The 72089-nt window shown below is 34.1% G+C and overlaps 5 protein-coding genes across 13 annotated transcripts; all 5 read right to left on the reverse strand.

Moving 5' to 3' along the window:
• Nucleotides 1–3130: 3130 nt before the first annotated feature.
• Nucleotides 3131–7572, reverse strand: LOC108474077 (apyrase 2). Of its 2 annotated transcripts, none has more exons than XM_017775975.2 (10): nt 6793–7572; nt 5789–5917; nt 5643–5699; nt 5464–5556; nt 4715–4920; nt 4411–4502; nt 3938–4152; nt 3663–3852; nt 3453–3575; nt 3131–3371 (listed from the first exon to the last, which is right to left on the reverse strand). In XM_017775975.2, the coding sequence occupies exons 1-9, from the start codon at nt 7108–7110 to the stop codon at nt 3466–3468; spliced, it is 1410 nt and encodes a 469-aa protein (XP_017631464.1). In that variant the 5' UTR covers nt 7111–7572; the 3' UTR covers nt 3131–3371; nt 3453–3465. The 2 variants fall into 2 exon arrangements, with proteins under 2 accessions (XP_017631464.1, XP_017631465.1); XM_017775976.2 differs by having other exon boundaries at nt 3131–3351; nt 6793–7549.
• Nucleotides 7573–8735: 1163 nt separating this feature from the next.
• LOC108470802 (aquaporin SIP1-2-like) lies at nt 8736–13976 on the reverse strand. The gene is made up of 3 exons (XM_017772275.2): nt 13425–13976; nt 12412–12684; nt 8736–9234 (listed from the first exon to the last, which is right to left on the reverse strand). The coding sequence occupies exons 1-3, from the start codon at nt 13719–13721 to the stop codon at nt 9061–9063; spliced, it is 744 nt and encodes a 247-aa protein (XP_017627764.1). The 5' UTR covers nt 13722–13976; the 3' UTR covers nt 8736–9060.
• An 18502-nt stretch (nt 13977–32478) lies between these two features.
• Nucleotides 32479–36004, reverse strand: LOC108470789 (violaxanthin de-epoxidase, chloroplastic). 4 transcript variants are annotated; one of them, XM_053020847.1, is made up of 6 exons: nt 35947–36004; nt 34810–35133; nt 34509–34681; nt 33907–34003; nt 33416–33807; nt 32479–33182 (listed from the first exon to the last, which is right to left on the reverse strand). In XM_053020847.1, exons 2-6 carry the CDS (start codon nt 35095–35097, stop codon nt 32669–32671), a joined length of 1464 nt encoding a protein of 487 aa, XP_052876807.1. In that variant the 5' UTR covers nt 35098–35133; nt 35947–36004; the 3' UTR covers nt 32479–32668. The 4 variants fall into 4 exon arrangements, with proteins under 4 accessions (XP_052876807.1, XP_017627747.1, XP_017627746.1 ...); XM_017772258.2 differs by having other exon boundaries at nt 34509–34657; nt 35724–35959; XM_017772257.2 differs by lacking the exon at nt 35947–36004 and adding an exon at nt 35724–35936 and having other exon boundaries at nt 34810–35125.
• A 2010-nt stretch (nt 36005–38014) lies between these two features.
• Nucleotides 38015–40796, reverse strand: LOC108472473 (uncharacterized). The gene is made up of 5 exons (XM_053022032.1): nt 40247–40796; nt 39707–39757; nt 39177–39310; nt 38634–38734; nt 38015–38550 (listed from the first exon to the last, which is right to left on the reverse strand). Exons 1-5 carry the CDS (start codon nt 40613–40615, stop codon nt 38369–38371), a joined length of 837 nt encoding a protein of 278 aa, XP_052877992.1. The 5' UTR covers nt 40616–40796; the 3' UTR covers nt 38015–38368.
• Nucleotides 40797–41834: 1038 nt separating this feature from the next.
• On the reverse strand, nt 41835–45204 carry LOC108470642 (uncharacterized). 5 transcript variants are annotated; one of them, XM_017772019.2, is made up of 8 exons: nt 44872–45204; nt 44017–44311; nt 43707–43869; nt 43310–43490; nt 43130–43210; nt 42811–42918; nt 42432–42701; nt 41835–42172 (listed from the first exon to the last, which is right to left on the reverse strand). In XM_017772019.2, exons 2-8 carry the CDS (start codon nt 44285–44287, stop codon nt 42074–42076), a joined length of 1173 nt encoding a protein of 390 aa, XP_017627508.1. In that variant the 5' UTR covers nt 44288–44311; nt 44872–45204; the 3' UTR covers nt 41835–42073. The 5 variants fall into 5 exon arrangements, with proteins under 5 accessions (XP_017627508.1, XP_017627505.1, XP_017627507.1 ...); XM_017772016.2 differs by having other exon boundaries at nt 43975–44311; XM_017772018.2 differs by having other exon boundaries at nt 43975–44314.
• Nucleotides 45205–72089: the final 26885 nt, after the last annotated feature.

A 72089-nucleotide genomic window follows, 5' to 3' on the forward strand; every position in this document is an offset into this window, starting at 1 on the left:
ATTTTTCGACAATAATTTTACCGAAACTGTATGAATTTAAGTTAAAAAGGGCATGAAAAAGTGTGTATATTTTTTTGTTTCCACTAATTCACTTAGCATACTTGAAGTATTCAATCATCATCATTTGAGAGCAAAAGATTTATACAATTTCTTCATATATATGTTCCAAAATGGTCTACCTAATTAAGCATACAAGTTCAACTATTTTTACTAAAAACAAGTATAGTAAATTACTTCCCATATTTACATCCATACAAAATATTCAAGTACTATAGACCATTTCCTAATACATGCCACTTAAACCAACATTAAGAACCAAAAATCACTACCGAGATGTTGCTAATACTGTGCTAGCTTTCGAGTCGATCTAATCAAAGCAACGATTCCAAAAGTCCTACAAGAATAAATCAAACTAATAAGCATCAACAAGCTTAGTAAGTCTGATATAAATTTCCTTTAATAATTCACCAAAAACTATTCAATTAAATGCAACTTCCAATACACTGACACACAACCTGCTAGTCACAAAGCCCGAATAATCACAAGCACAAAGCCTGCTAGGCACTTAGCCCGAATAATCACTGGCACAAAGCCTGCTAGGCGAATAATCACCAGCACAAAGCCTGCTAGGCAATTAGCCCGAATAATCACCGTATTTCTATTTTGATAAGCATAACTCACTAAAATCCATAATTCAACCAATAATGAATAGTATGGAATATCCAATACAATTTATAGTAACCATCTAACGAACTTACCTGGACTGAATCGCAAAACTTACAGAAGTTTAGGGACTACTCTGCTAATTTTCTTTTTTCCTGAATATCTACGGATTCTTGATCTATAATGTAAAATCCCTTAATTACTAGCATATATTCCATTTCAAATCTATTTTACAATTAATACCCTTTTATTATTCAAAATTACACAATTACCCCAAACTTTTACAATTTTTTGCTATTTAGTACTTTAACTCGAAATTTATCAAATTAACTAATTTTCTCAAATCAAGAATTTATCCAAATATTCTAAGCCTTCAAACAGCCCCTAATAAAGATCGAATTCACTATAAAACCCTAATATTTTGACATGTTTACAATTTAATCCTAAAATTAAGATTTAACAAAAATCTCTTTATAAATTCATCAAATAGCATAATAAAGGCTCCAAAAATCTAATATTCATCAAAAACACTTAATATTCATCAATGGAAATTTCCAAAAATTTTTAACAAAATTGAAAATGAAGGTAAGGGCTAATTGAGCCTAGCTATAACAATCTCAAAACATAAAAATTTTAAGAAACGAGTAAAAATTAAAATCACATGAAACAAAAATGAAGAAACCGACTTAGAGCTCCTCCTATGGTGGTTTCGGCCAAATTTTGAAGAAAAATGCCTAGGAAGCTTTAAAATTTCAATTTGTTTTGTTTTAATTTCAAGTAATTTACAATTTTACCATTATAATTGCTTTATTTTATTATTTTATTACTTTATTGTAAGTCCTTCCTTCAATATTAATTAAACCATTTCATCACCTATTTGCTTTAATTTACAAGTTTTGCACCTTTTTATAATTTAGCCTTTTTTTTTATTAATTACCTAACCGTTAATATTTTTAAACTAAATTTTAAAACGACTCTAATAACTATAAATATTCTAAAAATAATATTTACGAGTCAACACGACTGAAATTTGTGGTCTAGAATTACTGTTCTGTCTCTACTGAAAATCAGGCTGTTACAACAACTCCTTCACATAACCTTACTTAGCACAATTGAAACAAATATTGGGTAGTGATTCATATTCCACCCTTTGCAATTTTCCTTCAATCCATATCTTCGACATTAGAGGTTGTCGCCAATCTATGTATATCATCATCCACGCAAACACCCCCCCCCCCCCCCTCTTTCCGGGGATCCACTGTTAGTATTAGAATCAATTTGACCACCTTACCCATTATTTCATTGATAGCCATAAGGCTACTCCTTTTGTACATTGCACTCGAAAGACTTGGTAGTTGGATCCATGTCATCATTGTGTAGGAGATTCCATACTAGTACTAATTGCAGAAGATTATAGTTGGACAATACGATGCTACTCAAAGACACGTTAAGGACCTTCAGACAAAATTCATGTAATCTTCCTGAAATTTTGCCAAACAATAGTCATTTTCTAAATTAATTAACTAAAAAATCCGGCTTCGCTTCCAATTTGCGAAGGTTTATTCAAAAGCGCATTAAAGCCAATTTTCTTACACAAGAATCAAAGTTTTTTAAAATCAAACTAATGGTTGACTTGATTAGACCACCAATTTTTAATTCAATCAATTCGACCGGTTCAATTGTCTGATCTAATTTTTATTAAATAAATTATTAAGAACTCATAAAAACTTAAAATATATAAATTAAAAAATAGAAAAAAAGTTCGGTTCAAGCACCAATTCTAAATGATTCACTCCAAAATCGATTCAACCCTTTATCCAGACCGATTCTCAATCCAACCAATCTAATTGACAGGTCTGATTTCAACAATCATGCCAATAACTTTAAGAATCATCCGGCCATACTTCTCTCCCTGAGACTACGGACTCTCTTCGAAAATTTAATAGGAGGAACTCCATATCAAAGCCTATAATCTTACCTCCCTCATGCAGTAGTACAATATCATCTTCAATCCCTGTCATTATTTCCCTTCCAAGCCTTAAATAATTTATCCTTTAATTACTGTCATGGCTATGAAGAGTACGGGGAAAGGACCAAGGCAGTTGGTAATTGGGAACCCTAATTTACAGAGTGAATTGGGGAAAATGGAGGTCAATGGGATGGGATATGCGGCAGGGAAGCCGAGACATTGAGCGAAACGGAAGCTGGACCAATGTCTTGTAATATTAAAATATTCCTGGGTTTGCTTGTTTTGAGCTATGGAAGAAAATTAAGGCGGGAGTTTTTTAAAATGGCTAAAATGTTGAATAAGCTTCCATATTTTTCATTTTTATTATATACCGTAAACTATTTTTGTTTCATAACTTGCATTACATAAGTGTATCCAACATAAATATGTCAACTTAAGCCGGCGCCAAAACTGTCCTTCCCTTTTATAAAGCCTAAGTTGTAAGGAACTCCAACAAAATCAAAGAAAATTGCCTCTTTTGTTTCTTTAAAACTAACAAAATATTAGCGACACAAATCACATTGGTATTGTAATCTGTTTGTTTAGTTCCGTAGGACAAAATAAATGAACAAGTTCAATTAAATCTCACAAAACCTAGTAATAATGTAATTACAAATGACTCATCCTCTTCCATTATTCCCACCAAAATCTGATTTCAAGCTTGAACATGCTGCCTACATCTGCACGTTATTTTCATCCACTGGTTTGAATTAAGAAATGCAGATGCTTTAGATCCACTGACCATGGAAATATCCAGGGAGTGATTAAAGCTGTGCATTACCTGGAACTTTACTTCAAGATGATACAGCCTCGATGGCACTGCCTAGTGGCCAAGCAGCTTCAACAAAGGAATTGCGAAATTTCACTTTCTTTACCAATGTAATATCTTGGTAGGGATCAAGGCCTGTCCATGAAAAGATTCCACTCTTTATAGGATCTGCATTCTGCAACTATGAAATTGTTAACTGAAAATGATCAAGTATAGGCTTACCGAATCCATCTACGAGCAGGGTGTACTGATAAACTAGATCCAAGCATAGATAAGCCTGGTTACCCACATCCACAGCTGGGTATGTTGCTTTAATATCTGTGTACTTGGTTCCACAAGCTCGTTTAGCAGCTTCTGCAAAAGAATGAGGCTGAACTGTTGCAACTGGATCAGCAGCTTTGATAAAACCAGCCTGTATTCATGAACATTTAGTTAGAATGGCAAATCAGTTTATTCCATAGTTTGTTTCAGGCAATATGATTCTTAATGAGCAATACCTCAGCAGCCCTGTCAAAGAAGAACGAAGCAATAAACAAATTCTTCTGTCCATCTCCGCCTCCCCCATTCCATATACCACCAAATGTGCACTTCATATGCATGCATGTGTCATTTATTTTAAGAGCCTTGTGAGTCACCCTCCTGCATTCTTCCATGCTTGCACCCGATGAAGGAGCTGATGCTTTATACTGATTTCCTCCATATGCATAAGTACCTTGTAAATATTTTTGCCGAACATGTTTAGTACTTCAAATGTCACAAATCGGTCAACCATAGAACAAAAAATGCTATAACTCCAAACAACTCAAAACTACTACATCATTCAAAGCATTTCAAAATTCAGGAATAGAGAGATAATTTAATGTTCCAAGTAGGAAGCTGGCAGCCAAGATTACATTTCCAGTGATCAAAGCATTAAAAAATTTTAGCTACTGAATAGTTTTACGTCACTGTTAAACAAATCAAGACATACCATCAAAACCCTCCAAGATGCAAGGGTTGCCAGAATCATCAGATGCCTTCAAAATTTCTGCTCGAGCTGCCAATAGGCCATAGCACAAATAACTGTATGCAAAAAATCCAAAAGAATATTTAACAAAAGCTTATAATTAAAATATAATGGTTTCATTATTCTACAGAGCTATACAAATGACTGAAAAAAACATGTCTGATAAAATTGATTGCTGTTGGAATCACAACCATAAAATCTCCTTTTTCTCCATTTCAAATCATTAATAGAATCATAAAACCAACTTATCAAAATGAAAGAGAGAAACCTGTGAACATAGAGGTAATATTTTGATCCCTTCAGATACATTTCATTTACATAATTGTCCTGTCCTGCTGGTACACTTGGAGCATTTGAAGCAGCTTCCTTGGAGATGGCATAAGCCATTTGCACAGATCCGCCACCAAGATCAATTATGCCAACTGTGTCTTTGTATGTCCCTCCCAACTTCCCCAATAGGTAATTTACTGTAACCTGAAATAGAAGGTGGCAGTTAAGAAACTCAGAATGAGGTCACAGTTTCAACCAGTAGGAAAGTTTGCAGTGGATCCAGATCTTTGACTGGTTGTTCCTCCCTATAGATAAAGAAGAGTCTAGCTTCATTACAAAATGTAAATATTTGCTCATACGGAAAAAACCACAAACTATAGCCATGTATGTGTCCATTTATATATCTATATCACCCAACCTTTAGAGCATTCTTGTTTGTTACCACAGAGAAGACCTCAAGGATCTCCCCTTCGAATTGACTATCATCATATAATCATCTTGAGTAAGACTGATAAATGCTGACCAGCTATAGCATGTAAAAGCGTCCTCTAGGAAAATATTTATAGGAATAAAGTGAAATTTGATGACAATCTACCACAACAAAAGGGAGCCTGATCAAGCATGCAACAAAATGCATTGTACAGCACACTTGACATATTTTCCCTACAATCAATCTTGTTAAGGAAAATTACTTTAAGCTCAAAATAAAAGCAAAGTATAAAAGTAAAGAAATTCAGCAAAACATACCCACTCATAAGAACCTTCTTGGGTGCCATCCAGAATCTTAACACCGTTTGCCTCAGATTTGAGGGTACTTCTATCTTTCAGAAGTTCTCTAACCTATATAAGTATTTAAAAAGTCATTCGCATGAGGAAATGGACAAATAACGTGAACATAGACCAAATGCTTCCAAATATAGAATTACCGCTTGCAAAATTCTGTCAGCTGCATCTCCTTCTAGTGCCCTCAGACCTGCAGTTGCCTACGCAACATTTAAAGTACCAGTCTTCAGCAATTCAAAGGACTTAGAATTCAAAAATACGCATGACTGAAGGATCTAAGTATACCAACCCCAACTCTAACAGGAGTTTTTGATCGCAAATCTAGTGGCACAACACTTTCTGCCTTGTCTAGAAGAGAAAGTAAAGACTTCGCTGCAGCCTGTGGATCTTTTGCATAGGAGCTCAAACCCGGTTTAAGCTGCAACAAAACAAACCACATAAAATCAATTAATGCATGGAATACAATCGCAGAGATTCAAGAAAAAGCTTCGTCTAGAACATACAAATAAATGGAAATTTTAAAAATACCAACTAACTGATGCTAGAAAATTCTCCTTTAGTCCCAATAGTAAAATCCTCTTTTAAAGCATGCAAATTCAGATTTTACATTAAAATATGCCCGTAAAGTACATTTTCTTCTTAAAAAAGCTAAAAAGAACACATGCAACAAAAAGTATTATTTTAAAGGTGCATTTTCACTAAAACTCCAGATTTAACAATATATTTATATCCTGGAAGTCAATCCCTAGGAATCTAATTCATTTCTAAATGACAACAAAAATTGTGGTAAAAAATAACAGTATATATTAAATAAAATCCACTAACATAATTAAAGCACTTGAATTATCATTTCAAAGCTTTATTTTACTCTCAAAATTCCAAATTTTAATCTTTCGCTTCTAAATTTAAACATATAATTAGAACATAGAAAATCAAATCCTACTTAAAAGATTCGAACAAATTCAACATTAAATATATAAATAATGTCACCAAAACGATTAAAGAGAAAAACAAATGATAATAAAATTCCCCCTTACGTTAATCCACATTCTAAATGAATAAGTAATTTGCGTTTCTTAAAAACTAAAAGGAATAATTAAAAACGTAAAATCTGGCCAGAATATATATTTTGAAAAAGATTGGCAGTTCAAAAGGCTCTAATTCCTAGCAAATCTATCAACAAAATACTACAATTACATTAGCACTCAAATTATCGTTTTGTAAACCTGCATTACAGGCCAATATATTTTTCAGCTTTAAAAAATATTGTAGAATTATAGGAAAATAATTTACCTGTTCAAAAAGCTCTAATTCAGAGCCAATTGGAACAAGATCCAAATTCTGATCAAAACAATAAACATGAACTCGACTCCCGGAACTCCCCGCATCAAAAATCACCGCATAATTCCTATTCCCTCTCGAATTCGCCCCCACTTTCCTGCTATTGATCTCGATCTCCTCCATCACGGCCGTATCCGTAGAAGATTTCCCCGGCATGACAAACAAAACAAAGGTTACGAGCAAGATAGGGATGGCGATCACCAGCAAAACGCCTCGATATCTATGGATCTTGTCGGAGATGGAGTCGTGTCTCGCCAATGAACGCTTCATCTTTTCAGGGTGATCCGTGGTCCCGTTTCCGGTGGGGGATATTGCGCCTCCGTTTGCAAAGGACTCGAATAACTCGGCCGAGGATGGTGTTCTGTACCGGATCTTTCCGTTCCCGGAAGAAGTCGGTAATGACTCCAGATCTTCCAGTTTTCTGGATTGGGGGTATTTTCAAATTTATAATGAAATGAAAAAAAAAAAAGAATTAGCCGATCAAATAAGTTATTGATATTGAAAGGATTGGAAGAGGAAAAGAAATGTGGATCACATGGGAAAAAAAAAAGAAAAAAAAAGGGGGGCGGGAATGGGAATGAGAAAGAAAAGAAAAGAAAGGAGCTAATGTAGTGATAGTGACTTTGGGAGGAAGGGAGGGGAAGGAAAGGGAAGGCGAGAGATTAGGGAGGGAGGGAGGGAGGGAGAAATTAAACGTAAAGAGGAGGATTCATTATTTGCTAAGCTAGATCCAGGCCCAGCCGTATATCAATCACCGCATGTGTTAAAAATAAATACATCTATTTTTGTTCTATATGAAATAAAAAGAATTTAGAAGTTGAATTTAGACAATATTGGAAATTTTCAAAATAAAAAAAAAAAGAGAGACATATTTCAGTGTTTTAACACTATTGCTTGTTTTATATTTCAAATTTATGTTTTAATAGAATGTATTATTTTTATATTTACGATATTTATACCATAGAAACTGAATTTCCATAAAATGAAATTTTAAAATGGTAATGAAAACTGAAATGTCTCTTTTTTGGTTAAATATTTTTGTCGGTAAAGAATTTATTTTTCTGTAATTAGTAGTATAATATTATCAGGTGACGCCAAAGGAAATGCTTGTTTTGGTTTACATAAACACGTGTATTTATTTTTGATATTTCATTTTATACTGAATTAATTAATTAATCAATCAAAATTAATAATACAATATAATATATATCTCCACTTTAAATACAGATCCAATATATTATACATTATAAAAACTCAATACATAAAAATTAATTAATTTATAAATATTCTTGAGCTTAAATTTTTATCATAATAAGTTCAAATTTTATGATTGTTTCTCTTAGTAATATTATCTTTAATATTTGAACTTACATTCTTTTCTTGAGAATACAATATATCGAACCACTTATTGAATATTTTTATATTTTTGATAATTTTAAGCCATATATGCGTTAACGAGTTTAAGCTCTTATAGTAATTTTTCTTCTTACTTGTATGTAAGAAACCTATACAAATTTAACCAGATTTATTTGATTGCATAATAAATTTTAAAAATAATTTTGAAATTAATCATTTAAACATCTTTAATCATAATTAAATATTAATCGTGCGTAAAAAATCAAATATCAGGAAATAAGAAGCCACAAAACATTAACTCTGAAATTCGTATATAAGATAACCAAACTTCTTGATGCCTGCAATATTTTATGAATAGAATCAAACAATTTACATGAGAAACGCTAGGCAGTGGCTGGAAAACACAATTATACTTTAATTCTCAAAAATGATAAAAATTTATTTTAATCTTTTAAAATTATAAAGATATAGACTATTAAAATGATAAAATTATATTTTATTATAAAAAATATATAAAATTTAATTTCAACCCAACAAAATTTCTCACTCTACCACTGATGTCAGGGTTATATTAATTCCAAAAAACAATGCATGCAATACTTGGATAAGTTGTGTATGATGCATGAGCATGCATTCAATCCGCTACGTTTAACATATGGATCCAACCAAACATAAGAAAGCAGAAAAAGATAGTACACGAGAAGAATGTTTTCTCCATATAATCCATAGAAATGTTGGAGATAAATGGATGCCATCGGAATTGAACAATTGGAAAAAGAACAAAAATACATAAAATGTTCTTTGCATAAACATTGGGCTTATCTATTGTCGTTATGGCAGCCATGCAAACTTTGTTATGCCACCTTACGCTCTCTTTGGTTTCCTTGTTTTCTTTGCTTTCTTCACTGGCGGCAGTGGGGGGAAGAAAAGTCGGAACACCCATGCTGCTAATATAGCTCCGATGAATGGACAGATCCAGTAAACATAAAACTGATCCCATGTGTTGTGCCAATTGTTTACATATGCCCAACCAAAGGCCTGCAACATGATTCACCATTACTAAGCTTTAAATGATGTCTTCACCAGTAAGAAATCATTACTTTTTCGATAAGAAAAGTAGGACGTAATCAGTTATGAACTATAAAATCTATAAAATCATTGAAAAGTAGGAAAATGCATACTTAAGTTATGACTTTTCATTTTCCTTGAAATATTCAAGCCCAAATAGTATCCGAATATGAGTATGGGAGATATGACCCTCTAAAACTGAAGAAAATCAAACATAACGTTTGGATACTCACACCCAAGTCCTAGTAACATGATAGTATACATAAATTACATTAGAGAATAACTTTATTGTATAGAAAGTGCAATTAGTACTCAAGTCAAAGATGCAATAACAAAAGGGTAAAATAAAGTCTGAAGTCAGCAAAAAGGATTAAGATTTAAGGCAAATAAAAAAGAAAGCCACAAAAAGAGTCTAATCTATTTGCTTTATACATAAATCTACCAGCACATGCAATTGAATAGAAAGACCGGTACACATTAACTGTCATGCTTGAAAGAGTATATGGAGAATGGCAATTGCTTATACACAAATCAAATAACAACATTAGTAGGACTTCAAATCACTATGACTGAGAAAATAGCAGACACTTGATTCTAAATACAGCAAGATTAAAACACCTTATTCTAATCAACATCAAATAATATACGGATTTCACTTGTGCAGTCTGTACCGAACCTTGCCACTTGTATTTTATTTTAATAGGAATTTGGGTCACACAACTTCTAACAATGACTCTAATCCTACATTAATTATCACGGAGATTGTCTATGGTGCAATAAAAACTAAAGGAGACTAGCTTTCCAAGAATGAATCACAAACACCAAGTTCAGTAGAAGGAACCTCATACATAGATTAGTTTATTATTTTATTACAAGTATTAGGAGATTTTATTTATGAATATTTTCTATGTTTAGGAGATTTTCTTTTCAATTAAAAATAAGAGATATTAAGAGTTATTCTTTATTTAGAGTCTTTGTTTTAGCTTCCTTAGCTTATAAGTTTTTACTTGAATAAGAAAACCTATGTAACCTCTATTTAAGAGGCCAATTGATATCAATAAAATTAGGTTAGATTAAACAAATTTTACGAGATTTAAGATTCTCTCTAACAAGTCTTAAGGTTTGGAATTCCCTTCGACAAGTTCCACTTGTTCATCATAAGTCATTTGGGAGGAAGAGGAAAAAACCCTAAAATGATAAATGATTTGCTTGTGAATCTTCTGGTGACAAGACCCATTAGTAGGGACCATAACAATTTGGTATCAGAGCTAGAAACAATATGTGATTCCATTACCAAAGAGGAGTTTGAGTCGTTTAAAGCAAGAATAGAATCGAAGATTGATCAGCTCATGCTGCAGATGAGAGATTTGATGACTTCCAATAAAAACTTTGATAAGGGAAACGGGTTGACAGCAGTAATAGCAGTGTTGACAAACCTGAGAGTCAACTAGAGAAGCTGGAAAACTGATCAGAGACAACGACAAGATTTTTTGTGGTTCAACGATGCACAAAGTTGGATTTCCCAACTTCTAATGGGAAGAGAACCCTCTAATTTGGTTGCACTAATGTGGAAAATTCTTTGCAAATCAAAAGATAGTCAAAATAGACAAAGTGAGTCTAGCCGCTTTTCACTTGATAGGAAAGGCTTGAGATGTTATCAAATAGAGTAGGAAAAGCCTAACCATTTGTGGAAGGCATTCGAAGGATACTAAACTCTATGGTTTGGACCATAGATGCGCAAGAACCCTTTGGGGGAATTAGCAAAATTGAGCCAAAGAGGATTGGTGGAAGACCATTTTTGCCAATTTCAAGAACTGTTAACCCGTGTAGATTCCATAAGACTGGATCAACAAATTAATTTGTTTATTATCTGAATAGATGTGGAGATGCAAAAACCTAAAAACTTGGTTCAGGCTATGAATCTAGCGCGAACTTTTGGGACAAAAGATCAACCAACTCAAGTTGCTGACCAGCGTATTGGGAATCAACAAGAGACTCTAGTGCTAACAAGAAAGATCCTCCTTTTATTAAAAAGTTTGACTCATGTAGAGATAACAAAATGAAGAGACAAGAGTCTTTGTTACAATTGTGATGAACCATAGCCCTTCAAACACCAATGATGTTAAGCAAAATCAAGAGGGACGTACAGAAACTAAAATATGTTTACATGCAATACTGGGCAAAAAAATGTACGAGCTATTCAATCTCGAGCTTGCAGACAAGCTCTTTTTCAGGAGGGGAGTAATGTTAGACGTTAATTAATTATTAGATTAGTTTATTATTTTATTAGAAGTATTAAGAGATTTTATTTATGAGTATTTTATGTCTTTAGGAGATTTTTTTTAATTAAAAGTATTTTAGATAGATATTAGGAGTCCTTTATTTAAAGTCTTTATTTTAGTTTCCTTAAGTTTTTTATTCAGATAAGTAAACCTATGCAACCTCTATTTAAGAGGTCAATTGGTAGCAGTAAAATTGAGTCAAATTAAACAAATTTTACGAGACTTAAGATTCTCTCTAACAATTCTTAAGGTTTGGAATTCCCTTCGACGAGTTCCACCTGTTCATCATAGGTCATTCGCGAGGAAGAGGTAAAAAATCAAGGAAAAAACCCTGATAAGACAGACAGTTTGTCTGTGAATCGTCGGTGACAAGATCCATTAGTTGAGACCGTAACAGATATCTAAATGTACTTATTCAACCTAACTAGTTTAATATGGCTTAGGTCATCATCATTGTACCACCCATATCTTAGATGCCCTAAGACTGCAGATCTCTATCCTCTAGTCAATTATTAGTTTATTACCTACTTAATATGAAAGTAAAAAACAAATGAAGTGCTTTTCAAGTACCAACAATTTTTAAAATTGGGCACAATGCATGACAGTCCAATATAAGCAAATATTACAAAACATCACAACAAGTGAGAGAGGCAGAGTCAATTATATTCCAAGGAATCCAAACCAGCGTAGTAACAAGAAAGCCAGACATATGCCTAGTTGGGAAGTCAAACAACTATAGATGCTTGAAAAAGGAATAAGCTCAAGTAGCAATTTAAAGTAACAAAGGAAACAATATCACAACACGCTACGTAGGTTAGATACAACGAAAAGCAGAACAATATATGGAAAAGGAAATGCAACTTACATTGGCTGGATTCATGGAAGGTCCAGTGTAAGCAGTACCAGACATAACTATTGCTACAGTCGCAATGGCAAGCAACCATGTCTTGAAAATTTCACTCTTTGGACCTTTAAGAATGATAAAAAGAACGGCTAAAGTAATTACAAAAGTCAAAACCCCCTCAGCAATGGCTCCTGTGTGTGTATCTACTTTCAAAGATGGTACTACTATCATGTGCTTGTACTGTTCTGGCATCACCTCTGTGATTGCCAGGGCACCACCCACAGCACCAGCGGCCTGTCAGTTGGATATTTTATTGTCAATAATGTATCTCAAAATTTAGCTAATTGTTTAATATTGTTATTCAACAGTATAGGAAGTACTCTTAGTTCATTTTTAAAAAGGAAATAAACATGGCAAGATCTCAGATTTACAGCTTAATTGAGCTATAAAGTGAAAAATAATGCCAAAACCATGTGATAAAAAAGCACATACATAAAAAATACTGACAGACAACAAAGTTACAAAAAATGAAGAATATTTGAAGGGAAAAAAAAGTAACTAAAGCTTTAAAAAAAAACAGAGTAAAAATAGACTACTTTCACGCCTTGAGCTAGCAAGCAATGCATATTGTTATTGAACTGAAGGATGATTTTACAAATTATAACAATTAAGATTCTATCACTTGAATAAGTAAAGTACTGTCGTGTTAGGCAAGGCAAACTTTTTTGCTTTTCAAAAGCATATGCAGAATTAAGAAATTCAAAGGAATTTAATTTTGAAACGCATGAAGAAAATACTACAGAATGAACCTATCGAAAAGTTAAAATATTATCAGTAAAACCACAAAAATATCATATAATTTGATCTAAAAAGATAATAAAAAAGCAGATCCAGATCAAACCAAATAGAGTTCAATTTAAAAAAAAAACATACAGAAAAACATGAAAAGATGACCAAAAAAGCAGAACCTAGATCAAATCAAATAGAATTCCATATAAAAAAACTCAAAAAATAGATTACAAATACATAATTACCTGAGCTGGGAACCGGAGGCCCATGGAGATAAGGCTATCTTCACCGACCCCGGCAGCATAGAAGGCAGCAGTTCCAGTAGGATTAAAGCTAGCCCCACCAAGAAATCCACCAATAATATTAAAGATGAAAACGAAAACGAAAATAATGAAGGTGATGATAACAATAGGAGCCCAAGAAATGGTTTGGACACCAATGGCGGTGGCTATCCAAGAGGTTAATAAACCAAACATTGATGAACAGAAAACCCACATGAAAGTAATCAACATATCACCAAATGCAATCTTTATTGGACCCATGGTTTAAGGTTTTATTATGTTTGCTTTGATGGATCCTTTTTTCTAGTAACAAGCAAATGGAAGAAGGGAATTTCAGAAGAGAACTTTGGTTTGTTGAATGTGTGGAGAGGGAGAAGAAAAGTAGAGCCGAGATTGGTATTAGTGTGGGATTTTTTTTTTTTCTTTGCCAAATCACAGACAGAAGATGTTTCCAAATATACGCAGCTTTGATTTATTTACTTGCTCTGCTCTGTCTTTTTTACTTCTTGCCCTTTAAAAATGAAGGAAAAAAAAGTCAGCTTTTAGTATTTGTCTTAATCCTATTTAAATATTCATTTTTCTAGAGCCTTTTAAATTTTTTATTTGAGATAAATTATTAAAATAGTTAATTTTTTTAACACAAGTTATATTTTAGTTATTTATATTTAAAATATTACGTTTTAATTATTTGCATTAATACGTTATAACATTTTAGTCACTGAGCCGTTAAATATCGTTAACGGTATAACAGTAAATTCATGTGACACATTAAATTATCATTTCAAATAAAAAACTTAGGTTAATTATACAATTGGTTCCTATATTTTTTTATTTTGAGCAATTTAATTTTTTTCTTTTATGTTCTTTTAACTTTTTTTTCATTCTTTTCTGCTTCTCCCTCTGTTTTCCTCCATTCTCTATCTATTTTAAAGTAGTTTTTCTATATTGTCCATTTGTTAAAACTTTTTTATGTTTATGAAAAAAGAAAAGGTGAAAGCTGAAATCAAAATAAAACTTATTTCGCATATTCTCACCTCACAGTTACAACTCATCATCATCTATCATCGCTTTAATGAACCAATTTGGATTTCTCAATGACCTAGTCCACAAGTTCGTCTCACTTGAAGACCTCGCCAGTCGTGACTTATGGCTACCCACTATCGACAAAGTTTCCCAAACACGTTCCCTTAACCTCCTAATCAACCCCCACGACTACATTATTTATCTTACCTACAACATGCTCACCCTCTCAAAACTACATTATTTCATTAATTTTTCAAACGAGCTTTACACTCTCAATGACTAAAACGACCACCATGCGAAACTTACCTTCAACTTTACCCAAACCAGTTTGGTTCCATGCTCCCTTTCTCTCTTCGGTTCATCCAGGATCGATGTAACACCCCGAATTTTGGGCCTAGAAGTTCTGGGTTTTGAGTGTAGTGACAGTGAGAAGGTCGTACACATGAGTTAAGTTGTGCATTTTAATGTAAGAATAGGCTTACTGGTCTAGTGGTTGAGTGAGTGTTAATGAACTTTGGGGTTCTAAGTTCAAGTTTTGCGTGCGCTCTCTGGATGAATTTTTTCTTTTTAAGTTTTTTTCTACTACTTGTTTTTATTTCATTTTATTTGATTGTAAATTATTTTTTTATCTTTATTTTTATTTTTGGTCTTTTTTTGGACGTTCTTCTTTCTTTTCTTTTGGGGGGTTTTCTTTGACTTTTCTTTTAGGATTGTTGTGATTGCTTGGGAAACGTTTCATCTGCGGCCACTAGAATTACGTTCTTCCGTCATCATTGCCAATCGCATAACAGGTGTGGGATTAGAAACCTTGTCTTCTCATTATCGTTTTTACAAATTTTTTGTTTAGAATATTTTGTTTATGTGTTAACCCGAAGATTTTGGGTTATAGACATTGGAAGTGAGGAGAAACAGCCACTTTCTGATATATTTTGATAGGGCAAAGATTAGGGATGGTTCCAATGGCTTAGATGGTGGTTTTAGGCTGTTTTGGAGGTGGTTTCGTGACCTTCCCGATGACCACACGGGCGTGTACCGAGGCACACAGCCGTGTAGATTTGGGAACTAGAGTTTCAGGCCAAATTGGGTGTCACACGGTCGTGTGGCCGATTTGGGAATTTTCTCAGAATTCACACGGCCGTGTCTAGTGGGCACACGGGCGTATGAGACCCTCACACGGCCATGTCTAGGCATCCGAGCTTGTTGAGTTGAGTCCGAGTTCACTTATGGGCGAGTTACATGGTAGCTTGGCTACATATGTGGCACTTATGTGCAAACTTTCCATGTATCCGAATTATATTCCGATGTGTTCAACGGGTAAAGTTCTACTGAAATGGAGGAATACTCAAGATGCAAGGGACGTATTGGTAAGTGTTGTGAAATGGATACTTTGAACAGGTATGTACTTAACCCTCGGGTTGAAAAATCGATATAACAACAATATGGTAAGATGATAAATGAAAATGTGATATGAATGTCTTGGTGATGATTATGCAAATGATGTTTTATGTTTGCTTATATGGTTATGTTACTTGCTATTTGCATGTGAACTTATTAAGCATTTATGCTTACTCCCTCATTTTCATTCCTTGTAGTTTTGACAAGCCAGCTCGGAAATCGGGAACGGTCGGAGGCTCGCTCACACTATCCGTATACCATCTTGGCATAATGGCTTGTATATTTTGAGTATGGCATGTATAGCATTATAATCATTTTGTATATATGGTCTTATGATATGGTTATTGAGTGGTATGGAAATGCTTGGTAATGATTAGCCATTGGAATGGCTAATCATGATCATATTTGGTGTTATGTATGCTAAATTGCTAGCTAATCCATGGAAACCATGAAATAGGTAAAATTTACCATAAAATAGATTCAGACAGCACCAGTGACGTGAGTTTGAAAAATCACTAAAAATAATAGAGATACAATTAGTTGATGAATAATATATGGAATTGAAGAATTATGAGTCTATTTTCATATGGATGGAACAAAACAGGTATATGAGTTATATTTTATGAGATGTTTAAATTTTTGTGAAACAAGGCCAGAGCGATTTCTGGATCCCCTGTTCTGACTTTGTAAATTCACCATAAATTTTAAAAAGATAATTAGAAGTCATACTTTATATGTAAAGATTCCTTATTGAGTCTAGTTTTATTAGAGACAAACGGCATAGTCATTGAAGCTCTGTAGAGGGAGATATCTGATTCGTAATACATAGAGGTCAGAGTAGTCGAACCCTGAAACAGGGGAGACTTTAACTAATAAACTGTACTAATTGGCCTAACCAAAAATTCTAGAAAAAATTAGTAGATAGATATATGAGTCTAATCTCAGGAAAAATTTACAGAATTGGATTTTGAGTTTCGGAACTCGAGATATGATTTTTAAAGCGACTGTGATGCAGTTAGCCAGCTTGTCTAGAAATTTTAAAATGAATTGTATGAGCTGTTTAAGTAATGAATTAAGTCTATTAATACCTCGTGTTCGACTCCGGCAATGGTCTCGGGTACGGGGTGTTATATTTAGTGGTATCAGAGTAGGTTTAGTCAGTTCTCGGACTAACCGAGCATATGTAAAAGTTTAGCTATACATGCCACTGATTTGTGATAGTGTGATGTCTTCCGACGCGTATGTGTACCGTCTTATTTAGACAGGGTACTCTCCAACCGAGCTGTGCCGACCATGTTCAATGTTATGTGAAGGTATTTGAGTAAAGTTATGATTATGATAAGTCTCGGTTCAGAAAAGTATGAATAAAAGTTTATGATACATATGTGATAATATGTGAGATGAAAGTTCATGTTGTGATAAATATTCATATTTGCTTAATGCTCATATGATGTAGTGTATGTGGCTTACTTGATAAGATGAACGGAATAAATAGAAAGTAGTAGAGGTATGAATAAATGTCATAATATTATGATACGAGTGAAAATGTCCTTGTCTTGATTTGGACGTCGAATGTTGATAAATGTTAATGATATATAATTTTATGAGATAAAGGATTATAATGAAATGAACTTATCTATGTTAAATTGTTGGACTGAATTATATGATTGTAATGATATGTACATGATGATGCACGAAATGAAAGTTGTGATTGTGATGCAAATATCTATGTTTGTTTGGCCTTATATAATGTCATGAGCATGAATTAATTTAATTAAATGAATGGATAAGTAAAGTCATCTAGAAAACATAGAATGTATGCATAAGTATATTGTCTAAATGGGACAATAGGAAAATTGGTGTAAGCCAACATGAATGAATGACATGATTTTGATGATGTTACTATGATGATGGAAGTTGTGTCATATGTGTATGTATAAGAAAGTCGAGTCAGAGGTCCTACAACCCTCCCCTTACAAAGTGGTACTTATAATGGAATTTCATGAGATTTGTATTGAATAAGTTTCGGTTGAGAACCCAAAGAGTACAGTGATAGAATAATTATAAGTATGATTAGAGATTGAAAATGAGCTGATAAGTAAAGTCGAGCCAATAAAGTATCGGATTGACGTAAAGATTATTGGAGTTATACCTTGTCCCGATTAGAAAAGGAATTCTCCTTGGTAAACCGAATTACTCGGTGCAAGGTCGAGAAAAGTGTAAATCGAAATTTATTCAGAATTGGCCTTCTTTAGTGAATGGTTTAATATGAAATTTGTGACGGCAAAACTAGTTGGGGAAATGATAATTGAAATGTGAACTATCTGAGTGTGACAGTTATGACTAGACAGATTTAGCAGTCTCTTTTGAGATGTTCTATGTGTTTACCCGTTCTCAAAAATATTTCTATGGCTATTGATCTTCTGAAGAAATTCTTGTTATATGGGAATGTCTTCTAATTTTGGTGTTGGATGAAAGCATTGGTAGTCTGACTGGTTTATAATTTATATTCCTCTATTTCATCGGGTATTCTATTTCATTTCGTCTTATAAGAATTGATGAGAGAATACGTATGATATTATGATTCTGTTTCTTCTACTTGATGCTTCATCTGATATATATGTATGGGAAGATATATTGATCTTGTTATATTTGATTTCAGTGGGATTAAATGATGTTTTCTTCTGGACTTTCTTTCTTTGAAGAATTATAGGGGTATTCTGTATTTTCTCTATGAGTTTGGTTTTCGATTCTCCGGCATAGTATCGTATCTTGGGTTTCTTTATTTTTATTCTGGATTTCTCTATCTTGGATTTCTTTATTCGGTTTCCTTGTTATCTTTGTTCCATAATTTGTCAATTATGACTCGTGTTCGAAGTGCATTCTTCAGCTCGTGATAATCATGTCAAATATGACTATACTTCTAATTTGATCTTAGTAATGTGGTGATTTTAGTATTGGGATTTTTCTAATTTACGTAAGGATTTGACATCGATAAAGGCATAGGTGATAAAAGCGAGTTTCATCGGTATGGTAAATTATTTATTTGAAAGATTTCATGTGACAATTATGTCGGATTATTTTCCCAAGTCGATAATAGAATTTCATTTTGTACGGATAAAAGAGTAAATAGTTTGAACGAGAAGTGTATATTTATTAGAAAAGAGTTGGATATTAGTTTAAGTCACTACGAATGATAAGGTTTCCATCTTGTGAAAGCTGAAAAGTTTATTACGTGTTGACGAGTTCGGATAGATGAGAATATTGGTAATCTGAAGCGTCTGAACTAGACTAGTCTACATTGAGTAAAGACTTCGACTTTCGATAATGTCTTGTTGTATGAATTGTGATGTGTTTCAAGACGGTGAGGTAATGTGATAGTTTAGAACATCCGATGTTACATAAAATTGGAGTTGTTAAAGGGGTTAAAGCCGAGCATTGGGATCTATCAAAATTATCCTTGTCAGTGTTGATATTGGGATGGAAATGAGAAGGATTATTCTTGAGGCCATATCAGAATTATCTCTATGGCGGAAAGAGGAAAATGTGATGTATCCTATTGTTAAATGTTTGGCGAGATCTATAAATCATATCTGTATTGAATGAATTCCTACTCATCAGATTCATGGAATTTCAGGTCTCTTTGATTGTTGGATTTCTTGGAATTCCGGTCTCCATTAAATCAAGTTGAGATCCGAGTTTTATGTCATGATATCATGGGAACTGAGAAGGGTTGAAAGTTTAAGAACAGTTGAGAGTTGAGACTGTAAGCTTTTAGATCATATGAGAAATTGAAGAGATGTATTGGAGGTACAGTCTAAGTGCAAGTTCTTGACACGAATATGAGATTAAAAGTGAAGACCACTTTTACGGTAAGATTTTAGGGACGAAAATCCTCGAAAGGGGAGAGCAGTAATATCTCGATTTTGGGCCTAGTCGGAATAGTGGTTTCGTGACCACAAAATCCGAGATAGAAATAATTATTTTATGATTTTTTTTAAGGTCTATGATATGATTGCATGATTGTGTGAAAATTTCGTGATGAAATTCTATGCCTAAAGTGCTTAAATTGAAAGTAGGGACTAAATCGAATAAGTTGCAAAACTTGCATTCTAGAAGTTTTTAGTATGAAATTGTTTTGGAATATTAATTAGAAGGTCTTAAATAGCAATTTGACCAATTTTAAGTTCATGGACAAAATTAGGACATGGAAGGAATTTTTGGAAAGTTTAGTAGTAAGGGTATTTTGGTCATTTAGTTATTAAAATGAATTAAAAATAAAATTAAAAGCCAATTTTTGTCCATCTTCTTCATTAGGCCAAAATTTCAAGGGTTCTCCATAGCTAGGGTTTGTTTCAAGCTTCCAAGCTCCATAGTAAGTGATTCCAAGCCCCGTTTTTAATGATTTTTACGTTTTTGGAGTCCTGGTAACTCAATTAAGCTTATGCTAGCAATAATTCAACCTAGGGTTCATATTTGGAAAAATACCCATAGGTGAAATTTGTGTATTTTGGTGTTTTATGATATAATATGAGGTTTTAAATTATGTTAGATAACTTGTGCTACTCGGTTTTAAGTAAAAACGAGCAAAAGGGCTTAATCGGTAAAAATACCTAATAGTCATAAGTACATGTTAGAGTGAGAATTTGATGTTGCCATAGAAGGGAAAAATGATCAGCATGTTATAAAACATAAGAATAAGGAATAAAGTTTAATTCCCGAGCCTAGGGGCAAAAGTGTAAATATGCAAAAGTTTAGGGGCAAAATTGTAATTTTTCCAAAATATGATTTTGGGTCAATTTGAATAACGTGAGTCCTAATTAGACTATATTTTAAATGATAGAGCAAGGAAAAGCTGAAATTCGGGCTAAAATGGGAAAATACCAAGTTGTGGACGAAATGGTAAAAGTAGCCATTTTAGCATACGAGGTAAGTTCATGTGTAAATGTAGTAACATAATTGCTGTTTTAAGGAATTTAATGTTGTTTATATGATATGATGCTTATTATTATCATGAAACGTTATGTTTTGTGGTTATTGTTGAATAATATGTAATTATGTGAATTACTTGATGAGTATGAACTATCACCGAGTATCGGTTCCGATATTCCGTGGAAGACGGCAAAGATGTGAGATCGAGGAAAAAAGCCCGTTTGAACCTTAGGAATAGATTAGGATACAAGTGACATGTCACTAGGATGGTTGAGCATCCGAACTCGTTGAGTTGAGTCCGAGTTCACTTATGGATGCAAATGTCCGAACTCGTTGAGTTGAGTCCGAGTTCGAGAGATGTAACTAGGCATCCGAGCTTGTTGAGTTGAGTCCGAGTTCACTTATGGGCGAGTTACATGGTAGCTTGGCTACATATGTGGCACTTATGTGCAAACTTTCCATGTATCCGAATTATATTCGATGTGTTCAACGGGTAAAGTTCTCTTGAAATGGAGGAATACTCAAGATGCAAGGGACGTATTGGTAAGTGTTGTGAAATGGATACTTTGAACAGGTATGTACTTAACCCTCGGGTTGAAAAATCGATATAACAACAATATGGTAAGATGATAAATGAAAATGTGATATGAATGTCTTGGTGATGATTATGCAAATGATGTTTTATGTTTGCTTATATGGTTATGTTACTTGCTATTTGCATGTGAACTTATTAAGCATTTATGCTTACTCCTCCTTTTCACTCCTTGTAGTTTTGACAAGCCAGCTCGGAATCGGGAACGGTCGGAGGCTCGCTCACACTATCCGTATACCATCTTGGCATAATGGCTTGTATATTTTGAGTATGGCATGTATAGCATTATAATCATTTTGTATATATGGTCTTATGATATGGTTATTGAGTGGTATGGAAATGCTTGGTAATGATTAGCCATTGGAATGGCTAATCATTACCATATTTGGTGTTATGTATGCTAAATTGCTAGCTAATCCATGGAAACCATGAAATAGGTAAAATTTACCATAAAATAGATTCAGACAGCACCAGTGACGTAAGTTTGAAAAATTACTAAAAATAGTAAAGATACAATTAGATGATGAATAATATATGGAATTGAAGAATTATGAGTCTATTTTCATATGGATGGAACAAAACAGGTATATGAGTTATATTTTATGAGATGTTTAAATTTTTGTGAAACAAGGCCAGAGCGATTTCTGGATCCCCTGTTCTGACTTTGTAAATTCACCATAAATTTTACAAAGATAATTAGAAGTCATACTTTATATGTACAGATTCTTTATTGAGTCTAGTTTTATTAGAGATAAACGGCATAGTCATTGAAGCTCTGTAGAGGGAGATATCTGATTCGTGATACACAGAGGTCAGAGTAGTCGAACCCTGAAATAGGGGAGACTTTAACTAATAAACTGTACTAATTTGCCTGACCAAAAATTCTAGAAAAAAATTAGTAGATAGATATATGAGTCTAGTTTCAGAAAAAATTTACGGAATTGGATTTCGAGTTTCGGAACTCGAGATATGATTTTTAAAGTGACTGTGATGCAGTTAGCCAGCTTGTCTGGAAATTTTAAAATGAATTGTATGAGCTGTTTAAGTAATGAATTAAGTCTATTAACACCTCGTGTTCGACTCCGGCAATGGTCTTGGGTACGGGGCGTTACAAATATCATTTGGTTTGTAATATTCAATTTCTTTTGAATGAAAAAGTGGTATGTAATTATCACTATCCACTTATATTGATAGGGTACGAGATCAATAAGGACCATTTTCATGATATGTTAGTGATTTTGCGGTCAATTAACGATCAAGGTTCAAACTACCTCTATAACATATCTTTCGATCAGTGGGCACAATCATACGACGGCGGCTTACAATATGGTCAAATGACTTCAAACCTGGCAGAATGTTTCAATTATGTTTTAAAAGGAACACATTATTTGTTGATAACCTTGATTGTGAAGGAGACATACTTCCCTTTGGCGGCACTGTTCTTAAAGTGAGCAACGGGTTATAAAGGCTAAATACAAGGAGATTATGTATGGTACCGGAAGGTACTGCAATAAATGAATAAGGCTAAGGTGCTAGCCAACTCCATACACGCAGTGTGTCACGATTGTGACAACCTATGGTTTCTGGTAACAGAGTTTGCCAGATCGAACTAAGGTATTACTGGCGGACAATATCATGTATACTTCAGAAATAGGACTTGGGACTTTGGGAGGTTTTGTGAAAAATAAAATAGAATAAAATAAATAAAAATAAAGAACACATAAATTTTACGTGGAAACCCTTTCGGGAAAAAAACCACGGGCAGAGGAGAAGAAAATTCACTATGTCGAAAAATTTTTACTCAAATACAAGAGGAATAGACTATGTTTATTTATAGGCTTGCAAAGCCATATTCTAGTAGGATTGAAACACCTTATCCTAATCAATATAAAATAGATGGAGTTTAATAAGGTTTAAAACCTTATTCTAAAATAAAATAAAAGAAGTCTAGTTCTATATGGATTTTACTTTTATTTTATTTTCCATCGTATTTTATTTAAATAAGAATTTGGGTCACTTAATTCTAACAATCTCCACCTTGACACAAATTCTCAATGAACAAGTTCTTCATCGCGAACTTTCAATAAACAAGTTCTTCACCTCTTCCAAAAACCCCTTAAGGGTTTAACTTCAACAATGAACACCAACCAAGTCTAAGCAATGCTCAAACTTGGTTATAGGAAGTGACTTAGTCATCATATCTGCAGGATTTTCATGAGTGCTAATTTTGCTCACAACAATATCACCACGAGCAATAATATCACGAACAAAATGATACCGAATATCAATGTGTTTTGTTCTCTCATGAAACATTTGATCTTTTGTAAGAAAGATGGCACTCTGATGTCACAAAATCTTGTCTGATTTGAAGGTCTTCATTGAGTTCACTAAATAGTCCCTTCAACCAAATAGCTTCTTTACAAGCCTCGATAATCGCCATGTACTCGACGTTGGTAGACAAAGCGATGTAGTTTGCAAAGTGGCTTTCCAACTAATTGCACAACCTCCGATTGTAAAGACGTAACTCGTGAGAGATCTTCTTCTATCAAGGTCTCCAGCAAAATCAGCATCAACATACCCTATAACTCCATCTTTAGTTCTTCCAAACCGTAAGCAAACATTAGTAGTGCCTCGTAAGTATCTTAAAATCCATGAATCGCTTTCCGGTGTTCTTTACCAGATTCGCCATGTATCGCTAAGCTGACCGACCGCATATGATAAATCGGGCGTGAACAAACCATAGCATACATGAGAGATCCTCTTGCACTAGAGTATGGAACATGTGACATGTACTCAATCTCATTATTTGATTGAGGAGATAAGGCCGATGAAAGTCTGAAATGGGTTGCTAAAGGAGTACTAACGAGCTTAGCACTCTGCATATTGAACACAAAAGAACTTTCTCAATGTACCCTTCCGACTTAGGTACAATTTACTTGCTTTTCTATCTCGAGAATCTCCATACCAAGTATCTTCTTTGCTGGTCCTAAATCTTTCATCTCAAATTCTTCACTTAGTTGGGCTTTAACCTTTCTTATCTCTCTTTTATCTTTTCTTTGCTATCAACATGTCATCAACATAAAGAAGTAGATACACAAAAGAACCATCACTTTTTTTCTTAAAGTAGACACAACTGTCAAAACTACTTCTTTTGAAATCATGAGAAGTCATAAAGGAATCAAACCTCTTGTACCCTTGTCTTGGTGGTGTTTCAAACCGTAAAGGGACTTTTTCAGCATGCAAACATAGTCCTCTTTTTCGAGACTATAAAACCCTCGGTTGTTGCATGTAAATATCTTCCTCAAGTTCTCCATGCAAAATGCGGTTTTACATCTAACCGCTCAAGCTCCAAATCATGCATGGCAACAATACCAAGCAAAGCTCGAATCGAACTATGCTTAACAACCGGAGAGAACACATCTGTGAAGTTCACTCACGGAATTTGATCTGTAACCCTTTGCAACAAGCCTTGCTTTATATCCGGGTTCTTCAACTCCTGAGTCCCTTCTTTCTTTTAAACACCCATTTACAACGAATGACCTTTTTACCTTTAGGAAGTTTTACAAGATCCCATGTTACATTTTTTGTGGAGTGATTCCATCTCCTCTTGCATAGCAAACATCCACTTTTACGAGTCTTCACACTAATCGCCTCGAATAATTAAATGGCTCTTGATTCGCATCTATATCTTCACCACATTTAAAGCAATAAGCAACTAGATCAACCTCGGCATACTTCTTTGGAGGTTTAATTTCTCTTCTTGTCCTGTTTTTGGCGATAGAGTATTGCGGTGAAGAAGCAACTCTATTCTCAATTTTGTATTGGCTTGAGGAGTTGATTACGTATTAATCGATGCTCCACCTACTTTTGGTTTTCTTTATTGGAAGAGTCTTTAAGAGATAAGTTAGGTAGCATAGCGGTTTCATCAAAACAACATCTCTGCTAATCACAACTTTTCTATTTTCAGGACACCATAACTTATAGCCTTTTACACCACTTTATAACCAAGAAAACGCATTTAATGGATCTCGGTTCCAATTTTCCATTATCAACATGAGCATACGCAGACACCCAAAAATCTTTAAATCGAATAATTAGCGGGATTACGGACCATACCTCTTGTGGAGTCTTTTTCTCAATGGCAACGGATGGAGATCGGTTGATCAAAAACATGCAAGATGAGGTCGCTTTTGCCCAAAATGACTTCGGTAAGTTGGCATTTGACAACATACATCGAACCTTCTCCATGATCGTTCGTTCATTCGCTTACGCAACGCCGCTTTGTTGTGGAGTATGACGAATCGTCAAGTGTCTCATGATCCCTTCGACTTGCACAATCTATTAAACTCATCGAGCGAACTCTAAGCCATTATGCATGCGGAGGTATTTTATCATTTTCCGTCTGTTTTTCAATCATAATTTTCCAAGACTTAAATGTGGAAAACACATCGCTTTTACGCTTGGGAAGAACGCCCAAACTTTTCGGAAAAATCATCAATAAAGGTTAGCATATAATTAGCTCCACCTCTCGAAGGCACTCGGGCGGCCCCACGATCGAATGGATATACTCCAACGTTTCCTTCGTGTTATGGATTCCTCTAGTGAATCGAACTCTCTTTTGCTTCCCAAAACACAAGTGCTCACAGAAATTCGGTTTGCAAATTCCTTGCCCATTAAGAAGTCCTCTTTTGCATAATTACGCCATGCCATTCTCACTCATATGCCCTAGGCGCATATGCCAAAGTTTAGTAATATCATCATCGACAAGAAAGAGGAAGCGACAATTGCATCACCGATATGATAGAACCTCAGAAACATATAACTTGGCAATCTTTCTTTGCCCTTTCATCACAACAAGGACCCTTTGGAAATCTTTAAAACCCCACTTTCAATTGTGTATCTGCACCTTTTGAATCAAGAGTACTCAACGAAATTAAATTTCTTTTCAATTCGGAACATGCCGCACGTCACTAAGTGTTTTGACAACTCCATCAAACATCTTAACTTTAATTGTTCCAACACTGCGATTTTACATGAAGCATTATTTCCCATCAAAACAACACCTTGAATCTTTGTTTCATAAGTTGTAAACCAATCCCGATTGGGACTCATGTGGAAGGTGCAGACTGAATCAAGTATCCACTCCTTGCTTACTTTAGAATCATTGATGAAGCAACTAGAAGTTCACCATCGCTGTAGTCTTCTACAACATCGACTTCACCGAATTTTCTCATTGTTTTCCCTTTTGATTCGCATCTCCTTTTAATCTTATTTTGTAGCTTATAGCACCAGATTTAATGTGCCCTTTCTTCTTGCGAAGTTGCAAGTTTTACCTCTGTTTGAAGATTTCGATCTACCCTTAGATTTACCACGAGGATTCCGTTCTGTGTTCTACCACGATCATCATCAACATTCCGGTCTTGTCTCCCACGAACAATGAGACCCTCTCCACGAGTTGGGTTTAACCACAAGATGCTTCATCTTATCATACGAGGTTAAAGAATCATAAACCTCATCAAGCTGTGAGAATCGTGTCTCTAAAGGTTGAATAAGGCGGGCAACGAACAAAGTAGAATCAACCCTAGATCTTCCTTATCATCTTGAACCTCCATGGCCTCCAAGTTTGAGAGAATTTCTTTAAACAACATTAAGTGTTCGTGTATCTGACGCACCTTCCTCCAAACGATGAGCATAAAGACGCCGCTTCATATGCAACTTGGAGTTTTCGACATACATATTTGTTCTAGCCTCTTCCATAATGCGTGGCGTTTTCTCTTTCATCACATCCTGCAAAATTTCGTTGGACAAATGCAGATGTAATTGTGTTAATGCCTTTCGATCCTTACGCTTCTTCTCTTCATCATTAATGTCGAAGGCATCTTATCTATCCTAGCGGGGCATCCTCTAGATCCATCTGCAAGAAGCGCTTGCATCTTAATTTGCCACAACGCAAATCGGTGTTGCGATCCAACAATGAAATTTCATACTTCAAAGACGCCAATACCGTGATCGAGATGAATAACCGGAAGCTCGATACCGGTTTGTGAAAAATAAAATAGAATAAAATAAATAAAAATAAAGAACACATAAATTTTACGTGGAAACCCTTTCGGAAAAAAACCACGAGAGAGGAGAAGAAAATTCACTATGTCGAAAAATTTTTTACTCAAATACAAGAGGAATAGACTATGTCTATTTATAGGCTTGCAAAGCCATATTCTAGTAGGATTGAAACACCTTATCCTAATCAATATAAAATAGATGGAGTTTAATAAGGTTTAAAAACCTTATTCTAAAATAAAATAAAAGAAGTCTAGTTCTATATGGATTTTACTTTTATTTTATTTTCCATCGTATTTTATTTAAATAAGAATTTGGGTCACTTAATTCTAACAGGTTTTACACACTTCGTTATCTATACGCTCATGTAATTGCAGCTTGTCAGAATCTCCGTTTGGATCCCATGAGCTATGTCAATGAAGTGTACAAATTAGAATACATGTACAACATATGGAACATGTATTCCCACAAATCCCAGATGAACGTAAGTGGTCTTCTGTATCGCTTACTCTATTTAAGTTATTATCGGATAGAGAATTGTGTCGGAAACCAAAAGGTCGACCGTTCCCGACTAGAATATGTAATAATATGGATATATAGGAAAGAACGAGCCAATAAAAGTTATGCGGGTGGTGTAAGAACCCAAGTCATACAATACCAACATGTCCATATCGAAAGAACTTTTAATTTATTAAATGAAACAATAAAAAATAAATTGTACAAAAATATTCAAAAGAGCTTCTATTTTATTAAATGAAATAATATTAAAATAATTTGTTTCAAAAGAATTTCTATTTTATTAAATGAAACAATATTAAAATAATTTGTACAAAAATATTCAAAACAACTTCTATTTTATTAGATGAAACAATTTAAAAATAATTTGTACAAAAATATTAAAAAATAAACCAATGCATATGCCGGTCGGAATCAGTGCCACATGGAGGTGGTCGACGGTTACGTGCTAGATTCCTTCTTGGTTCAGCTTCCGGCCGAGGTTGTAATTGTTCTGGATCAGCTTCTGGTTGTGAGTGTTGGAAAGATGACCCACCTTAATAGAACAAAGATCACAGATGTGTTTGCATCACCCACGGCGAATGAGCGTAACCGGCTTGAATCCCATAAGGAGATAGAAATTAGAAATGAGTTGAGTTCCCTAACGGTGCCTCATGTGATACCTCTTATGATAATGGCTTATATATTGTCGGTTGATTCGAAGTTATCGAGAAATGAGATACACCGGGCCATACATTCCAACCTGGCATAGGAGTGGAAAAATATATATATAAGGGTTATGATACATATAAGAGTTAGGATACGCACCTTGTATAATTTGAAGGTGTAGTGGTGTGGGCATTGTCGCTTGCTCCGTTTGGGCCGGTAATTGTGTGGGCCCTTTTGATGGGCCCGCATTGCCATCCATTGTCCTTGGATTTAAGGGGCCCCGTCGTACCCTTTCACAATAATTTGTCGACCCCTCTTCTCTTCCGAAAGTAAATATGGCTTGCTATGGATCTTAAACCATGGCATGTAATCTGGATCATACACTAACTCCGAAACGATAATTGGTTCATGAGTAGGTATATTATCATACCAATTTACCCATATTTCAATATATTCCGAGTGGAAGAGCAGCCAATGCGTATCTGATTGCCATTAGTTAATTTTGTGTTCATCATCGAGCACCTCAGGTGCTACGAAAATCGGTTGTCAAAATTTGAATTGCCGCATTCGTCTGGTGCATCTCGACGGTAGCATATTTGACCAATAGGACCCTAACGTACCAGATGTTCGGATTATGTAGGAATTCATCCGAAATTACTGCTCGAATTATCAGATCCTCATATGGTGTCCATTGAAACTATATGAATGTGATAAAAAATATTAGTTATATACATGATACTAAATACTAAATACAAAATCAACTATGTTATGTATATTTAGTTCAAAATGAAATAAATACTTATATGCGCTTCCGACCGTTGGTCTAATAGAAACTGTATATCTTTAAGAACAGCAGGAATTCCTTTGTAACTCAGCGAATGGTTCCACCTATTTAAATAAAATTTTAGTATAAAATTTTATTTTAAATCTATTTAATAATTGTAAAATCTAATATAGATTTTACCTTGTTATGAGTGAGAATGTATACGGGTGATCCACTCGAGAACATAAAAATAGAAAGTGAAACCGAGCCTATAATTGTAGCAGTGAGAGACAACCTTCGATTTTGATTTTACTAGGTTGCGTCGCTTGACACATCTCCTAGAAAATTGTCTTCAACACGGCAGACATCTAACTAAGTTCATCAGCTGCTTTAAAATCGATGAATTTTAGCAGCCACCTCAGATGTACAGGTTTTATGACTTGTTTGGCATTAGATAACCTCCGATGATCTAAAGGATGTACGTTCGAGCGTTTCGTACTTTTTATAATTCAATCAAATCATCCCCCAACACTGGAATTTCTCTCGTAACCAGCCTATATTGATTCGACCTCCGTAAATAATATCCGGAATTACACTCAAAAGATCTTAATATATGGCTCCCCAATCATCAGATTGAACGGACTCGGTGAATACGGACCCATCCACTGGTAAACCCCATTGTAACTACATATCCTCTAAAGTGATGGTACACTCCCCACATGGAAGATGGAATGTGTGTGTCTCGGGTCTCCACCTCTCCACAAACACGTTGATGAGTTTCAGGTCCAACTTGCACCCCCGGCCTATATTAGCCATATGCCAAAAACAAGCATCCCTCAAGTATTTTCAATCAACAGTGATGGAGGACTAGGTAGATTATGAATAAAATATTATAACACTTGATCTATCGACTATTATAAAAATTATAAAAATATTAATTAATTATAAAAAAGAAATAAAAAAATTAAATAATATTAAAAAAATTAAATTAACCCTTACCATTTTCATTTGGTTGACGAATATATGTTTATCATTGAGATAAGCTAATTGCTGGGCTATTGCTAATATGATCAAATTTCTTAGAAATTATAAAAAAAATACTAATTCAGACAAAAATAAAAAAAATTTAGAGAGCTTGAGAGCTTTTTTGAGAAATTTAGAGAGAAATTTAGAAGAATAATAAAATTTGGTGTGAAAAAATAGGTTGGAGGTGTTTTATACTTTTTTTCCTGACCGTTGAAGGCTCGACGGTAAAATTTTTAAACTGCCGCTGGAGGTGATCGTTGGGGGAAAACACGTCCAAAAGTGCGTCCTTGTCAACGCTTTTTACTAAAGCGCGCTGACGCGCTTTTACCTAAACACAAGGAAAAAAACGTTGTCATGGAAGCGTTTTTCTGGGTTACCCCTAAAGATGCGTCCACATTAGTGCGTTTTTGAGTTTTCGGTCTATATCCGTTATCAATTTTAGAAACAACCCATTTTTGTAAATAATTTCGGAAATGAGTCTTTATTAGTACTAAATCCTAGAAAAACCATGTTAAAAAGGCGGAGAAGGGAGGAAAATAGAGGGAGAAACAAAAGATAATGAAAAAAAAAAGAAAGTTAAAAAACATAAAAGAAAAAAATTAAATTGCTTAAAACAAAAAAAAATATAGGGACCGATTGTATAATTTAACTTAAATTTATTGATTGAAATGATGATTTAACATGTCATATCAACTTACCGTTACACCGTTAACAACAATTAATGGTTTGGTAACTAAAATGTTACAACACGTTAACGTAAGTGACTAAAACGCAACTTTTCAAACATAAGTATCTAAACTGGAACCTGAAGTAAACAAAAGTGACTATTTTGGTAGTTTAATTACCCTTCTTTTTGCTAATAATTTTGGCGATTAATGATTTACGGATTGAGCTTTCCTAAGGTCGAATGAATCTCGAATTTTTTATTTAGCGTGTAATGATTGTATTTAATGGAATGTTTGAATGTTTAATCGATTTAAATTACAATATTATGATAGTAATTACCCCGACAACAGATGTAGCACCCCGCAACTCGGACCAACGATCGGGTCGAACGAGGGGTGTTATAGAAGTAACTTCGGAATATGACAGGGTTATGACGTTATCTTCACTTTGGAGACATTCCGAAGAACTTGACTTAGTGGAACAAATATGTAGGTAGTTCGTAAGTTTCCTCTTAACCTTTTCCTGTAACATGAAGCACATTCCCCTTCTTCTTTCATAAATGTAGTGGACTTTTACTCACTCTTCACCATCACCATTATGACTTAAACTCTTTATTATAGAAAGAGTATGAATGCCTTTGTAACTGAAAACTCCCTCTTTTTTCTTATTTAATGTCAGCTTTGTAACTCCTGTCTTGAGACATAATATATATGAGCCTTTCACAAATTTTTTTTGGCATTTTGACATTTTGAGTCCCAAAATCTCTCTTTAAAACTCTCTTCTTATTCCCTTACCAAGTTTTATTCTCAGCCACTCACAGCCTTCCTCCACGTTACAAACCATCACTTATTGTTACGTTTAGTGTTACAAGATCTTCTCCAATATTTCTTTTTGCCTTCTTCCAATACATTTTGTTTACTTTATTTCAACACTTTATAAGAAACCACTACAATATTTTACAAATAATTAAAATTAATAAATGCATTAATATGTAAAAATTGTTGAACTTGAATGCTTAATTCGGATTGGATCTTGATTGAGATGATTAGAGGAGTGATTATAAAAATTGGATATTTTGTTGAAGACTGTCAATCCTTTTACTATTACTGGAAAGTCTTTACAAGGACCCGACTCGCATCTGTGTACTATCGTTAGAGGCAGATCATTTAAGCTACTTGTGATCTTTATGAAATCTTGAATAATTCACTCGGATCAGACTTCTCATCTTTGATTTGCAATAATCGAATCCCAAGGTTTGGGGTTGCTATGTGTTTTGATCTATAGATATCTAGTTGTTGCGTTTAGATCGACTCTTTTCGATCTTGGTTGGTGTTTTGCATATTACATGTATACATATTTATGATGTTCTATTTTTATTCCGTTGAGCTGTTTGATAATTGATTCTTGATGATCTTTACTTAGATCTTATTTAATATCATGAATATGCATATGTTTAGAAAAACAAGTAGCAGAATGAATACTTTTTGAACTGATTTGAGCCTCCATGTGAATTACGGAGATATAAGCTATACAGTTTCTAAAACAAAACGATGTAATTTAACTGTGGTGAATCACTTGTGAAACAATCTATCTTAGTTTCCTGATCGGAAGTGCTTCCCCGAAGAGTTTCTCGACTTCACTCGCTTCCATTTTCAAGTCGTTCAAAAGTTCCATCTCTTCTTTGCTTAGCCCTCTTAAGAAGTTTTCTTCATCTTGTTGCAGCTCTTTAAAACCTTCAGCCAACCTCTGAAACAATGTCTGTTCCGTCTTCTCAACCTTCTCGACCCCCTTCTCCACCTCCCCTTCTATCTGCTCGACTTCTCTAATCAGTGTCTGCTCACCTTCCTCTACTTTCTTTTCAAGTCTTTCTACAAGGGGAGGCTCTGGACCACAAGAATTATCTGTTCTGATAAATTTGTTGAAATTTCTGCCTACATTTTGAGCTGCTCTTTTGAGTTCAGGTACAATGGTTTCGGGCAAAACTGCACTTCTTGTGTAGACAACGGCACCACCATATCCATCCCATGCATCATTTCTACCCCGGTAATATACAAATACATAATCATCTGGTTTGTTTTCTATTTTGGATGATATAATATACCTGCATGTTATATTAACCAATGAGTACAAAAGCAAGAATCTTATGAAAAAAGGCACAATCATGACCAGGGGTTTCGAAACTCAAAACACTTTGCCTTACGGTAGCACCAGATTATAAATTTTAAGCACATACAAGTGAAATGCTTCCCTCAAATATGATTGAATGTTTAATATTCAGGATATACTTAACCAGCGAATGCTAACTTAAAAGATATATACAGGAACGGATATTACCAGTCATCTTGATAGTGAAGGTACTCATTGTCATGATTGTAAAGAATCCCAGGGTGGTTTGGATCTTGCACGAATCTTTGCGTAGCTGATCGAGTGAAAAAGCCACCATCTGGTGTTCTTATTCTCCAAGACAGATTCCCGACAAGTTTGCCACCTTCTATATGGAATTCATGTAGTTGGCAGTCAAAAGTGTCAAAGGTAGGATTTAGACCACTACTTATGAACCATTTCCCAGTAAAATCTGCAATGTTGAAGTTTTCAACTAAAACAGCAGGATCTGGGACAGGGAATTCCCCTATATCAGATTTCTGAGGCACACACTTCTTGCGCGAGACGGCACACTCATTAAATTCATCTACAACACTGTTCTCAAACAGGTCCCCGCATTTAATCTGCAAAAGTGCTGATAAAAAGCATAATATGCACGCCCTCACGCATAAGCTGCCCCATCATTCAACATAAATCATTTGCAAGAAACATACAGAACTAACCTGGCATTCGGTTTCATCTGGCCTATCATTGCAGGTCTGGAGGCAAGCAACGTTCGCAGCACATGACGGGTTGGCAATGCACTTAGCAAGTTCTATCCTGACAAGAACAACATTGCACATCGAGTTAGATGATGGTAGAACCTTTATCTTTATATACTTAAGAATGCAATCTAAAGTAATCAGGGATGTAGGAGGTTCATTTATGAAGCTGAAACAAAAAAAATACAAAAGATTGGATTCTGTTCCAGAGTTGTATAAGATATCTGATGATTGAAAATTGATGGTTATACTCATTGGTGATGGTTTCAGGATTGATCTCTTTACGTATGAATGTTTCACACAATCTATAGATTACTAATAGATATATAGATTACAAAATGTGGTGAACTGTAGGCCTTCCATGAACCACTTATGCAGTAAAGGCAGCTTCTCAGTTACCCTTGCAAACAGCTTTTGACAGGGTAGAAATAAGTAAACAGGAACTACTATTAGTAGGATGTGGTGCGATAGTACAGCTTGTTGTCATGTTTTAATGAGCTAAAGTTAAAACTGAAAGACGAGTACTAATTTAAAGACCATTTACACTTAATTTGATCGAATACCTGCACTCCTTCAACAAGCAAGTGCATGTTTTTAGAGCATCAACAGCAGCAGCTGATGGAATCACCAAGTATGCACATGCAAGTAGTCCAACCAATTTCACAGTCTGTGACTGGCTCCATTGTTCTAAGAGATTTGATATGGTGGGTATCTGAAATGAAAATACCTCTTCTGCCTTAAAGAAGACCCCAAAGAGAAAAAGGAAAAGAAGAAGATACGTAAATACAAATATACGAACATTAACATACGAAGGAATGTGGTTAATTAGTAAGAAACTCAGCAGCATCTATACACCAATACTACCTTAGGTGTTCTTTCATTGCTGCTACTTGATGAAAATTTTCTCTCTTTTCTTCTTGAAAGCTGATGTGAACATCTTAACTTCGATGCAGAATAATTCATATTCGGCTTAATTAACTGAGAATACCTTGAGTTTCTGCAACTAGATTGAAGTTTCAGTAGCATCATGCCATGAAAATGAGCTACTAGTCTCCGGTGAAACCTCTCTTTACGAGTAAATCCGGATGTTCTACATGGAACTTTAACACTTTTACCATGGGAAAAACATATTAGACGAGCAGCTTCTGCCATATTCCAGTATCTCAACTTCACATACAACCTGATTATCTACAATAAATCAGTATAAATGTTGTTACTGGAGAAATTCGAAGGAATAGAGTCCAATTCTTTCAGTAGAAATGTCAGAATCTAACTTTCCATATATGCATATGATCTAAATATATAATTTTTGCATCATTCACTAAACCAAACTTTCAGCACATATAAAAAAGCAATCATCTACTAGCATTTGTAAAAGGAAATGAAAAAAAGGAGCAAAACAATCAAAAGAAGAGCATTTAGTTGCCTGGTTTACCATTTCTGGAACAAATTATCAACTAAGGAATAAAACCCATTTTCCTAACAAACAAATTCCATAGAAAAATTAAGCAAAAGATGCTCAATTTCGAGATAAAAATAAAAAGGAAGAGCAAAATTGTATTATAAATTTTGAAGAGCAAAATTGTATTATAAATTTTATCATTTAATGAATCATATCCATTTCCCACCAAGAAATGCCAGAATGAAACTTAGCAACAAATTCCCAAACTTTACTAGTTTACAAACCAAGAATTTTTCTTCTTTTTTCTGTCAATTACCAGCTATAAATACAAGAAAAAGGTTATTTATTTTAAAGAGAAAGGGAGAAAAGAACAGACCTTAATTGAATGGAGCAGGAAAATAAAATGGTGGGTTCTTCTTCTTTTTAATGATTTTTAAATGTTAGGCATGGTTATAAAAGAGAGATTGCAGACAGACAGGCAATGGATTGTTAACACTTGGGGAGAAAAAAAAGGCGGCAAGAAGCCAACAACAACGTGTGACTAACAGCAAAATGATCGATAAGTGAAATTAGGATAAGACAATGTGTGGAAACCAGACCTTTTACGTATCCCTGTATATTTGGGAATGTCGGGCCCTGTCTTTAACCAAGTAGTCAAGTACAATTTGAAGCTAGCTTCATTTTATCAAAATTTCAGACAACAATAAAAAAAAGAATTTGTGATTTGACCCGAAAATATTGTAAATGATACATTTAGGCCACAGTTTAAATTTTTATGGGTACAAAAATTTATCCATTAAAAAAGTAGAAAAACTTGATTTACTTAATTTTCTCATCCATGCTGAAAAAACTAGACTAACCATATTTATTTATTTTCATGTTGAAATTCCAAAGTGAGTGTGATGTTATGTGAAATGTACAAGATGACAGTTCGATCCATACTCGACAAGTCTGAAAAAGATGTATCATTTTAAGAACAATTTTTTGTTTACGTAATTAATGTAGCATCGAAAAGCTTTGGGAACCATACACGTAATTAGTGTTGAAACTACAAGACAGGATTTAGCTCCCCCAAACGATGAATTTTGCTGCATCTTTTAACACCAAATTAATCAAGCCGTAAAACCTTGAAAATTCATGATAACCCTTTCCTTGTTTCAAAGCTTTTATGGTTGTTGAATAATAAAAAATGACTTCTTGAAATGTTATATCAGTGATAACCACTAAGAAAAACACGGTCTATAAATGTATTTCTGGTTGGCGTTTTTTCCTGTGAAATTAACTTCCATTTCTCCATTATATAATCACATTTTGCAGACATTGATTTTTTCTGCTCATCCAATAATAACTGGAAAAGAGCATGGAAGTTACTCCGGGTTAAAACCTTACATTTCTTAAGTTACAAGTAAAAGAAATTACAGTAGTAGAACCCACATATGTTCTTGAATCAACCTTGCTTAGAATTATGTTTTGTCTAGCCTAAAAGACTTAGTTAAGGTTCTTAACTTCTTATCGTGGTAATAGTACTAGTGCTCATCCTTGACCTAGTAAAGTATGTGACCATGAGGATGAAGAGGAACAAGCTCAAGAAACAACTTCATAAACATGTTAAATCAAAACATAATTATAATAGGTGCTCCAGTCTCTAAAGTTGCTCCAAGGGTGAGATTGAGAATGCTATAAGCTTTAGCAGAAAACAGAACAGTCTAGGCAAGGGAATTACCAGTGAAGTTTATCAAGGCATTCTTCCTAGTGGACAGCTTGTGGCCATCAAGCAGATAAACAGAAGCAACTCTCCTGATTCTTTCAAAAGCAAATTTGCAGGTCTTCCCTGGATTCAACATCTGAAGCTTGTTTCAATGTCTGGTTGCTGAATTGAAGACGATGAGCAATATCTGGTATTTGAATATTGTCCTAAGTAATTCTTGCCTGAAATCGTTTTTTGTTGTGCAGTTTTAGTTAGACTCATTGAAGTCAAGCTTGCCTTAGGCTAGTGGAAAGTGATGTATCTATATCTCATATGGCAAGGATTGCGCATTCCTGACTCACAGTGAGGCTTGCCATGCTAGAGAAAAGGTTGTACGGTGCAACCTTTTAGGATGTTCGACTGCAGACATACATATAGCTCTCCTTTAATCTTATTCTCTCATCACCTTTAGAAAACTTCTTGGTTTTCATCATTGTTCTGGATAAGACAGTGTTCTTGACATGGGGAAAACGAGTTAAGATCCTAAGAGACTGCTTGCGTTGAGGTATCTCCACCATTATATGGATGGACGCATTATTCATAGAGATACTAAGGTACAATGGCTCCTGGACCATTCACGAAACTATGTGAAATTTCTTACGTAAAAGCAATTGAAATTCTGTAGTTTTAGTTCCATTCTTGTTTAATCTTCTATGTTGCGGGTTACTAACATTCTTTTAACTGAGAATCCTGAGCTGAAACTCGCTGTTTTGGGATGGAATCAGAAGAGAGCCAAGTATTACACTTTCTTCTAATTCTAGTCACTCTGAGGTATAATACAACCTATACTTTTCGGCATTATGTATGGGGAGCAGAGAATGGAACAAAACTTCATCAGAAACACCCTCTTTTAGTATCGTTTTAAGTGATCTCAGCTTTCAGGATAAAGATGGATCTGGAAAGGAAAAAAATGGAAGTAGTTTGGTGGAAAAAAATATATACAAGAAGACTTTAAAAATATTTAACATATACCAATTGGATAGGTACTCGAATGATATTCCTAGACCTTAGTCCAAATAACATAGAAAAAGAAAAAAAAAAAAAAACAAGTAATCTGTCAAAGAAGTTATCAAATTTGGCTGGTTTGCCATCTTCAAAATAAATGAATCTAGCAAGTGCAGCCAGAGCCCAGAAGTTCATGATTCAAGATGCTGCAGAATGTACAAAATAAGTGAGAAAGCTGGGGTCTATGGCGTGGGAGTGTGTGTTCCGATTGTATACTAGTAAAGCCTAACACTAGCCATCCATGGGGGCATTGGGAAGCAATGAACTCCTTACATTTCCAGCCTATCAGTGCCACTATCATCGTTGTTCTCTGAGCTCATTTCTCCTTGATTTATGATATTCATGATAGTCTTTGTGGCTTGGCCAACAGCATGAGAAGTTTTTCTAGCAGCCCCGGAAACAACTGGTTGTAAAGAGATGATTGGCAAACTAGCCCTTTCTTGAATCATTGCTGGATAGAGATGCCACACAGGGTGAAGTTCTAATAAGTAAATCGGATAAAAGAAGAAATAGGTTTATAGCCTTGGAACTTACACATTGTCTGCTGGCGAGCAAGTGAACCAATCTGCCAAATCCCAGCTTTAGCGGCCTGCACAGCTTTAGCTGATTTGTCGACACCATCGGCAATCTCTTGGCTAAAGTATCAAGTAGCAATTCAAAGCATTAAGCACAAAATCATGAAAGCTATTGAAACAATTGTAAATAGATGAGTTGTAAAAGTTAAGTCTCAGTTTCTAGATGGTATGATTTCGATATGCTATGAAACTCGGTACAAGAAAATATACAGTATCTTTTCCAGCAATACACAAAAATAACCCAGAGAAACAAAATTTCTTGGTTTTAGAACTGAAATATTGATCCCGGTAGTCTGTCTAAATGTCCCATGATATAACAAATTCTAGAGAAAAAAACCTTCTATGACAAAATCAAGTTTTTCCTGCAAGAGTGCATCAGTCTTCATTTCAAAACAAGTTCTTCTCTTCTATTTACATGACGGATATGAATAACTGCTTTTGATACTGGAGAAACAATCATATGCATGCAACAAAAAGATCAAAATAGGAGTTCAGTTGTCACCTTAAATCACTTAGTTCCAGTGTAAGATCACTGATCTCCATGCCTGAAAGCCTAATTGCAGCCATAGTACTGGGAAGCTCCTCTCGTGCTGTATCTGCTAGCTTGGAAAGAGAAGCCGCAGCTCTTCCCATCGCCTGCAAAACAGGGGGAAAATAAATAAACATAAAAATATAAAATACAAATTAGATCTATCATTATATATATGAGAAAAACTTATTTTCAATAGTATCACCCACAAAAGCATTCCTTTCTTTGATTGAGGCTGATATAGATTTACTTATGATATAATGCTACAGAACAAGTTTAAAACAGCATATATTATGAATACATCACAATCTGGGTGAGGAAGCTTGAAAATATGCACTATTAACATTATTGTTCACTATACATTGCAGCCATTGCCAAATTTCATGACATTCATAATACAAGATAACTAAAAATTATTGTAAATGAAATGATTAAAAGAATCCAGAATATCAAAACAATCTTTAAGTCGGTCAAAGTTTCAGATACAATTTGCGAAAACTTACAGAGAGAGTTGGAACAGCTGCAATGACCATACTTGTAAACGCCACAGATGTCTGCATGTATACATTTCATTGCAATTAATCAATCAGAAAACATAAAACCTAAATATCAAACATATTTGTTTGTACCAAAGCTTGAAGACAATGTAATGAACATGTCAAAATGGAAAATTTCAGCACCAAACACTTAAATTTTTCCTAATATGCATCAAAAGAATCTATTTAAATTTTCAACCATTAGCAATAGGAAAATGCACCTAATGACAAGTACCTAACAACTACGGAAACCCACCAAAACTACACTAAGCAAGTTATCAACACCACTGTAAAGAAGATGCAATCATTTCAAACTTAAGGTAATATAAGATGATATTTCTTCAAATTCAACTTCTAACTAACTCATACTAAACCCATGGCCATAATCAATAGAAAATCCATACAGAAAACTACACTAACATATAGAGCAGAAAATCCATTCAATAAAAAGCTCTAAAAAGAACTATCCAAAGCACCCAATAAGCTCAACAACGTTAAAAACCATACCGTGAAAGCAATAAAGGCCATCAGATAGAAGGTCTGATCACTCAAGCTCATCTTTTGAGTTGAAATGAAAGTTGGGAGAACTGGGTTCCCAACTCCCACGTTGTAATTTTGATTAGATTCTTCTCCAAGACTGAACTTTGAAGTTTGGGGCAATCCATTGGCCTCCAAACTTGATATTTTCAAATTCGAAATGGTAAAACGATTGGAAGAGCAGAATGGGATGAAAGAAGGAGAGGGTTTTGTAGAGAAGGAAACAGAAGTGGGCGATTTTAACAAGAAAAATTGGATTTTTGACTTTGAAGGGAAAGACAGGAATGGGGTTGAAGTATTTGCTGTGGGGTTTGCGTTTAAAGAGAGATTGAGTTTCATTTGAGGGAAATCTGGGAGAAAAGAAATGAAAGAGAGTGAAAGGTTTCGAAGTGAAAAAGTCGAGGTTACCAATGGTGTCTCTGTATCTCTGCACAACGGTCTATACGGTGGTCGTTGCAGTTGTTGTTTTACTTCACATTTGCGCCCAATGGTGTTGAATGGGCTGAGCTGAGCTGGTTAAAGTTGGATTCTAGTTTGGGCTCAGGTTTCACGATTAGTCCAGATCCAATGGCTGAGTTGGTTTAGGATTTTATGTACGAACAAAATAATGAAAATAATTTAAGATTTTAAATTGGTTTTTAAGTAAAAGAATTATTATTCGTTATAAAACAAGCGCTAACAATTTCTTTTGGGGTCACTTTGTAACATTATAACATCTCATAAGTTCCATACAATGTGATATCTCTGCCATTATATTCAACAATAAAATTTTAATATTATTTTAAAAATTTTAATAAATAAAAATAAATCACTTTTTAGGATGAATATCATATTTTAGCTAAATTATTTTATACACCCTTCCCATCATATCATTCCTAGTCCCTTTTCAATTATTTAATGACATTTTAACAATTTTTCTTGGTCATTCATATATAATTTTGATAAATTTTTACCCTGAACCCTAAATCTCAAATTAGGATTCAAAGTTTAAGATTTAAGTTCGGGGTTTAAGGTTTATGTTCAAGTTCGGGGTTCAAGTTTGAAATTTAAGATTTGAGATTATGAGTAAAAAATTGTCAAAATTATATATTAACGACATGAAAAATTTTATTAAAATATTATTAAATAATTAAAAGAGATCATGAATGATGAATCCATAAAATCATATTTCTTACACGATATATTTAGAGTTTGAATATATGACAGAAACTCTTACCTAAGGTTGAAATCAAACTAATAGAAAAAATTCTTTGAACTCGTTGAATTTGCAGAACATAACATGTTGCAAAACTGAAGGAAATTGTAGGGTAGAACAAAAGCGAACACAGTTTTCCTTTTGTTTGTGTCATTTACTAACCTTTTACATGCATTTATTTATTTATAGTTATTTAAGGATTTATTCTTTTAGTAAAATGTAATAAATGTGATTTAGACTTTTTTAGTTAAATGATCCAACCCACAACCCAACTTAGGTTACAATTCGACCCGTATGAGCTACAATCCAAAGAGGGAAAACAAAGTGAACAATATATAAGAAAACAAAACCAGAAAATTGCTATTTTCCTTAAAGCTTTATAATTGCATGCATGCACCCACCCACACACACATACATATATACATACATATATAGATTTCAAATTGTGGCATATCACATTACTTGATGCTTGGCCACGATCAACTATAACTACCGTTTTACACCAAAATCCAAAAACACACAAAACTAAGATAAAGTGAGCATTAAAGTGAAGACAGGAAGATCATCATCATCATGATGTGGAATGAAAGGGGGCTTTGTTTTTATGTTAGAAAAGGCTCGCAGCTCAAGAAGTGTTGCCATATCAAGTTTAAGTTGTCTTTCAGCATGTCGGAGATTGCATGTGTTGCAACATCCTGCTCCTGAAAATCAAAAGAAAAAGTATGTTACATGATCGTATAAAATTCCAGAGCTATATTTGCTTATGAAACTCTGCACAGACCAAAGGCTTTTGCATGATGTGGAAGTTAAACAATATCCTGCAAGTATGGAACATTTCGATTCCAAAACTTTAAAGTACAGCTAAAACCCATTAAACTCGTCGCACAATACGTATGTAAGCTGCATAAAACAATACCGGGTCCTTTAATAAACTTGGGAAGACAGAAAGAAAGTACTTACCAGCAGTCCTGAAACAATGCCTTTCAACTTCAAGATAACTTCCTTGGAATCTTCCCCATATGTTGTTTTGAAATCAAATCGGTCAGCATATCGAACCTTGAGTCTTATGGATGAGTTTTGATAAGCAGTAGACATTGTGTGCCAAACGCCAATGACACTGTATCTATCCCCACTCGTTGCTTTTCCAAAGGGCCATCTCAACCCACCTTTCACATCTGGGTCTAGGACCGCTGAATCAATCAGATTTTTAATGCTTTGCATCTCATCTTCCTGAGAAGTGTGAACGAAATAAGTTTTGATGATTAGATGTTTAGTTGCGAATCATCTCAATGGCTAAAACTAATGTCCTTAGAGACCAAAAGGATTCAAATTAACTTACAGTCATAGAAGTTAAGATTCTCTTGTGGGACAGTGCCAGCCTCAAATCGAGATCCATATCCAGGAATGATATGTCTATAAACATGTCACGCACTGGGTTTAGTTCTACCTACATGAGAAAATATTATGTTTCATGGTATGCCTCCACAAGATTAACAGATAAGGGGAAAAAAGCAGGGGGAGATATGGAAACAGGTAGTTCGAAATTTTCAACTGTTAAATGCTAACTAAAATCCGAGTAAGGGGCAGACCATTAAGACGGTTAGTGACAGCATGAGAGATTAAAAATTAGACAGAGAGAGAAGCAGAAGTAGACTTGCCTTGTATAGCCGGAGTTTTTTATCATCTTTTACGCTACATTTACATGAAATGGTTAAATCTGGTTGCGTGCTATCAGACAACTACATAAAATGTTAATAGATTAAAAACATTCAATAGCTAACATAATCAATCAGATGAGAATCATGATCTAAAAAGTAGAGTTTAGTGGGAAAATATACCTTCACTTGGAATACATCTTTCACCTCTGCGAAATCAACTCCAATCTTTGAGACAACTTCAGCCATAATGTTTCCCGTGTATGAAGCAGGAAGACTCGTGTAAAAGGTTCTTTTCAATTTACTCAATATTGTCTCTGTAACGCAACTATTACTAACACTTCCCAGGTTCATGGAAGGGCTCCTGCACCAAGTATATTAACATAAACTTGTTGGAATTTGGACAATATACTTAATCTATAAATGTATTTTGGTCATCAATTAGATATTGCAGTAGCCACCAATATCCGAGATCGCTTCAATATCCTTCAAGGAAAAATGGTTACTTAAAAGACTCAATAATGTACACTTTTTTAGAAGCAACAATTGATGAAGCAATAGCAAAGTAATCAACGCTTACCCTTGAAAAAGTATTTTGCCAAACCGAGCAACCATTCCTGGCTTTACATCTTTCAAATCTTTGCACTCAGTTTCAGCCCTCACTTTCTCAAAGGAAGATAATAGGTCTGGCAGAATATTTTCTGCAATAGAAGACCACGGGCTCCCTTTTGCTTCGTTATTCTCTATGACAATTGGAAAAAGAATAGTTAAGAACAACTTTCTACAATGTAAGCAATACAAGGGAGGCAAAAAAGGGACATTATTTAAGGAAATGATGTATCACTAACCTTTATTTAAATTACTTTTCACCAAGATTGCAGGTTTCTCACCTGTTTTCCTCTCAATAGATTCAACTGAAACTGGCTTAAGATGAACGGAAGATGTGTCCCCATTTCCATCATCCAAACCAACAGCAAACCATCTAGAGATGGCATAGTTTGAATATACGATTCTTCCACTCCTATCAGCTTTGGTGTTTGAAGCTCTTAACTGTACATTTCTTTTAAATTTGGAAATAAAGGACTCTGGAGTTGGTGTTGGCTTTGGCGTTGGACTCTCCGCATCCTTCGAATGTCGCTTGTGTGGAGGGATGTAAGCCATATATGAGATATTCAATTCAAACACCTACTAGAAATAACTCCATAATCAAAGGAGTTTCAAGGCAAGGTTACTAATTAATAACACAAGTCTTAACTAATTAATAGAATACTTTTGAGATCATTTATTCAAATAGTTGATGTGCGCTAACTTTTTGTAGCTTTTCTATTCACAAAAGTTAAGCAAATTTAAACCCCAAAAATGGTCTAAAATCCTACAGATTGCGAGACTAAAATTCTAACGTGATCAACCAAAAAAAACTAAGCATCACCATCAAAACTCATCTTTCTTTAGAAACTAAATGTAAAATACTTTAAAGCAGTGTTTGGCAGCAGAAAAAATCAAAGAAATACCTTAAACCTTCACTTTTATTAATTTAGTCCCTGAACTACAGTCTACAAACAGCCTAAGGTAACTAACTCTAAGAAAACCATAAAGAAAAACTATCTTCATGCTTTCTTTAACACACCAACCCATCAAAGAAAAACACAAAAATGAAAGAGTATAAAAGAGACGCATATAAAAAAGAAGCATAATTTCATAGTTCTGGAAACTAACAAAGAAAATGGGTTTGTATGAGCCGTTACCAGAGAATTCGATGGCCTGATTGTGTTGGGAAGATTGGGTTAACGTCAATTTAGTGAAAAAAAAAGAGAAAGGATCTTGATTCTTGAAGATCAAAGAGAGAGGGAATGTTTGATTGATGGCTTAAGAATGGGGTTTGTAAATAATTGTAATGGAGCATTGTCCTTTTATTCTTAAACTTGCTTTCAAGTACTTGAGTTGGAAGAAGTTCCCTAACGAACAAAAAAGGAAAAGACAAAAAAGTAAAAGCAAAGTGCTTACATCTGAAGTTATAAATTTTTTTTTTTTTGCTTGGAAAACTCATATTAGATAAAATGCAGTCGCGGAGCCTTGTAGAGATCATCCTCATGTAAGTTTTTTATAATTTATAAAATTTTAAATTAATAATAATAAAATTATATTTTAATTTTTTAAATAATAAAAATTTTATTTAATTTTTAAAATTATAAAATTATAAATTATTAAAGTAATAAAATTATATTTTATTATAATAAAAATATATAATTTAATTCCACTTAAAATCTTTCTAATTCCACTGGATAAGTGACCCAACTTTTATCACATTTCTATTTTCCTCATCGATTCTTTTTATTAATTTGGTCACCATTTCATTAGTATATTAATAAATTCAACTTTTATTATTATTTATATATTTTTATTAATTTAGTGATAATTTTTAAAAATTAAATTCTCAATGTTCATATATTTTATTAAATTGATTATGATTCAAAATTTTAAAAAATTATAATTATAAAAAATAGAAAAGTATAAAAAATATTATAAAAATACATAAAATATATAAGAAATTAAAATTAAAAATTAAATATATATGTAAAAAATTTAAAGCCAAATCAAAATCTCAAGGTATGTTTGATTTATAGAGGAGATGTAATAGTTGTTATCTGGAATGGAATAAAGAAGCAATAAGTGTTACTAGTGACGTTGGAATCGGCCCGACCGGATCGAGAATCAACATATAGACCGGTTCCAATGATAATAGAAAACTGTTTGGATAGATAATTAGAAAAAAACTGCGATTGAACTGAACTGAAAAAACCAGAGGACTGATTTTTTCTGAAAATTTGGGCTAGATTAGCTTGGGACCAGCCCAAAACAGTTTCAGCCCAAAAATTTTAAAAGAAAATGCAATTTTTTTTTAGAAAAAAGCAACTGTTGACTCCTAAAAACTCTCAAACCCTCTTCCCTTCCTTCAGCCGTTTAGCCCGCTGTTCTGCTTCACCCGTAAAAAGTAATTTAGGGTCTTATTATATATATTTTTAATTTTTAATTAAATTTACAATATATAATTAATGTTTATGACATTAAATGATTTTATATTTTATTAAATTATTTTTTTACATAATAAATCAGTTAGTTCAGTAGTTGAATTGATTGAACTAAAATTAATAGTCTAATTACTGATCCAATTTAAAAATCTTGTGGACTACAATGCTTGATAGACATGAATGTAATAGATAAAGAATAATGAATTATTACTTGCTTAATATAAATAGTGATAAAAGAATAGTTAAGTAATAAATGTAAAATATTTTTTATCCACAAATAATAATTTATGTAATTTTTAAAAATTAGTAAATTATATTTAAAAAATTATTTTTAAGCTTATCGAGTTTTAGCTCGGTTGATATTAGCATTGTTATCAATACAAGAGGACATGAGTTAGAGCATGTTCAAGTGTTTTTATCTTCTTATTTAAGGGGTTGGGGGTGAGATTATGGATAGTTTTAAATATTGTATTTAAAAAATATTATTTTTAAAAGAACAATAATATTATGAAATATTTTAAATTATTTTAATAAAAATATATTTACAAAATTTTAAGATATATAGATTATATATATTTAATTATAAATTATTTAATATTTATAAATTAATATTAATATTTAAATGGTTATAAAAATATTAATATTTAAATTTAAAATAATAATTTTAATAATTTTTTGAGACAATAAGATAATTTTTTAATAATTCTGTAAAGAAGAACCATCCTTAGACTATCCATTTTAATAAAAGTGTGAACCATCGTGGGGAGGAATTCAAACACCTGCAAGCCATCTTTTTCTGGTCAAGGCTTGTTTAGCAAAGCAATCTGTAGCTTGATTCTGTTCTCTTGGGATGTACCGCAATAACCACTAGTTTTCCTGAGATAAGATACTTTCAATTCGTCTAATCAAGACTGAGTTCGATATAGAGGAAGTGCTTCCAAGGATGGCTTTAACAACTTTCAAACTGTTAGTTTGAATGATAACTTTATCACGACCTCTAATAAGCTTGAGGCCATCAAAAAAGTCCCAAAGTTCAACATCAAAGATCCATTTCAGTAATTTTTAATTATTTTATTTTATGGGTGTAAGCACCCAATTTATTTTTAATCATTTTATTTTAGTTTAAATATGCCAAAGTTACTTGTACTCTTCTAAAATTTAAAATTTAATTCATATACTTTAATTTTGAGACATTGGGTCCTTATATTGTTTTTTAATTAAAAATTGATTCTTTCGCCACTTTTTTTGTTGGAGTTAGTGATGTGGCTATTATAAAAAAGGTAAAGTAACTCTTTTTGAAGATAAATTTTTGAAGGAATGTCAAAATTTATGAAGAAATACTAAATGTAACACTCTATACTTAACCCAATTGTTGGGTCTGGATATCAAGTGTCTTAATGAACTTGATTTACATACAAACTTGTACAATACCAATTTATACATCCATTCCTACTATTCAACCTTAATTCCATGGGTGACAACAAAATTTCAAAGTTTAACTCTTCTTATATTCTTTAACATACAAGTAGTGAGTCCTTACTGACATTCTACCATATTAAGCATGAATAATTATTTACAATTGTGACTTGAGACTTTTACTATCCAAAGCGTAGCCTTTAAGGGTGTCCCTCGATATGCATGAAACAACTATAGTGCCCTTTGAAAAATTTTGGCATTGTTTGGCTCGGTCCCTTCCCATAATGGCTCCAACAATATTTGATCCTGCATACAAGATAGTACAATCATAAGTTCAGATATAGTACAATTATAAGTTCAGATGAACTTAGTCAGATTCTGTATAGCAGTACTAAAAAAGTCTCTATATTTTTGGGAATAAAGTAAGACACAAAATTTAAAACTCCTGAAGTATCTTAGGAAGTTTCATTGATTTTCTGGTGTAGCTGATGCCTTGCATTCACTAAGCCAACTGTTGTCGGACATATCGGTTGACTTAATCGTAGGTGCATCCTTTCAACAACCCTTTTCTAGGACTTAACCTTGTTTGGCTCCATCTTGGGCTTCCATTTTACCTTTTTCGCTCAACCCATCAAAGATAACCATACATGCATATATGCGGATTGTCGACTTCTACTACTGGTAGACTCGTGATTGACTTCGCCATAACAAAAGATCATTACCTTGATCTATTCATTCCACACTAAACTTAATATATGTATTTACCATATTACCCCGACAATTATCTTCTTTTGACTTATACTTTGAATAAACCCTTCCTTAAGGAAGACCCAATCTAACATCCTTATTTGCGGTCTTGAATATAAGTTTTGGCTGATTAATAAACACCCCACTTTCTTTGCGGAGTCGTACTTGCAAGATAGTCCTACAGGACTTTTCCCACTTCAGACTATACGACTAAAACACTCCCAATAGTAATTAGTTCCTGATGAACTATTTTTTTCTTAAATTTCCCTTGGTGGGCTTCCACATCTGATAGTCCCAAGTGGACTTCACCAAGCTAAATAGTCCTGACAAGCATCTTCTTCTTTAGTTAATTCCCAACATACTTTGTACCCAAGATAGTCATTGGCGGACTTCCTTCTTGAGAGAGTCTTCGGCAAACTTCCCTCTTATGCAGGCGACCTCTTTACCTATAAATACTTAGGACTATTATTTGCACAATCATCTCACTTTATTTAAGCCATAGTTGGTTTATTCATCCAACTTTGGTGGACTCTTATGGTAAATACCTAATTACTAATGCCTTGAGGGAAATGCCCCATTCCTTTCATGTATACCTGTATTTAAGAAGCTTCCACTAGTTCTTCTTACCTTTGTAAGTTGGCAAATCCTCTTTTTAACACTCTTGCCTATGTTCTCAATGCGCCATGATCATTATATTAGACTGCTTGCTGCGCAAGTCATACCGTGTCTCCCTTTTAATGCCCTGACGGGCTTCCCTAATTACTATCCTAATGGATTCCATTTTTGCCATAACGTGTGCTTGTTCACTACTAGATCATGCCATAGATAACAATGGACTTTTGATTCAGAAGAATCAGTAAACCCCTTTCGAGGTGCTGCCCCGAAAGACCAGTAGATATCCGTTCCATGATGCCGCTAAACTCTATTGTATCCCATAACAATCCGCCCACTCTTCCATCACGCCAAATTTTCCTCTCTTCATCTACCCTATTAAAATAATTCCCTCCGAACTCCATATTTTATAATCATACATTTTATGCAAGTCAGTGTACTTATTACTTTAACATACAATATGCCATTTATCAATCCGTAAATGCACAACCACATTTGTCATCCAAAGAACATACTTGCAAACATCCATATATTTTCACAACTTTATGCATGCATAACAAACTCATTCACTATGATCACACACATTCATGGAATTCAATTAGAACTCATAGTAGACATTCGAGCACTACAACACAAACATACACCTGAATGAAGTATAGAAACTCACCTTAACTCCATCGTCCTCGTTAGCTTAGCTTGTCCAAATGCCAAAGCCTCTTTCTTCCTAGCAGTTAAGCATTGCAACCAGATATATCGATTAAACCAAATGTTTTCAAACCTTAAAACCTCAAATCCATTACTATACAGAAGCTTTCAGGAATCCTTACTACTCTTTTCCTTTAATTTACGAGTACAAAGAGACTTAGGAGGCTTACCAGCTTACTGGATTCTCTACTTTCTAAACTCAAGTCTCACATTTACCATCTCGTGCAAAGCTTTCCTTAACTTTCTCTTCTTCAAAGCAACCAAAGAAGACGATGCAGAAGGGAAGAAAACGTAAATGGAATTGGGAAAAATTTTTCCTCTGCTGATTAATGCTTCTCACTTATATATAGTCATTCTTATGTGGTCACCAAAGGCCCAATTAAGTCATCCATCAACAATAATTTTGTCTCCCACTAAGGAACCAGCCGGTTCCATCTTAATTGAACCAAAATTAGATCTCAAATAATACCAATTAGCCACCAAAATTTTCAATTTTTCTAGTAGAGCTTGCCAACTTACCATTTTATTCAATTGACTCCCAACTCTCCATTAATTTCGGGACTTACTAAAAATCAGGTGTGACACTAAATATTTGAAAATACAAAAAATTCTAAAGTGATACCAATACTTTTGAAGGGATACCAAAATTTCTAAATGGATATCAAAAATTTTTTATGATAAATTTAGGGGGAAACATACACTAACAAAAACAATTCATGTCGACCCCTAAATTAGTATTGCCTTATATATTTTGGTGTTTTGTTAGATATTATGGTATACCAAAATATCTAACAGTATCTCTTAGAAATTATGGTAAAATATTAGAAATATTGATTTTGCTTTATAATTTGGGGATAGCATTAGAAATTTGATATTACCAAAATATTTAACAAGATACTTTTAGAAGCTGTCAGATTTGGTTAGAAATTTCAATATTGTTAGAAATATTTTGAAATGATACTCAAATTTTAAAAAATTAATTTTCATTATTTATTTTAATTTCAATATTTTAAATTAATCCGTATTAGTAAAATGCCAAAATAAGTATAAATGAATTCATATTCTAAATAAATTAAAATTAGTTTCCAATCCTAAATAATATTTAAATACTGAATTAAATGTTTTTTATTTTGTTTATTATTATTTTTATAGAAAGAAACAACATATTGCAATTATAGAAAAATGAAAATACTAAAACATAACAGCGAAAACATTATTTTAATCATCAAACAACAACCCTAGAACCGAACTTGGAGGATCCTCAAATATTTGCACATTATTGCTATAGTCATTTGCAGTCTTTGCTATATGATCAACAAATTTATTCTGGGACCAGGGGATATGATGAATCTGCACCTTCCAATTACGAAATAGGAGTTCATGAATTAGCCGAAAATCCTGTAATCTGCTACTGACCGCACTTCCAGCTAGGAGAGTCTTCACTAAAATGACGTTATCACATTCTAAATCCAACTGCTTAAAACCCGACTCTCATGCTATAGAAAGCCCCTTTAAAATAGCTCTTGACTCAATTTTGAAAATAAAATCCTTACTGGCGCTCATAGAGAAACCACATAACCAACTCGTAGACGAATCTCTAAAGACTCCCCCAATCGAAGCATTTGAACCATGTATCAAACTCGCCCCATCTATGTTGAGTTTGACCCATTCTATCTTAAATGGACACCAATATGTAGACGTGACCATAGAAGGGATCAAAATCTGAGCAGGATTTGAACTTGTACAACTTATTGCCCATGACTCATAGAACTATGTCTTCTAGCAAAGATAAAATTGTTACGGGTCTTCCATAAAAGCCAGCATAAAATAGAAAAAAGAGTCGCCCAATCAATATCTTTTCTATCAAAACCACCTTTATTTGTCAAGTTCCACTTTAACCAATCATTTAAAGACATCGAGAAAAAAATACTCTCTAGCATTACTAGGGACAACAATCTACCAAAAAAACTTTCGAGAAATCACAGTCACGAATTGCACGAATACCATATTAAAAAACATAACTGCATGGGGAACAGTGACCCTCATTTTTCATGTACCGCCTAGCTCACTCACCATTGGATAAAAGACAGTTTTGCCAACATAACCAAATGAAAACACGAACTAGTTGTGGGGACTTGAGTTTTCAAATTATCTTCTAGTTTTTTGCCAAGTCCTTATCAACAAAAAGGAACATATTCTTGTATGTCTCAACTATAGAAAAGGAATCCTTGTTCACCCATTTCCAAGCAATCTGATCGGTCCCTACATCAATAGAAAAGGTAAAATGTTTGCTAAGTGAATGAAAATATGATTGGGAAGCATATAGGTAAGTCGACTTCAATATCACTGTCCAACATGATCGATCATATCCCACACAAGAAGGGTTTCATCTAGTTTTCCCCGTGCAATATAAAAAGTTTTTAGACAACTGATTTGTGGAACCCATACGTTGTTCCTAAAATTCACTAAATTGTAACAACCCATTTTCAGTGAAATCAAAATAGTGATTTTGGGACCATAAATCTGATTAGTAAATTAGTATTTTAATAATATTTTAATGTTTATAGGATGTTAGTAAGATAGTACTAAAATTTCGGTATGAAATTTCGATGTTTGCATGATTAATTAAGTAAAAAGGACCAAATTGTAAAAAAAAGTGTAAAAGTTGAATACTAATAGTTAAAAAGGGCTAAATGGCTATGGCAAGGAAAGCTAATGGAATTATAAGGTAATATACTATAATTAAGATACTGGATAGTGATCAATAGGTTTTATGGTAGATTAAATGAATTATAAAGGTTAATTTAGTAAATAGGTAAATAAAATGAAAAAAAAATAAGTAAACAAAAGATAATAGAAAGATGACATCTTTTTCACCTTTCCTTCATCTTTGTTTGAAAACCTAAAATTTTCCATTAAATAAAAAGCTTGGTTCAGCCAATATATTGAGATTGCATGATGAGTTATCAAGCCCCGTTTTTAATGATTTTTACGTTTTTGAGTTTGTTTTAGCTTAATCTAGCTAGCCTGGGGATTAATTTGTAAAAATATTAAATTTTGAGGGTTATGAAATGAATGCTCTTGAATTATTTTTGATATTTAATGCTAGATTATGTATCTTTGTTTTAAAGTAAACAAGTTTTGTAAAGTGATTTTGATGAAATTTGCATTTAGGGATCGATTTGTAAAAAATGGTAAAATTCAACATGAATTTTACGAATTAATGGTTTATTTGGGCTTATATAAATCCCTAATAATTTCGGTTAGCTTGAATAAGGGATTAAAATGCTTTGATTTCAATTTATGAGATTAAGAGCTAAATTATGAAAAATCAAAATTTTAAGGGCAAAATGGTAATTTTGCATAAAAATGAATTATGGATTAAATTGATGCTATTAAGTGCTCAATTTAATGAAACTATTGTTTTAGATCATGAACGGATTGACGATCGCAAAAAAGGAAAGATTTTGGAGTAATCGTTGTGTTTTGTAATTACTACAATCTAGTCTTGTAAGTTTGTTATATGCTTATTTTTAGTTGTATTGAATTTCATAATGTTTAATTATTGGATAATCTTTGAATTCCATTTAACTATGTTTAAAGAAATAGAAGCATAATGTTATTCGGGCTCTGTGCCTAGTAGGCTTGTGCCGATGTATTGAAAGTTAACATCAAATTGAACATTTGTAGTATATAACAAATGAATCTATTATCGAACTTACTAAGCCTTCTTGTGCTTATTAGTTTGATTTATTTTTGTATGACTTTTGGAATCATTGTTTTGATTGGACAGACTCAGAAGCTCACACACTATCATAAACATTTCAGTAGTAATTTTGGTTCTTGCTATAGTTGGTTAAAGTGGCATGTATTAGGAAAGGTCTTTAGTATTATAATATTTTTGTGAAGATAAATATTAAAAGTTGATATGTTTATGCTTGTTGCTAGCGAATGGCATTTCAACTTGTATAGATAACTAGGTAAACCTTCTGGACCGCATATATGTAGTTGATGTACAAATATTTTTTGTGTAAAGTGTTGGTGCTTGGATACTTCAAATATATGATGTGTAGAATGAGTTATGATGCTTGATTGTGATAGGTTTTTGACATGTTTAGATAATATTTGGTTGAATGAAATTGAGGTACCTTGTGGACATATTGGTTGGATGAATTTATGGTTTATTGAATTGATTGTTTCATACATGAATTGGTATGTTTTGAGGTCTTGAATGTGGGAACAAAATGCTTGTTGGTACATATTTGAGTTAGAGATGGAAATGGCTTGAATTTGGCCAATTTTATGTCCACGGAGCCTGAGACATGAGCGTGTGTCTTAGCCATGTATGACACACGGCCATGCGATACAGTCGTGTATCCCTTGTAGGATTTAAAGGCATTCAAGCCAGGCAGTTACTCGGCCTAGCACACGGCCTATCACACGGGCGTGTGGCTTGGCCATGTGACCCAACTCAAAGAGTTACACGGGGATGGACACGGGCTGGGACATGACCGTGTGTCCTTATTTCAATTGTTGCACAGCTTGAGCCACGACTGTGTGTCTCAGCCATGTGAGTCACACGACCATGTTACCTTTGCAGTTCAAATTTTCTAAATTTTTCTTAAATGTTCCAAGCATTTCTAATTTAGTCCCGAATAGTTTCAAAAGTGTTTCTCAGGCCTCGGGGGCTTGATTTAGGGATGCTATGCATGTACTTGAATGGTGATTGATATGTTTATGTTGTGAATTGAAATGTATGTCTTAAAGTTGCATTTTTAAGGTAATGCTCCGTAACCCTATTACAGTGATGGATATGGGTTAGGGGTATTTCATTTAGCGGTATCAGAGTTATGATTTAGTCAGTTCTTAGGCTGGACGTAACAAGTATAGAGTTTAGAAATACATGCAACTTAACTAACTGATGATAGTGTGATAGCTTTTGATAAGTTTTGAAATGTTTGTATATAGATAAAAGGTGTCATCGAGATCCAATCGAATAGGTTCTGATGAGATAGAAAGTCTTATTCTACCTATTGTAAGGAAAGTACTGGAACGAACCTAGACTGCAAGGATCTAGGGAGGTAGCACTTAATGCTTTTCTTCATATGATGCACGACATGTACGATGCATACTTAAAAGTAAACTCCACAGTTCCACAACCTCAATCTTCTCACCCTGAAGGTTCAAGTAAACAACGTGTTTATAGAGTAAACATAGATAAAGTTAGAAAGTGTGGAGTCGTTGAAATTTATGGTAATGTGAGTGACAATCCAACCAAGGCTGAGTATTGGCTAGAATATACTTAAAGAGTGCATGATAAAATGTTGTGTTCCCCTGAATATTGTCTACGGTATACAATATCTTTGTTAAAGGAGAAGACATTTCAATGGTGGTTCACATTAACGACAGTCATACAGAAAGAAAGAATCAACTAAGACTTCTTTAAGTCTAAGTTTAGAAAAAAACATGTTAGTAGGTGCTATTTGGAAAGGAAGAAGAAATAATTTCTTGAGTTAAAGGAAGGAGGTAGAATAGTGGCAGAATATGAAAGATAGTTCATTCAGCTTAGCAAATATACTCGTGAGATAGTGTTTATCGAGGAAGATATGTGTGTACATTTTGAGGATAGACTAAAAGATGAGATCAAAATGTTGGTAGAAGCTTTGGAGATCTGTGAATTTATGGTGTTGTCTGATCGAGCCCAGAAAATGGAAGAGACCTGCGAAAGTAAAAGATGGAACGAAGATAAAATACATGAATTCAGCAAATAAGGTGGGTTTAAAGCTTTCTTAAGCTTTCACAGAAGAAGATGAAGGAATCTAGTAATAAGTTTTTCACTCCATCAAGGTTTTCTAAAAGGGATCAACTGAAACAAACTAGCAAGAAGGCTTCGACTTCTTCAGTAGCTAGTCTGGGCAATGTGAAGAATACAAATAGAACAGAGTGCAAACAATGTGGATGGTTTCACCTTGGTGGTTGTAGGGTTAATGGCAGGACATGCTTTATTTTTGGATCTCTATATCTCTTTAAAAGAGAGTGTCCAAATCGAAAAAAGTCTATTAAAGAGCATAGTGAGAAATCGGTGACCACTTATACCCGAGGTAAAAGACCTGAGAATAGCACTTCAACTGGAGTCAACAGAGGTGGTGTTAAAGAGTCAACAGTCAAATCTGAAGCTAGGGCTCTTACTAGAACATATGCCATTCGTGCACAAGAGGAGGCCTCAACTCTTGACATTATAGTGGGTACTTTTTCTATCTTTAATGTTAGTGTGTATGCATTAATTGACCCGGGGTCGATACATTCATACATATATGCACTGTGTTAGTGTTAGAAAAGAAATTACCTGTAGAATCAACCAATTGTGTTGTTAAAGTCATGAATCTATTAGGCCATAGTGTTATTGTTGATTTGGTTTACAAGCAACGTCTATTGAAAATTTAGGGCAACAACTTTCCTGCTGATTTAATGTTGTTATCTTTCAATAAGTTTGATGTCATCTTGGGTATGGATTGGTTAAATATTCATGATGTTGTGGTTAATTTTTGATAGAAAAGAGTTAAGTTGAAAGGTTTAAATGGTGAAGTGATTTTTGTTGAGTCTGGTAAATCAGATAGTGTTTCAAATATAATCTCAGCAATGAAAGCACACAAGTTAGTAAGGAAAGGCTGTGAAGCATTTTTGGTGTACATTTTGGATTCCAAAGAGTCAGAGAAGAAAGTGGATCAAGTACCTATTGGAACACCGGTGCCTCCAAGGCGCAGCGAAAATTTTAAAAAAAAAATTCCGACGATCCAAACCAAGGATCCATGTGTAAGGAACGAATCGGGGTGATAAAAAGGTTTCGAAATTACCGAAACTTCAATCTGAGTAGACAGCAATGCCTAGGCAATAGGAATGCTAAACCACTATCGAACCAAGCCACAACCTTTTCCGATGTCGGCCTCTACGTAGTCCACTCGATTGACAATGAACGGTAGAAATCCCAGAAAACTATTTTCGAGAGTATTTTGCTAAGCAATTGCTAGACCACTTTGCATATTTTCGGCTGGTTTTATATATCCTTTTAGGGTTTTTACCCTTTCTATATATAACTCCTCTTAATTGGTATATACTTATAACAATTTTAATTCATTAAAATTTATCCGAACATAATAATTATCATTCAAATAAATATAATAATGTTTAATCGAAAAATTATAATTACATTAATTATAATATAAGATTTGATAAACTATATTTATTTAAACTTATATACTGAACTAAATTCATATATCAATAAAATTATGTTATGATTATGTATACAACATCCTTGTACATATAGTATGTTCAACAATTTGATTGCCCAATTAAATTAATTCTATAATTAATTTAATTCATGTGACAACCAAGCAATATACCAACTATGTTTTACCTCGCTCATTTCAACCATAGGGTGTGACCCTATAGGTTCTTGTAACGTTAGCAGTAATATTAGAACGATTCTAATGTTACAAACAATGAGTGGCATATAACAATGCATCAATGCTACCTAAGTTACAAGAAGTCATGATTCGACATAACCTTTTGTGATTAACCTTTCATGCATTAATCCTTAAGTCCTATATCTTTGGAATGGACACAAGTCATGTAATAGTCACACTTGCATAGTCCATCCCATGTTTCTTGATACCTTGAGTAGATTATGATACACAAATAAGTATGACATCTCATATCAACTTATTTGAGCATGGCCATGCATTTCTAGCCTCACTCAATCAAGTGGCCTGAGATATTACTCCCATTATGTAGGAGGGACTTATCCTATATTGATCAACTATATACCTCAACATAGATTGTTGTATATCCAACATCATTCTTTATAGAACAACCAGTTATGGTGTTTGTTTGACTGTATCAAAATATACAACTCACGATGTTGGGATAAAGATGATCTCAAGTATGAGGATCATATACATATTAATCACTATGAGTAATGTTGTGACAATTACATAATAATCCAAGAAACATACTCATAGCAGGTCAGTCCAATATGTTGTTCTCTAACACACATATTCATGCATTGATTCTGACACTCCATATCAATGACAACTCTTTATCATCAATCAACTACATGTTAGTCTTAATGCATTATTATTGTCCTAGCCAACAATAATACTTGACTAAGGATCTTTTAAGAATAATCATATTATTCTCAGGACATTATTATAAAACAATTTATTTATGCACACAGAAAAGAAACTGAAATAATAATGGCAACGCCTTATATTAATAAACATGATAAACCAAGTATGTTATTACAACCATCTCGTGATTGATCTTACAGTACCGATAGTTTGTGAATTTTCAGATGTTTTCCCTGAAGAATTACCAGGTTTACCACCAGAATGAGAGGTTGAATTTACCATTGAAGTAGTGCTTGGTGCCACTCCAATTTCGATTGCGCCATATCGAATGGCTCTAGCTGAGCTTAAAGAACTTAAAACATAGTTGTAAGAACTTATAGTTAAAGGTTTTATTAGATCGAGTGTATTGCCTTAGGGTGCACCGATGCTATTTGTTAAAAAGAAAGATGGATCGTTGGGGTTGCGTATTGATTATCGATAGTTGAATAAGATGACTATAAAGAATAAGTATCCGTTACCTTGTATAGATGACCTTATTGATCAATTGAAAGGAGCTTCAGTATTTTCAAAAATTGATCTTCGATAGGGTTATTATTAGTTGCTGGTAAAAGATGTCGACGTACCAATGACAACGTTCAAAACTCACTATGGACATTACGAGTTCTTGGTTATGCCGTTTAGGTTGACAAATGCTCCGGCAACATTTATTGTGTAATAGCCCGTTTTCAGTGAAATCAAAATAGTGGTTTCGGGACCAGAAGTCCGAGTTAGAAAGAAAAATTATTTTAAAATTATTGCATGATTTGCATTATGATAAGAAAGACGTATGAAATTTCAATAAGAAAATTTTACCAATTTCATGTTTAATTATAGAAAGGATAAAATTGCATAAAATGCAAAAGTTGAGTTCTAGTAGCTATAAGTATCAAATAGCTATAAAATTCAAACTTTATAGAATTCAAAATTTGAGATCCTTACGTGGTAATTAGACCATTAAGAAAAGTTAATAGATATTTTTGATGTTTCATCCATGGAAAATTAGAAAAGAAAAGGACTAAATATGAAATTGAAATAAATAAAAGATGATAAATAAAATAAATAAATAATATCATCATTTTATATCATCTTCTTCCCCAAATTCTATAGAAACCCTAGGAAAGAGAAAGAAAATCAAGCAAGCTGAATAGGGTAAGCATTTTTGTCCCGTTTTTAGTAATTTTTATATTTTTGAGATTGAAATAACCTAACCTATCTATTTTGGGGATCAATTTGAAAAGATATTAAAGTATTAAAATTTTTCCATGGATGAATATGTTGAAAATTTGTAATTTATAGTAGAAAATGAAAAGTTGTTGATAGATGAATAACTTTTGTAAAGTGAATTTTAATGAAATTGTGATTTAGGGACTAAACTATAAAGATGTAAAATTCATTGAAAATTTTTGATTTTTATGAAATATATGTGCTGTAAATGTTATATGTAAAAATCAGTTAGGCTAGAAATAAGGATTGAATTGCACGAATTTCATTTTCCGAGCCTAGGGATGAAATCGTCATTTATGAAAAGTATAGGGGCAAAATAGTAATTATTCCTAGGACGGGAATTGAATTTAATTGAATATGAAATGGATTAAATTGACGTTAAATTCATTTATATAGATTCGGATAACTCAAATACGAAGTTAGATCGAGGAAAAGAAAAAGTGTCGGATTAATAGATTTTCATATATGAACAAGTGATAAGGTAAGTTCTTGTAACTAAATTGTGTATTTATATGTTTTAAATTGAATAATATGTATGTGAATTGTATCATTTTCATGAAACTGAAATAAATCTTATATTCAACAAAGCTTGATACATGATAAGTCTCGTTTGAATAATGGAATTCGATGGATATGGGATTTCCTAAACTTGTTGTAGTCCTGCATATGTTGTAGACACACCATAGCTCTTACGAGCATCCTGTTATAAGCCTTTTCGAGCTTCCTGTTATATGGTTCTTGCGAGCATCCTGATTGGTAGTAATCTTGCATGTGTTGCGGACTACCGATGCTTTTTGTGGGTGTCCTGTTATATGATCAGTTGTGATGCTACATATGTTACGGACACAAACGCAACTCTTTATGCGCATCCTGATATAGACTCTTTTTGAGCTTCTTGATATGGCTTGCTTGAACATCCTGTTATATGGCTATCTGAAGCTACCTGATAATAGCTTTTCGGAGTTACCTATTAAGCTCAATGAGCTTCATGTTCTAAACTCTTATGAGTTTCCTGATTTAGCCCAGATAAGCTTCTTGTTACATGGCTCACATGGGCATCCTATTATATGGCTCGAGAGAGTGCTTCTTGATTATGTGCCCTAATCGGGTACCCCTGAATATGAGTTGACGGTTTACAGTTTTGTACACTTGGAGTGTACTACATGTGTATCCATCGATGTTTCAAATAAATTCAATCGGAATAGTTTTGACATGGTTGAATTGAATTTAAGATGATTGATTATGGAAATGCACATGTTATATGGAAATATGATATGAAAAGTACATGTTTATGAAAGTTATTACATGATGAGCTCATCTTTATTCAAGTGTTTAGAATTTCATGATTAACTTGCTTGATAGAGTATATGTGCTTAGGCAATTGGTCAATTTGTTGGGATGCATGATCTTTACATGATTACTTAAAATGAATATAAATGGTAAGTTAAATTCTTGTTATATGAACTTACTAAGCATTTGAAATGCTTACTCGGTTTTCTTTTCTCTATTTTATAGTGCTCGGAGGCCTGTAAAGGTTGGAATCAGTCGGAGAATGATCACACTATCCTTTAGCACGTTTTGGTATAAATTGCAAACTTATTTTGGTATAATGACATGTATAGGCTAACTTGGCCAATGTTGACATGTAAATGGTTGTTTGTAATCTAGCCATTGGAATGGCTAGTAATGGTATATTTAGTGAATATATACTTGGGGTTATAATATGGTTAATATATATGTGTTCGGTATAGTTATATTGAATTATGGTAAACATATATGTCTTTCAAAAGGTAAGTTTGAATACATGTGATGATATATCAAATATAATGTTAATGTTGGCTTGATTTTAACATCTTGAATTGGTTGGAATTTGTATGCAAGTATTAATGTAGTTACAAGGAAAAATTTGGGTGAGAAATAAGGCTTGAAAATGGCTTTATTTTGTCCACACGGGTAGACACATAGGCGTGTATCTCAAACGCGTGAGACACACGGTCATACACACTAGCATGTGGTTTTGCTGTGTGTCCCCTGCATTTTAAAATCTTAGAAACAGAATGCTCAGAATTGAATACATGGGTAGAGATACGGGCGTGTGTCTTGGTTGTGTGAAACACACGGCCCAACACCCGGGCGTGTGTCTTGGCCGTGTGAATCCTGCACCTATTTTTGAAAATTTAATTGTCCGCAAGGCCTAGCACATGGGCGTGTGGCTAGCCGTGTGACCCAAGTCAGTAGCTACCATAATTTGAACATGGGCTGGGGTAAGGCCATGTGCCACACATCGAATGCCCACACGACAAAAGATACGGGCGTGTCACCTGGCCGTGTCAGCCACACGGCTGGACCACAGGGGCGTGTGTCTCTTGCACCTAAAAAACATTTTGAAATTTTGTGAAATTTTTTTTGAGTTTCCAGTTTAGTTCTGATTTGATTCTAACGTGTATTTTGGGCCTTGAGGACCCAAATAAGGGACGGTATGATTGATTTCGGTTATGAATAGTAAATGATATGAAATTTTCTGTAATTGATCTGTAAACCCCGATAATGTTCCATAACCTTGTTTTGACGATGGACAGGGGTTAAGGGTGTTACATTTGGATTTAATGAATCGGGTTTTTCAGCCCTATCTTGACCAATTTGTTGTTGTCTTTATTGACGACATTTTGATTTATTCTAAAAGTGAAGTCAAACACGCTCAGCATCTGAAGATTGTATTACAAACTTTGTGAGAAAAAAAATTGTATGCTAAATTTAGTAAATGTGAATTTTGGCTTATTGAAGTCGGATTCCTCAGTCATGTAGTCTCGAAAGATGGTATAAGAGTAGATCCAAGAAAAATTTTGACCAATTTGAATTGGAAAAACCCACGAAATGTATCTGAAGTACGAAGCTTTCTATGGTTAGTTGGGTACTATCATTGTTTTGCAAAGAATTTTTTTATTATAGCACCACTTATGATGAAACTATTGCAAAAACATGTCTGTTTCATTTGGTCGGATAAGTGTCAGCAAAGTTTTGAAAGATTAAAGAGTTTATTGACAGAAGCTCCAATATTGATGCAACCTGAATTGGGAAAGGGATTTTTTGTTTATAGTGATGCTTCTTTGAATGGCTTGGGGTGTGTTTTAATACAAGAAGGAAAGGTCATCATGTACGCCTCTCAGCAATTGGAAGTTCATGATAAGAATTATCAAATGCACGATCTGGAATTAGCAGCGATTGTGTTTGCTTTAAAAATTTTGCGTCATTATTTGTATGGCAAAAAGTGTATTGTGTATACTAACCACAAGAGCTTGAAATATTTGATGACTCAAAAAGAATTGAATCTGAAACAGTGTAAATGGTTAGAATTGTTAAAGGACTACAAACTTGTGATTGATTACCATCCTGGTAAAGCAAATGTGGTTGTTGATGTTCTGAGTTGTAAATCTCATTTCGCCCTTTGAGCAATGAATACTGAGTTATAGATGAAGTGCAACGGTTCTATCTTAGTTGAGCTCAAGGTTAAACCTTTTTTTTAGAGCATACAAGAATTACAGCTTGTTGATCCGAAGTTGGTAGCCAAACGGAAGATGGTTAAGATTGGTCAGAATACTAAATTTAACCTTTGAGACGATGGTAATCTATATTTTTGAAAATGCATGTTTGTACTCTATTCATCTGGGAAGTTCGAAGATGTATGCTGGTTTGAAAAAAATTTATTGGTGGCCAAGAATGAAACGAGAAATTTTTGATTTTGTATCGAAATGTCTGGTGTGTTAGCAAGTAAAAGCTGAGCATCAAGTCCTGTCTAAGTTATTACAATCGATCATGATTCTAGAGTGGAAATGGGAATAAGTTACAATGGATTTCATCACAGGATTACCATTAACGCCGAGAAAGAAAGATGCAATTTGGGTTATTATAGATTGACTAACGAAATCTGCACATTTCATATCTGTACGAATGGATTATTCGTTGGAAAAATTAGCCGAACTCTATGTTAATGAGATTGTTAGATTACATGGTGTTCCATTATCCATCATTTCAGATCGTGATCCAAGGTTTACCTCAAGATTTTGGGGTAAGTTACACGATGAGTTAGGTACAAAATTGAAGTTTAGAATGGCTTTTCATCCTCAAACAGATGGTCAAATTGAACGAGTGATTCAGATTTTAGAAGACATGTTTCAGTGTTGCATTATTGGGTTTAAGGGTAATTAGGAGAAATATTTGTCATTAGTCGAGCTTGCTTACAATAACAACTATCAAGTAAGCTTGAAAATGGAACTGTATGAAGCTCTATATGGGCATAAATGTAGAAGTTCGTTATATTGGTCAGAGTTGAGTGAGAGGAAAGAGTTAAATTAATTCGTGATACTGAAGATAAAGTTAGACCCATCCAGAATAACTTGAAAGTTGCGATTAATCGTCAAAAATCTTATATAGACTTGAAGTGTAAGAATTTTGAGTTTACTGAGGGTGATCGAGTGTTTTTAAAAGTCTCTCCGTGGAAAAAGATACTACATTTTGGTAGAAAAGGGAAATCGAGTCCGAGGTTTATCCAGCTGTATCCTGTGGCTTACAGGTTGGCCCTACCTTCAGAAATTGAAAAGTTCCATAATGCTTTTCATGTTTCTATGCTAAGGCGTTATAGGTCCGATCCCTTACATATAATAACCCCTTGTAAGGTTGAGATTCAACATGATTTGTCATATTCTGAAGAACCAATCAAGATTTTAACGCGTGAAGTAAAAGAACTTCAGAACAAAAAAGTACTGTTGGTTAGAGTCTTGTGGAATCGTCACGGGGTTGAAGAGGCTACATGGGAGGCAGAAGAATTGATGAAATCACAGTACCCAAATCTATTTTCTGGTTAGGTTTTCAGGGACAAAAATTCCTTTAGAAGGGGAGAGTTGTAACAACCCATTTTTAGTGAAATCAGAATAGTGGTTTCGAGACCACAAATTCGATTAGTAAATTAGTATTTTAATATTATTTTATGTCTATAGGATGTTAGCAAGGTAGTACTAAAATTTCAGTATGAAATTTCGATGTTTGCATGATTAATCAAGTAAAAAGGACCAAATTGTAAAAAAAAGTGTAAAAGTTGAATATTATTAGTTAAAAAGGGATAAATAGCTACGGAAAGGAAAGCTAATGGACTTATAAGGCAATTATACTATAATTAAGATAGTGGATAGTGATGAATAGGTTTTATGGTAGATTAAATGAATTATAAATGTTAATTTAGTAAATAGGTAAATAAAATGAAAAAAAAAAGTAAACAAAAGAAAATAGAAAGATGACATCTTCTTCATCTTTTCTTCATCTTTGTTTGAAAACCTAAAATTTTCCATTAAATAAAAACTTGGTTCGGCCAACATATTGAGATTGCATGGTGGTTATCAAGCCCCGTTTTTAATGATTTTTATGTTTTTGAGTTCGTTTTAGCTTAATCTAGCTAGCCCAGGGATTAATTTGTAAAACTATTAAAGTTTGAGTGTAACACCCCGAACCCGAGACCGTCGCCGGAGTCGAACACGAGGTGTTAACAGACTTCAAACCACTTATTGAGAATTTCCCAGAGAAGCTGCCAATCTGTGTACTAGTCGCTTCAAAAATCATAACTTGAGTTTTACAACTCGAAAATCAGTTTCGTAATTTTTCCCTGAAACTAGACTCATATGTCTATCTACAGATTTTTTTCTAGAATTCAGCTTCAAAAACAGTGATTTTCAGCTTCAAATACCCGTCGATCTTTTGCGATAGTCTCTAGCTTCAAATTTAGCCTTCTTCTTCTCCTTTCCAAGTTCCTCCGCCTTGCAGGCTCGTTCAACTAGTGTTACGAATTCTTTTATCTCCAAAATACCCACTAGTAGCTTTAGATCTTCATTCAATCCTTCTTCAAACCTCTTGCACATAGCAACCTCATCAGCCACACACTCCGGGCATACCGATCGAGTCTTACGAACTCATGTTCAGATTCGATCTTGTCATACTGCCTTGCTTGAGTTCCAAGAATTCCTTACGCTTTTGATCGATGAACTGTTGACTAATATATTTCTTTGAAACTCCGTTTGAAAGAAATCCCAAATAACTCGTTCGTTTGGAACTATGGAAATCAAGGTCCTTCACCAATAGTAGGTGAGTCTCGCAACAAGGATATAGCACACTTTAGACATTCATCGGTGTGCATGACAGTTCATCAAACACCGAATGGTGTTATCAAGCGAACTTCGGCCCTTTCGGCATCATCGGTAACTATGGCCTGAACTCTTCAGCCTCGCTTCCTAATCAAGTCTACGGTGGCTTACTCAGCCTCACGGGTCGAATCGATGGCATTACGGGCTCTTGGGGTGGATTATTCAAATTCGGAATTGTTGGACAGTAGGATTGGTTCGGGCATATTATGCGACCCACTCATTCATCATGGTAAAGAAGGCTTGTCTAGCCCCCTCACCCTGATTATTCGCAGATGACTGAGGTTCAACAGGCGGCGTCCCTTGTACAGGAGCAGCCGCTACACTTTCAACGTCATCCGCCAAGGTTCTCTCTACACCGGGATCCATTTACTAATCAAAACAATAATTTTAACCGTCAGAAGTCATCACACATTTAAACATTAACATTAAGGCATGTATAGCTAGACTCATATGTGCTATGGTAGTCCTAGAACCGACAAAACCATAGCTCTGATACCAATAAAATTGTAACACCCCAAACCCGAGACCGTCGCCGGAGTCGAACACGAGGTGTTAACAGACTTCAAACCACTTATTGAGAATTTCCCAGACAAGCTGCCAATCTGTGTACTAGTCACTTCAAAAATCATAACTTGAGTTTTACAACTCGAAAATCAGTTTTGTAATTTTTCCCTGAAACTAGACTCATATGTCCATCTACAGATTTTTTTCTAGAATTTTTTGTCAAGCCAATTAGTACAGTTTATTAGTTAAAGTCTCCTATGTTACAGGGGTCGACTACACTGAACTTCGTGCATTACAACTCGAATAACTCCCTGTGCAGGGCTTCAATACTGATGCCGTTTGTTTCTATAGAAACTAGACTCAAAGAGGAATTTATACATATATGGTATGACTCCTAATTATCTCTGGTTAATTTATAATGAATTTTCAAATTCGGAACAGGGAATCCAGAAACCGTTCTGGCCCTGTTTCACGAAAACCCAAATATCTTTTAACATACAACTCATATGACCGTTTCGTTTCTTCCATATGAAAATGGATTCATCAAGGTTCATTTAAATAATTTATTCACTATTTAATTCCATTCCTACTATTTTTAGTGATTTTTCACATCAACATCACTGTTGCTGCCAGCATCTATTTCTAGGGTAGACTTTCTCTAACACATAGTTTCTATGATTCAACCACCCCTTTTACATATATAGTCCAAAATATAATCATGATGACCCATTCTAATGGCTGGTCGTTGCCAAACATTTCCGTGCTTCTTAATGAGCATATACATACCAAATGATTATAACATTATGCTCAAAACATTTATAAGCCATTTTCGCATGGCTATTCAAAATTTTACATACCAAGTTCAAACAAAACATAATAGCCTATACATGCGAAATGTACTCCAAGACCAACTACGAAGAAAATACCAAAAGTTGTTAGCTGGTGTGATGACTTGATGACGGTCCCGAATACATAAAAAGTCGAGTCCAAGAAACCTAAAATAGGTGACAAGCAAACACCGAATGAGTATATAACTCGAGAAGTCATAAGCAATGCACTAACAACCATTAATAACATTATCGCAAAAGGAAACAAAATGGAGCGAGGCTAATTACTCCATTCAAACCGAACTATACCATAGTTCCTTAGACCTTCGATTCAATCATACATCTACATGACCTTTCACTCATTCCGAGATAATTCTTATGTACGTGACTTCAATTTACATTGTCACATAGGTTCAAACTTACCAAGCTCGACCCCAAATATAAACTTAGCGCCTATTAGCCATGAACTCAAGGTACTTACCCGATCCGCTGTCCGTGATCAACTCAATAGTGTCGCACACTCGGTGTCAATAGTGATTCAAAAGCATATAGTGAGTCCGCACACTTAGTGCTATATAATCAACTCGCACACTTAGTGCTACATGATCAAACTCGCACACTTAGTGCTGTACAAGTTTTAAACCCGCACACTTAGTGCCATTCTCATGATCACAAATGTTTATACCGCACACTTAGTGCGAAATCAACAACTCAATACATCTCACCTCTTTTCCTTCCATTCAATACTTCCATCACCACATACACACATGTATATAAATTCATCATTCCTTTCGGCATAATTACATAGACATTATGTCTATTCAAATCAATACAAAATATATGCTTAGTGACTTACCTTGTGTTGGGTAAAACAGTCCAAGTCGGCTACTCGATGACCTTCGTCTTTCCCTTGCTTGATTCTCCTTCTTTAACTCCTTGAGCTTAATCAATAAATCAACTAGTTTAACCATCTTGCTAAACATTCATAATTCAATTACACATGCATATGTATGTTTGTATATTCGCAACCATCCTCACTTATTACCCATTTAGTCAATTATCTAAGCCAAGATAAGGCTTCAATACGGTTGCCTCTAACCGGATACATGCACACCAATCTACTTCATTTGGCGAATATGCCTGTCTATGTTGAGGCCAATTTTACACTTAATACCACACAAAAAACAGCATATATTTTACTAACTAACGCATTACATATTGTAGCTCAATACACATCTCTCATTTACTACATAACCGAAACATCATCACAAGCAAATATACACCTTGAAATAGTATATATGTCATACCAATTCATCATGTGCAAACACATATTCATGTAGGTGCAAGGGCGAATCTCAAGTTGTTTATATCCAAATATAAACACATATCCAAAGCTCAAATCTTACCTACCATGCAACATGCATGAATCATACTTATGGATATACCATGACCGAATACATCACAACACCATAATTTTGGTCATGATTAAGCAAAGAACTTAATGTCTTACTCAAAATACTAAAAAGAAAGTCCAAGAGCCATCAATCCACCATCACATATACCATTAACAAGCTTCATATTTAACATGCAATGGCATTAACACAAAATCCACCTTGGCCAAATACCATCCCCATGATATAACAAAGATTTGAACCATGGGCTAATAAGAACATCAAGCTAGTAACTAAAAACATGCATGAATCTCATGGTACAACCTCAAACATACCTTAATCTTGATGCAAGTATAGCCAAACCCTTCCTAATCCTCTTCCAAACCAAACATGAAGCAAAAATTCCCTCTTCTTCCTTAGGATTTTCGGTCAAGAGAGAATGAAAGGATGATCAATTTTTTTTCTTTTCTTTTCTTCAATACACGGCAATAGGGGGGTTCACTCACACACATTTTTTCATTCTTTATTACCCATGCTTATTTGTTTATTTCTTTTCTCCCTAATGCACCAACAAAACATGTCTATGACATGTTTTGCCCATCCTCATTGTCATGGCGGCCACCTCTTATAAAAGAGGATATTTGACATGCAAGGCCATTGTTTTGCATGCATGCTTTAATTAGTCATTACACATTCCCCATCATACTTCCAAAGTTTTCTACTAGGTCCTTTCTAGTGAAATTCACATTTATAGCTCTAAATCAAAACATCAAAAATGTCACACATGAGTTAACACATATTATAGGCAATAAAATAAATATTAAATTATTTTTATGCCTCGGTTTTGTGGTCCCGAAACCACATTCCGACTAGGGTCGTTTTAAGGCTGTCACATTGAGGGTTATGCCATGAATGTTCTTGAATGATTTTTGATATTTAATGCTAGATTATGAATCTTTGTTTTAAAGTACACAAGTTTTGTAAAGTGATTTTGATGAAATTTGCATTTAGGGATCGAATTGTAAAAAGTGGTAAAATTCATGTTAATTTCATGAATTAATGGTTTATTTGGGTTGATATAAACCCCTAATAATTTTGGTTATCTTGAATGGGGGATTAAAATGCTTAGATTTCAATTTATGAGATTAAGAACTAAATTATAAAAAATCAAAATTTTAGGGACAAAATGGTAATTTTGCATAAAAATGAAATATGGATTAAATTGATGTTAATAAGTACTCAATTGAATGAAACTATTGTTTTAGATCATGAACGTATTGATGATCATGAAAAAGGGAAGATTTTAGAGTAATCGGTGTGTTTTGTAATTACTACAATCTAGTCCTATAAGTTCGTTATATTCCTATTTTCAGTTGTATTGAATTTTCATAATGTTTCATTATTGGATAATCTTTGAATTCCAATTAACTATGTTTAAATAAATAGAAGCATAATGTTATTCAAGCTTTGTGCCTAGCAGGCTCTGTGCTATTCAGGCTCTATGCCTAGCAGGCTTTGTGCCGATGTTATTCGGACTCTATGCCTGGCAAGCTTTGTGCCGGTGTTATTTAGGCTTTTTGCTTAACAAGCTTGTGCCGATGTATTGAAAGTTAACTTCAAATTGAACATTTTTAGTTGATAAAAAATGAATCTATTATCGAACTTATTGAGCCCTCTTATGCTTATTAATTTGATTTATTTTTGTATGACTTTTGGAATCGTTGCTTTGATTGGATCAACTCAGAAGCTCACACACTATCATCATCATTTCGGTAGTCATTTTGATTGTTGCTATAGTTGGTTAAAGTGGCATGTATTAGGAAAGGTCTTATAGTATTATAATATTTTTGTGAAGATGTAAATATTAAAAGTTGATATGTTTATGCTTGTTGCTAGAGAATGACATTTGAACTTTTGTGCATAACTAGGTAAATCTTTTGGACCACATATATTTAGTTGATGTACAAATATTTTTGGTGCAAAGTGTTGGTGCTTGAATGCTTCAAATATGTGGTGTGTAGTAGCTTAGTATATAATGAGTTATGATGCTTGATTGTGATAGTTTTTTGACATGTTTAGATAATATTTGGTTGAATGAAATTGAGGTGCCTTGTGGGCATATTGGTTGGATCAATTTATGGTCTATTGAATTGATTTTTTCATGCATGAATGGGTATGTTTCAAGTGTTGAATATGGGAACAAAATGCTTGTAGGTACATATTTGAGTTAGAGATGGAAATGACTTGAGTTTGGCCAATTTCATGTCTATACGGCCTGAGACACGGGCGTGTGTCTTAGCCTTGTGTGACACATGGCCACGCAACACGACTGTGTGTCCCCTGTTAAAGGCATTCAATTCAGGCAGTTACACAGCCTAGCACACGGCCTGACACATGGGCGTGTGAGGCCATTTTGAATGTTACATGGCCTCACACATGGATGTGTGAAGCCCTTTCGAATATTACATGGCGTGGCAGTGGGCATGTGGCTTGCCCGTGCGACCTAACTCAGAGAGTTACAAGGACACAGACAAGGGCTGGGACACGGCCGTGTGTCCCTATTTCGATTATTACACGGCTTGAGACACGGACATGTGTCTCAGCCATGTGACCCTTACAGTTCAAATTTTATAAAATTTTCTTAAATGTTCCAAACATTTTTGATTTAGTCCCGAATTGTTTCAAAAGTCTTTCTCAGACTTCGAGGGCTCAATTTAATGACATTATGCATGTACTTGAATGGTGATTGATATGTTTATGTTGTGAATTGAAATGTATGTTTTAAAGTTGCGTTTTTATGGTAATGCTCTGTAAGCTTATTTCGGCAATGGATACGGGTTAGGGGTGTTTTATAAACGACCATCCCCTAAGGACTAATACACATTACTAATAACTTCTGGCCAAACCTTCATTAGAAACCTCTAAATAAAAGAACATTGACTCTTCGAAATTGATTTCGGCAGCAACATTGATACGTTATACTTGTTTCTCAAGACACATACCCATAAGGCTATAGAATTATCAATTATATTAAACCCCAGCTTTAATAAGAAACCTTATTTTGATCAATAGTATTTTTGATGCCAAGCCTTCCATTATTAGAGGTAGACAACAGTCATTCCAATTCAAAAGCGCAAGCTTCCTTAATTCTGTGGTAGATCCACATAAAATTCCAAGCTATTTTCTCAATTTCATTATAAATAGAAACATGAATACAAGCCGTAGACACAAAGTAATTTGGAATGACTAAAAGAACTGAGTTTGCCAAAGTAATTATGCTTACCATCGAAAGTTTCTTTGCCTCCCAACCTTTAAGCTTATTCTAAACCTTATTCACAACAAATCAAACGTTGTTGTTGTAACTCTGTTATGAAAAATAGGCATGCTAAGATAATAACAAAGATCATCAACTTTTCTAACACCAAGATCATCACATATATCATTAGCTAAGTCTACAAGGGGATTATGAGAGAAAATACCTGTGTCTTACTTCTATTAACTCTCTGACCGAATAAAGAACAAAGAACATTGAAGACCTGATTGATAATTTCCACTTGATCCTTATCTGTCTTACAAAACAACATTAAATCATTAGCGAAGAAAATATGCGAGAGGATCGATCTCTTCCTTGATAACAACAAAGGATGCCATAATTTCTTATCAACAACCTGATCAATTAGATGGCCAAGCCACTCCATGCATAAAAAAAAAGATATGGTGATAAACGATGTCCTTGCCTTATTCCATATTTTGGATGAAAAGCATCTGTAATTGCACTATTCCAAAGAATTTGTAACAAAGAGGAAGATGCATAGTTTAAGATAACATTAACTAGCAAGGAAGGAAAACTAGCTTCCATCAATGTGTCCTCCAAAAAAATCCCAACGAATCCTACCATATGCTTTCTCCAAGTCAATCTTCAGTGCCATCCAACACTTCTTTCCTTTGGTTGCCTTCATAGAATGAATTGCCTCTTATGCAATAATAATGTTATCCAAAATATTTCTCTCCACAATAAAGCTTGCTTGGTTCTGTTTAACAAGATTAACCATCAACGGCCTAAGACAATTGAAAATAGTTTTCGTAATAATCTTGTACAAAACAATACACAAGCTAATAGGATGGAACAGAGAAATTGTTTTTGAGCTTTGTAAG

The sequence above is a fragment of the Gossypium arboreum genome, chromosome 11, assembly GCF_025698485.1.
Source record: "Gossypium arboreum isolate Shixiya-1 chromosome 11, ASM2569848v2, whole genome shotgun sequence".
In the NCBI taxonomy this organism is placed as follows: domain Eukaryota; kingdom Viridiplantae; phylum Streptophyta; class Magnoliopsida; order Malvales; family Malvaceae; genus Gossypium; species Gossypium arboreum.

What these genes read in the sequence shown, in the direction of transcription:
- LOC108470802 (XM_017772275.2), bottom strand. Translation starts at nt 13,721, where the DNA reads ATGGGTCCAATAAAGATTGCATTTGGTGATATGTTGATTACTTTCATG. An exon ending in GCCTCCGGTTCCCAGCTCAG is followed by an intron (nt 12,685 to 13,424) that starts GTAATTATGTAT and finishes TCCAACTGACAG; the next exon opens with GCCGCTGGTGCTGTGGGTGG. An exon ending in CTTCCATGAATCCAGCCAAT is followed by an intron (nt 9,235 to 12,411) that starts GTAAGTTGCATT and finishes ATCATGTTGCAG; the next exon opens with GCCTTTGGTTGGGCATATGT.
- LOC108470642 (XM_017772016.2), bottom strand. Translation starts at nt 44,287, where the DNA reads ATGGCTTACATCCCTCCACACAAGCGACATTCGAAGGATGCGGAGAGT. An exon ending in GAAAAGTAATTTAAATAAAG is followed by an intron (nt 43,870 to 43,974) that starts GTTAGTGATACA and finishes CAATTGTCATAG; the next exon opens with AGAATAACGAAGCAAAAGGG. An exon ending in GAATCTTAACTTCTATGACT is followed by an intron (nt 42,702 to 42,810) that starts GTAAGTTAATTT and finishes CACACTTCTCAG; the next exon opens with GAAGATGAGATGCAAAGCAT.
- LOC108472473 (XM_053022032.1), bottom strand. Translation starts at nt 40,615, where the DNA reads ATGAAACTCAATCTCTCTTTAAACGCAAACCCCACAGCAAATACTTCA. An exon ending in TGGCCTTTATTGCTTTCACG is followed by an intron (nt 39,758 to 40,246) that starts GTATGGTTTTTA and finishes GTATACATGCAG; the next exon opens with ACATCTGTGGCGTTTACAAG. An exon ending in CTGGAACTAAGTGATTTAAG is followed by an intron (nt 38,735 to 39,176) that starts GTGACAACTGAA and finishes TTGATACTTTAG; the next exon opens with CCAAGAGATTGCCGATGGTG.
- LOC108474077 (XM_017775975.2), bottom strand. Translation starts at nt 7,110, where the DNA reads ATGAAGCGTTCATTGGCGAGACACGACTCCATCTCCGACAAGATCCAT. An exon ending in CTGACAGAATTTTGCAAGCG is followed by an intron (nt 5,557 to 5,642) that starts GTAATTCTATAT and finishes ATACTTATATAG; the next exon opens with GTTAGAGAACTTCTGAAAGA. An exon ending in TATTACCTCTATGTTCACAG is followed by an intron (nt 4,503 to 4,714) that starts GTTTCTCTCTTT and finishes TTTTGCATACAG; the next exon opens with TTATTTGTGCTATGGCCTAT.
- LOC108470789 (XM_053020847.1), bottom strand. Translation starts at nt 35,097, where the DNA reads ATGGCAGAAGCTGCTCGTCTAATATGTTTTTCCCATGGTAAAAGTGTT. An exon ending in GCAATGAAAGAACACCTAAG is followed by an intron (nt 34,682 to 34,809) that starts GTAGTATTGGTG and finishes GTCTTCTTTAAG; the next exon opens with GCAGAAGAGGTATTTTCATT. An exon ending in CAGATGAAACCGAATGCCAG is followed by an intron (nt 33,808 to 33,906) that starts GTTAGTTCTGTA and finishes GCACTTTTGCAG; the next exon opens with ATTAAATGCGGGGACCTGTT.